General features: G+C 50.9%; 1 protein-coding gene across 1 annotated transcript; it reads left to right on the top strand.

Annotated features, from left to right (window-relative positions):
• Positions 1-13,215: 13,215 nt before the first annotated feature.
• Positions 13,216-47,269, top strand: Kcnk3 (potassium two pore domain channel subfamily K member 3). Its single transcript, XM_038320339.1, has 2 exons — positions 13,216-13,498; positions 45,927-47,269. Exons 1-2 carry the CDS (start codon positions 13,216-13,218, stop codon positions 46,871-46,873), a joined length of 1,230 nt encoding a protein of 409 aa, XP_038176267.1. The 3' UTR covers positions 46,874-47,269.
• The last annotated feature ends 24,047 nt before the right edge of the window (positions 47,270-71,316 follow it).

Here is a 71,316-nt window from a genome sequence, read left to right as displayed (position 1 = left end):
ACCCAACCAGAGCTAGACCCCTGTAAGAGTTCCACCTACCCCAGCCCCAGAACTGTGGAGGAACCCAGCGCCTGTCTCTTGCTCTCCACTGAGGCAAGACTCCCCCATAATGACCCTCCTCTTCACTGCCACCCAGAGTTGAGAATAACTGCAGCTGGCTGCAGCCTCCAACCAAAACATAATCAAGGGAAGGGAATGATTGGACTTGTCAGATGAAGGTGGGAGGAAGAACCGAAAACGTGCATCGAAAATCTGGTGCTTGATTGGGGTGACGCTGCTGGCAAGGCGAAGGAAGGTTTCAAAAGAAATAAGGCTTTGAGAATCTCTTGGAAGTCAGGAGGGAATAGGGAGAACGTTCCAGAAAGGCCAGGTGTTCTTCACCTCAAGAGGAGAGTGACTCTATTTCAAGATCTGGGTTCAGAACTCAAGCAAGACCCTGATCTTCACTCCAGGTGTACTCAGAGAGCAATTTCCAGAACTATCTGTCCATTTACTCACCAATACCTGTGGAGCACCCATTGTTCAGCAGGTGCAAAGGTCCCTGGCAGCTTGTCCCCGTCTTTCTGGAACCTGTGGTCTAGAAAGGAGAATAGCATCCAGAGCTGGGGATGAAGTGAACCTTTGTTGATACAGTGTGCCACCACGGGTGCGGGTGAGAGTGGACTTTTCTGCAGCAGAGAGTACTTTGGGGAAATAAACCATCAGAGTTCCCAGAGGGAACAAAATGGAAGTATAAGCTAACTACTCCATTTATAGATGAGGAACGTAAACTCTGGAAATAAACCCTGGCTCTTCAGCATCTCGTTTACTGTCCTTTCCACTGCTCCAGGTGTGTGTGTGTGTGTGTGTGTGTGTGTGTGTGTGTGTGTGTGTGTGCGCGCGCACGCATCTGAGACAAGTTCATTCACCTCTACATCCAACTGTAATCCAGGCTGGCTGTGATGTCGCATGAATTAAGATGTTTATAGAAATGAAAAAAAAAAAAGCTTGGGGGAAGAAGTTAATCTCTATGTGGGAATGAGGGGGTCCGGTTTCACGAGTTTAATGTCTTGATTTTTATTAATCCGTTTTCTGTTTTATTCAAAGAGGATTTGGTGTTCCTAGTTCCAGCTGGGAGCTTAAGAAACAGAGCAATGATTCTCGCCCTGCTGCCTACCCCTGCAGCTTTAGAGCCCAGCATTGCAGACCTGAGGACAGGGATGCCCGGAACCTGGCCTAGGCTCAGGCCAGTTCCATGCCTCAGTTTCCTGCTCTGTCTCCATTTCTGTCCAGAAGTGTCCCTTTCTGTCCTCCCTCCTGTTGGAAAGATAACTGGCCTGGCTCAAGAGGCAAATGGCTCAGACCCTGGTGGCAAGACAGGATCGATAAAGGGAACCATTAGAGGGGCCTGTCCTGGCAGCTGAGGGACAACCACAGCTTTCTATGGGGACCTTCAGGTGTGCAGAGGGTATTGTAGGGACTATGACAAGGAACTGCCATTCCATCTACTGTCTGAGTAAGTCATCTTTCTCCTGTGAAGAAGGAAGTCTGCACACTTCTGTCAGTCCCATGGGCAGATGGACAGACACCTTATTGTAGCCGTTTGTCTCCCCGAGTCGAGCAATTGGAGGTCAGCTGCCTTTCACAGCCCCGCTCCCTCAAACCTACAAACTCCTTTGTCCCCAGATACTAGGTGAGAACCCTCCCATGAAGATGTTGCACTTCACAGGGGCCCCAACCCATGGTAATCATGGTTCCAGAAACTGACTCCAACGAACAAGTATGTTCTGGCTTCTCCAGACTGCCAAAATCCATGCAGGTCTCTGCTCTAACTGGGCACTCTGACCGTCATGGGAGCTCCCTTTTCTCTGCTGTGCATGCTGGGGTCATGTTAACCTGGCCTCTCTAGGCCTCTGTTTCCTCGCCATTTGTTAGAGAAGACTTTGGGTCAGCTCAGGCTCCACCCCACACCTTCCCTTTACCACTCACAGATTCTAAACTTCTCAGCACTATGGGTCTCCTGCTCAGGCCTCCCACAATCCATCACTCCAGGACAGACCCAAGGAGCCCCTCTTGCAGACAGATCTCTTCAGCCTCAGGCTAGCTTTTGAGCTGGAGGGTTGGATTGGTCTTTCACAGCTCTTATCAAAGGAGGGAGCAGAGGCCTGAGTCAGTGGCTTCCTTGTCTCAGTCTCTGGGGAAGGATTCCCCTCTTGGACGCTGGGCAGAGGGAGGACTCAAACCACCATGCAGAACCAAGAACTCATACCCTTTAACCTCCTGCTGCCCAATTGGATCTTCTCTGGAGAATCAGGGCCGTGCACTTTGGACAGGTCTGTTGAGACTCGACTTATCATGCATTGATTAACAGACCAAGGGGTACAGGGCCTGATTTTAGGGGCAGAAAGGACCATCTAAGCCTTGGGGCTGAGGCTCCGCCCCTTCCCAAGGGTAGTGGCAGGCCATCATCAGACACCCATGGGCGTCTGGCAGCCGTTCTCCCACTTGTCCTTTCAGATCCAGCCAGTTACAGCTCATTCCTTTGGCTCACATTGTTCCTTAACGACATCACTTTTTCCATCTCCCTGATGGTGTTGTGCCCTTCTGCCTGAGCGCTGCCTCCCAGCTGACCTCCATCTCCCTGACACGCTGTGGTTTCCACGGCTCACTGGACCACACCATCTCTGGACAAGCAGAGATCTATGCAACTCATGGCCTGAGTCTTCCCCCACCCCCACTTTGTGCCTCCCTCCTCATGGTAGCCTTGGTCCAAATGGGTGAGATGGTCCCATCCCCTTCAGGTCACTGAGGGCCCTGGATGCACCAGTCTTCTCCAGGCACCAGCTCAAAGCCCCAACAATATCCTTTGGCTTCTGTACAGACACGGAGACCTTCTGAGTCCCTGCCTGGGCCGGGTGCCCGAGCACTGTGCCAGGATAGCTCTACCCCCCTTCCTCATCTCCACTTTCAATGGGTCTAGAGCTGTTCCCTGATAGTCTTCTCTCCAAGCTCCTCTGTGAGCCAGAGTCACCAGGCCTTGGACCTGCTTTCCACCTGAAGTGGAGCATCTGTCCATCAATGGCAAATCCAGATGCTGAGTCCCCGAACCTGCCCGGCGCCTTCCGTTCAGAGCTCCTCATTCATTCATGTGACAGCGTTTTTCTGAGCACTAGCTGTACGCCAGCCCAGCGTTAGCAGCGCCTTCTGTTCTGATTCCCCTGTTGTTGCCTGGCTCTGCCCTCAGTCATTTTCTAGTGAGGAAGAATGGCTGAGAAGGAAAAGCTAGAGGCAGCCAGATCAAGTATTGAACCCTGGTTCCCCATAAGAACTAAGAAGTTGCTCCTGGAGGACCTCTGCGTCTTCCTTTACAGAACAGCGGTGGTCCCAATTCTGTATGGTCAGGAGCACTAAGCAGATGCTCGTATGTACCTGGTATCGTGTGTTTCTGGTATGAAGACAAGAAAGAGACCCAGACATTTAGCAGAAAGGCAAAAAAATAGGAATGGCAGAGCAAATAGCCTTCAGGGAGACAGGGTAAGGTGAAGGGGACAGGGTGTGAGATCACTGGGGATTAGATAGAGCCGAGAAGGCCGTGCTGTCAATGTGTGACGCCCCTTTCTCTGTTCACCACCCTCCAGGTAGCAGTCAAGCTTTTCCTAGCTGCACTCGAGGTACCCCCGCCTCTCAGGCTGGCCTTCATGTCTGTCACCGTGGAAGCAGATGGGAACAAAGTGGGATCCTCTTCACAGCCGCTCTCTTGGAAGGTGGTGAGCAGCTGCTGAGGAGCAGCAAGTCCAAACCTGATTCAGCCTGACACCTTCTCCCTCATCTCCCTTCAGTCCCACCCAAGGGAACCAGCTCTCCTCAGGCCCGACCCCAGCCAAGGTTGCTTTTCCCCACTCTCCCCACTGGTAATACTCAAGGACCACTTGTGGCCTCACAAGGACGTTGGCTGCTGATAAGCTGATGAGTTCCTCTCAGAGGACAGACCAAGGCCCTTGTCTAATTGCATGGGCACCAGTCATCTGAGATCACCAAGGCCAGAAGAAACAGAAAGCCAGGTGGCCCCATGGTCTGTTCCTGCAAGGCCACCCTGCTCCCAATACCATAATTATGGCCATCAGGGAAGAGGAACTAACGCAGAAGAGCAGCCCCAGACCCCAGGGCTAAGGGCATCTTCTCAGCAGGCTTGCCACTGAGATTACTTGCCTCCTGCCCTCCTCCCCCCAGTTTCTGCTGGTCACCTCATCTGTTGAGTTTGGGTCACGCCAATAACTCGGTACCAGCCCAGAGTCCCAGAACTTCTGAGGCAGAAGGGACAGATGTTTCAAAAACTCCCTCCTCATCATCCTGATAATATCCAAATCCTCTCAAAGGGATTTTTTCCATAGAGAAAGGAAAGCGCTGGGTGAACCAGTGGAAAGATAGCCACTGGATGGCCAGCATCTCCCTTGCGTTCCCTCTTGCTTACCCTTCACTTCCAGAACCCTTCCCCATGGCTTCTTCACACTTAAACTTAATTCTACTTTCTTGATGAATCTGGGACCCAGGTGTCATCAAATTGTGGCTTTAAAAAAAAAAAAATCAAGGGTATTTTGGGGAAGACTCATTTCATAAAATTTCTAGATAAAAATATGAATACAAATAGAATATCTATATATTCTAAATATATAATATTCCATCTCTTCTTGAAAGCCTGGTCTGACAGGGCTGGATAAATGGCTCATCGGTTAAAAGTGTATGCTGCTATTGTAGAATACCCAGGTTTGGTTCCCAGCACCTACAGTGCAATCACAACCATTTAGATGTCAGTTCGGGAGGATCCAACACTTTCTTCTGTATCACGCACAAACACATGTATATATACATACATACATGCAGACAAAAGCTCACACACATAAGATAAAAGTAAATAAAATCTTAAAACATAGCCTAAATAACTGAATCCTGAATATGCATTCCCATGTTTGAATATTTTGAGAGAGAAAGAAATAGAGACAAAGAGAGAGAGAGCGAGAGAGCGAGAGAGTGTGTGTGTGTATATGTGTGTGTATGTGTGTGTATGTGTGTGTATGTGTGTGTATGTGTGTGTATGTGTGTGTATGTGTGTGTGTATGTGTGTGTATGTGTGTGTATGTGTGTGTGTATGTGTGTGTATGTGTGTATGTGTGTATGTGTGTGTGTATGTGTGTGTATATGTGTGTATGTGTGTGTATGTGTGTTTATGTGTGTGTATGTGTGTGTGTGTGTATGTGTGTTTATGTGTGTGTATGTGTGTGTATGTGTGTGTATGTGTGTTTATGTGTGTGTATGTGTGTGTATGTGTGTGTGTGTGCACCATGCTCATGTAGAGGCCAGAGCACATCTTTTATTGTCATTCATTTTCACAACACTGTCCATTTGTTTTATTGTTTTTGTTTTGAGACAGGGTCTCTCACTGGCTTGGACTTAGCCTCAGTAGGCTAAACTAGCTGGCCAGTGAGGCCCAAAGATCCATTTATCTCCACCTCCCCAGCCCTGGGATTACAAACGTGCACTATCCTGCCTGGTTTTTGTTAATATAGGTTGTGGGGCTAGAACTCAGGTCCTTGTGCCTGCAAAGCAAGAGCTTTATTGACTGAGCTGTCTCTCTAACTCCCCAAACAGGTTTCTTTCAAAAAGCTCTAATCTAGATGAGAATCTAACTGACTCGAGGTTCAGGCTTGGAATGGGCCCTCTCTAGTCTGATCCACTCATTTGACACATGCGGAACGTAAGGCACAAGTCTGAGATGTGCTTCTTTGGGTGAAGTTCCGCTCCTCTGTATCACAGCTCAGTCTCGGCTCAGGGCTTTGAGTTCCTCCCACCCCCACCACAGTGCTGTTTCCACAGTGCCTGGGCCTCAAGGTAACCTGAGACCACTTTGGGAGCATCCCTGGCCTCATAAGATCCTGCCAGGCCTGTTCCCAGGCTGCTTTGGTGTCCCTGCTCACACGTGTGTCTGGCTCACACGGCTGTCCCATTGGGCTGCTGCAAGGGGCTGATTAGGTGTAATTGCTTTGCTGGGAGCGAGCTATCTACTTAATAGAATCAGCTCCCAGTAATTAGCCTGCCATAGGCCCATTTCCTTTGCTGAAGCCCCAGGGCTACTGGGCATATTGCATGTTGGACCTCTGCAGGTGGCAGCATGTGGGGTGGATGTGGGTGGGCTTTGGGCTTGGTTTGGGGGTAGTCAAGAGAAAACATCACTGAGGAGATTCAGCAGGAAGAAGCCCAGAGCAACCCTTCTGAAGGCTGGGAACCAGAGAGTTACAGCATTCCAGGCTGGAGGGATAAAGTGCCTGGCGTAGAGAAACTGCTCCAGAAATGTTAGACTGAACCCACTTGAATCTAGTATAGCCCCTGAACCCAATACACTCATTTCTTATAGACATACTATGCACCAGCCATGATACTAGCTCCAAGAATGCTTCTAAAATGATCAATTAGACTATGCTTACATGCCCTCTTGACCACGAGGTCTTGACACAGGCATCGCCATGTCTGGTAGTCTGTGCCTTCCTGGGAGGCCTGGAGAACACTCCATCTTATGCTGTGTTGATTGTTGGTTGCTTCATTCCATGGATCACTGGTCCCTTCTTGACCCCACAGGACAAAGCTAATCCCTCCTAGGGTGACAGCTCACACGGCCCCTGTATCTTTCTCCAGGCTGAACATCCCAAGTCCTCTCCCTTGTGCCATGAACATCATTCTGGAAAGGCCTCTCATTAATCTGGTTGACAGGCCTGGAACCTGCTCTTGTTTGTCAATTCTTTGCTTCCGATGCAGTCTGGAGCTTGGCAGATAGGCCTGTACAGCTCTGGATCCTGTCTTGAGCCAGAACAACTGTGGTCTTGGACAGGCCCAGATTCCCCTCAACATGATACTTCTAACAAGGGCTATGATGGCACTTCATCTTCTTCCATTAAGGAGAAAGACATCCACAGCCTGCTTGTAGAAATGGAGTCACCACTTTTGCCTGTTCCCCTGCTATGACACATACACACACACACACACACACACACACACGAACGCCCTGCCTGCCCAGCACCACTCAATACACACTGGCTGATTAATCATTGCGAGTGCTATTATAATTATTGTGTTTGGTGCTGAGAACAGGCTGCCTCTGCTTCTCAGAAGCCATAAACCTGCAAAGAAGGATTTCAAGATTTGTGGGCTGTTGACGACATCTCCGGCCTTTCTTTTCTTCAGCGGCTGCGTGTTTGTCCGGAAAGATGGGCCATGGCCACTCTTGGATCTCTCCGGAAGACAATCTGGGGACTTGATTCTTGCAATGAAAAGGGTAAGTACAGGAACTTATCTTGTGGTTATAGATAGGGCAGCCAGGAAAGCTGGGCATGAGTCCCAGCTCTGGCCCTGTGTGCTTTAAGTTGTTCAGGGTATTCACGCCCCTTGTCGAGTCTCAGTTTCTACAGAGATACTAGAGATCTAAGCATTTCTCTGGCTTTGATTATGTAATTTAATTACAGAAAAGAGGATGGGTAAAGTGGAAAATGTAAAGGCTTAGAAGATAGAGGATGGGGAGGGGACCAGGACAGAGACTGAAACAGGAAGGCTCACAAGCTCCTGCACACACATGCACACATGCGTGCTCATGCTCACATATGGCAGGCTGGAGACAAGTCACTGTTTTTCTTGGGGTCTTACATGTTGTCGTCTGCCTGAGATCACAGTAATGGCTGAGTCCATCCTCTGTCCCTGCTTCAAGTGTGAGGATGCAGAAGATCTGAAGAAGAAAGGAAAAGAGAGAAAAGGAGGAGGCTATGGAGAAACTAGGGAGGCCTGGAAACGACATCGAAATCAGAAAGTGAGTAATACCAACGCTGGGGAGGAAGTGGGCAAGCTCCCACACTGCCAGGGAGAAGAAAAACCAAGATAGCCTGCTGAGGACGAGCAGCAGGATTTAGGAACACATGGGGGGGTGTGGATACACTGTGACCACTTCTGGGTATGGGTCCTAGCCACAGCTCCCAGCATGTCCTCGAGCACCCACAGATGAGAATGCTCACTGCAGGCAACAGACAGACAGAGAAAGGAGAGCTCTCTAGCGAGGGAAGGGGGGCAATCAGACATGGGACAGGAAGTTTAGGGTGAGAACCTAATATTTGTGCAAATGGCGGTCAGGAGCAAGCCTGAGCTCCCTGGTAGGGTTTCTGAGACCAGTTGGCCCTCGCTCTAATTAGGAGCTAGGATTTTCCACCCTTTGAGTCTGAGCCCTCATCATCCCAGATCGAGGTAGCCTTTTCCCCTAGGCCACACAACCCAGCTAGAGCAGGACTGAGAGAGCCAGGTGTTCAGCTTCCCAGCCCAGTTCCACCCCAACAGCCCACAGAGCTTGGCTTTGCTAACACTTGCCTTTTGTGTTTGACTTGGGCTTGAGATGTTAAACAAACAGTGGCTCTTGACAAATGCAAGCCGTTGCTGTGGGACCAGTTATGCTCTGGAAAGTCAAGTTAATCCCCCACTTCACTGCCTCTGGAGATACACCAAGAAACCCCTCAGTCACACCCACAACCCGCTGTCCAGGACTATGACTTTGGTGAGGCATCCTGTAGTAGCGATCCCTGGTTTTCTGCCTTTGTCCTGAACCCTGGCCCCCTTACTACTCAGGCCTTCCCTGGCTGATACTGAGATGGCTCTAGACCCCTTCCCCTGCCTCTGCTTGTTCCTATGAAACCCCAGGTCACACCAACCCACCCAGGTAATTGGAACCAGCAGGAAGTGTTCAATGAAAGTTTTCAAAGTACCTTCTCTGTCTTGACTGTTGTGCTAAAAAGCCAAAGCCCACTCCTAAAAGGAGCAGGGCAGGGAGGGGGGCCTTGTCCCTATCCTGTTCTAACTTAAAGTCTGCACTAGACAGATGAACTAGAACTTCCCTAAGGCTCTGTGCTAGCTCAGAACTGATGGGTCAGGCCTTGATCCAGGTTTGTCTGACTCCAGGTCAGCATCTCCACTGCTTAGCTCCCTGGTCCTACCTTGGTCTCCAATCTAACTGTCCATGCAGCAGGGATCAGAAGTAATGCAATGGAGCATCTCTGTACCTCCATCCCTCAGGTTCACATACTTGATTGTTGTAAAGTGAACATGAGCATCATTGGGTCACAGCTAATGATTTATTTCTCAGAAATAGAAACTGAGGCAGAAAGGCCACAAGGCTTCCCCCAATTCAGCCAGGAGCATTAGCATCACGACCCAAGCCTCATGCTGTGCAACATGCTCCTTAGCCCTTCAGACGCTTGACTCTGTCTTTGCCCTTCTCTTCCCTGGCAAGACTTGCTCCAGTTTGAGAAACATCTTGTCTGTAGGCATGGAAGCAGGATGCTGAGGTTTTTCTGTCCCAGACTCTACTGTCTGAGTCCCTTTATCACTCAATCTGCCTGCAAATCCAGCAGAGACAGGACTGTTCTGGGTCTTGGCTTGTGTCCCAAGGACCTATGGAAATGTGTAGTGTGTCTTTGATATACAAAGCATTATGGGAAGAATAGTATTGTAAAAGGTTCTCTACCCAGGAAAAGATATCAAGTCAATAGGGAAGTCACAAGTGCAAATATCTACTTGGCAAGAGGAATTGAAGTTCAGAAGTTCATAGAGTCACAAAGTACAGGACCCTTGTCAAAGTAGCTGGTTGTTCTTATGGGTGCGGAAATGGGGAGTATGTCATGGAGATAGTAGCCTTTGAGTTGGGTCTTAAAGCCTGAGCTGGATGACTTAAGAAGGTGGAAGAGGCAAGGAAATACCAGCATCCCAACTGATGGGAACCCTGGAGCCCTTGGAGTCTCATGAAACATGAAAGGACACAGACGTGTTCAGAGATTACGGACGGATGGAGTAGCATGTTCAGCTGGAAATGACTGTGTCTAATGTTTAGTACACAATAAAGCATGACAGGGAATGACAAAGTCCAAACAATTTACCCTAACCTTGTGGCTGTCTCTTTCCTCAAAAACTTGTCTTTAAAGAAGTGGCTATTCCCTTTTTGCCTAATTCTCAAGAGGGCCGAGTAAACAGATGCAATCAGGCCAGGAAGGTCATGGGATGTTATAAGTGAAAGGCATGTTGACGTTTTCTGGTCCAAACCCTCCACTTAGGGATATGAAACTTGAGGAGCAGGCAAGGGAGTGGCTGACCTCTCATGCTGCAGTAAACACAGACAGAGACAGGTTGACTTTGGGTGGACATGGACAGGTCCAAGGGTCCTGTACAGAAGGAACCAAGGAATGCTGTCAAGTCTTTGGTGCCGCCCAACCCAGTCACCAGGAAGAAGATGGATGAGGTCATCCCCGCTATCCCAGGGGCTAACCAAAAACCTTGACTGTTGCCAGCCTGCTCCTCCATCGCAACCCTCTCCCCACAAGGGACAGCTGTCCTCTGGAACTCAGGGCATGACATATAGGTGATCGGTCCCATTCATAATGGATGCTGCACAAGCTGCCATCCTACTCATGGCAGGATCTTCACTACTGTCCTCATTGTCAAACCTCCGTTTCCTAATCTGGAACACAAGAAGGCTGAGCGAGATAGTCTCTAAGAGTCCTTCGAGTTCTCAAGAGCCATGGTGAGAAGCTCCATCAAAATTAATAATAAGTGCTCTACCCCAAGACGGCTTTCCCCCTGTCCTGAAGCTTTCTCACTTAATAATATTGCCTTTCAGTTGTATACCAGTCTAAGGCTGGCAGTCAGAAGTGGGAAAACCCAGACAGCATTCCTTCCGAAGCCCAGCTCTAGGGAGTAGCTTCCACATTCAGACAGGCTGTGGCAGAACTGGTTTCTGGGGTGATTTTGACCGGAAACCAGCATATCAAGAGCACACTGAGCCGAATTTGTACCCCACCCATGGGAAGCTGGGAAGGGCATGACTTTTCTTCCTGCAGCCAAAGAATGCCAGGGACAGAAATACCCAACAGGCTGCGTCCAAGGCCAAGCGAAAACAATTTGTTTCTTCAAAGAGTTGAAGCCCTTCCTTCATGCGAGAGGGGACATGGGTGTTTTGAATTCCAGGTCCTCTCTGTCAGGCTGTGGTCCAGACACCCGAGTCTTAAGAGAGTAAAGGTCACCAAAGAGTTTCAAGTTCTTCCTCACACACATATGGTTTTCTTTGATTCCTTAAAGCTAACTGCTCACGAGACTCGTACATGATGATCAAACCCATTTTAGAGAAGGAAAAAGAAATGAGACTCAAGAACTTAAGGAGAAGAGTGTGAGCTTGGGAAACAAAGAGCTGGAAGTCTCTTCTCAGCTCAGTGACCTAGGTGATTGTATTGCCTTTAGCCTCGGTTTTCCCATCTATAAAATAGTCCTAATGTAAAAGCAGACCCACTTTTGAGGACCAAGGTAAAGGTTAAGAATGTGAGTGTGGCATACTCCGAAAGACACAAGGATGCATCCTTGTGGAATGAATGGGCTGTTAGCTCTTCTGAGGTGCTTTTGGATACAGAGTGGTGTCTGGCAGTGACATCCCAGCCCAGAACGTGGCAGATGGTGCCCTCCCTTGCTAGCTACCTCCCCAGCCACGGGGTTTGGGCCTCTTCCATGTCTCTCTATGTGGCCTATGCCAGGCTCCCGTGAAGGGCTGTTTGACCCTCCTTGGCACTGGGATTTTCATTCCAATCATTCTGCTCTCTCAGCCCATCCATGTCCGGAGCTGTTTGGAGCTGAGTAAGGCCCCAGGGATCATCTGCCATGACAACTCATAGAAGAGATAAGGACATGAGGCTCCAAGTGGGGCAGTAACACTTTGCTCAAGTTCCCACTGCTGGTTGGGTTCCCTCTTCATCTCCACAGAGCACCCCCCCCCCGCCATGTTGACAAATGAAGAAACAAAGGCAGAGGGACCCCTGTCCCAGTTTCTCTAGAACGTCAGTGAGTCATTAGGTCTGGACACCCACCCCCAGCCCTGATTTCAGCTAGATCCTCACCTGCTCTTCTGTGCTTTGAGGTGGTATCCTGTGTTTTCTATGCAGCCCAGCCCAAGTCCTGCTTGTCATGCTGGGGCAGGACAAGAGCCATAGATAATCAAGACGGGGCAGGTGGCCTCAGCCAGTCGCCAGTGCCTGGCGTTAGCCTGGGAAGGAACTCTGCGTTAAGAGAGAAGGCTTTCCCTTGAGTGTTGGCTCACATGTACCCTGGGCCACAGCAAATCTTGCCAGTTGAGATAAGCCAAGGGCTGGAACACAGGGAAGGAAGTGTGACCTGGGTGGGGAGAGGGGTTGACTGAGCCCCAGTCCTATCACCAGTGTGTCCTGTGTCACTTCATCTCCTATGCCTCAGTTTCCTCATCCATGTCCTAAGGAGTGGGCCAGTAGCAACCAAGGTCCCCTCCATTCTCAGCAACGTGACTGGGGCAAAGGGTAGAGGAAGGCGATTTCTCCATCTCTCTTCTCTCTCCTCTTTCTGCCCCTTTTCATGACATTTGTGTCTCCAGCTTTCCAAGTTCCCCTGCCTCAGTCTGCCCTTCTCTTTGCATCTTTCCTGTCAGATCCCCCTTTTTCCTGGGTCTGTGTGGACCACTGGTTTGTCTCCTCCATCACACACACACACACACACACACACACACACACACACCACATCCCTGCCCTCAGTCCTCTCCGTTCCCTGTAGTTATCTGTTTTCCTGCCTAGTTTTCTCTGGGGCTGTCTCTCTCTCTCTCTCTCTCTCTCTCTCTCTCTCTCTCTCTCTCTCTCTCTCCTCTCTCTCCTCTCTCTCTCTCTCTCTCTCTCTCTCTCTCTCTCTCTCTCTCTCTCTCTCTCTCTCTCTCTCTCTCTCTCTCTCTCTCTCCTCCCCTCCCTCCCTCTCCTATCTTGCTCCCCCCCCCCACTCCTCTCTCGCTCTCCCTCTCTCTCTCCCGCCTCTGTCCTGCCCGGGTTCTCCCGCTCGCTCCCCCTTCCCTCCCCGCCCTCGGCGCGGCTCCCCAGTCCTTATTTGGCTGGGCGGGAGGGCAGGCGGGAGGTGGCGGCCGGCGGCCGGGGGGCGGGCGCGGGGGCGGGCGGAGGAGGGCGGTGGGTGGTGCTGAAGGGACAGCTCCGCGGCGGCCGGCAGCGGCGGCGGCGGCCCCGGAGTGCGGAGCTGGTGCCCGGCGTGGAGATCCGCGAGCGCAGCCATGCCCCAGGCCGCCTCCGGGGCAGCAGCAGCGGCGGCGGCCGGGGCCGGGGCGCGGGCCGGAGACGCCGGGGGGCCGGCGACAACCCGGGAGGGACGATGAAGCGGCAGAATGTGCGCACGTTGGCGCTCATCGTGTGCACCTTCACCTACCTGCTGGTGGGCGCCGCGGTGTTCGACGCGCTGGAGTCGGAGCCGGAGATGATCGAGCGGCAGCGGCTGGAGCTGCGGCAGCTGGAGCTGCGGGCGCGCTACAACCTCAGCGAGGGCGGCTACGAGGAGCTGGAGCGCGTCGTGCTGCGCCTCAAGCCTCACAAGGCCGGCGTGCAGTGGCGCTTCGCCGGTTCCTTCTACTTCGCCATCACCGTCATCACCACCATCGGTAACTACACTCGCCGCCGCGCCGGAGGGGACGGGGGCGGGGACCTGAGAATGCTGGGGAGCCGCCCCAGGTTGGGGGGTCCCTGCGGAGCTGGGCGGGCCGCCGAACCCGCGCGCTCCCAGCGGCCGGGACTCAACCGGCGTGTCTGCTTTGCTGGGGGACCCCTGACTCCGACCTATCTCTAGCCCAGCTAGCCCTAACTTGGCCCTGCCGGGCTGTGCGAGGACCCCAGGGGACTCAAGTGTGTGAGAGGGACCGGAGCAGCCGGCCCAGGCTCGGGAGGAGGGGTGTGGCCGGGCTAGGCCCTGGGGCTGGGCACCTAGAGTGAACCCAGCGTGCCACTCCTCCGTGTCCCTGACGTTGGGTTTAGGCACCCGGGTGTCCACACCTGCTGGGCTGTGGGGAGGCACGTAGATGCCGGAACGCTGCACTCCGCGACACACGGGCCACTCTCTACCCGCGACTGAGTGCTGCTGGGGAGGGGGGTGGGGTGCCTGTGTCCGTGTGGGTGTGGGTGTGGGTGTGTGAGTGTGTGTCCACCTCCACGAGTTTGGGCCGCACCAGACAGGGCCTGTAATTCTCTGAGGGCAGCAGAACAGGGGCTGAAAGCCAGATTCGGTCCTGTTAGGTTTCTTCCCCGGTGTCCCAGAGAAACAGTCACCCCACAGGAATGGCTCCACTTCTTTTCCAAGGCCAGGACAGATCACGCTGTAGGAGGCTACCCGCACACCCAGATCCTCTGAGAACACGGCACACAGGTACACACACACAGAGAGAGAGAGAGAGAGAGAGAGAGAGAGAGAGAGAGAGAGAGAGAGAGAGAGAGAGAGAGAGAGAGAGAGAGAAATAGATGTCTGTCAGAAAAGGCATCTCCAGACAGGCCCTTCACCAAGCTGTTGAGGCATCAGTGTCCAGCCAGGATTACACACCTTAACCATCCCCAGGACCCTGGGATTGCAGTCCAGATCCATGGCTAACCCTCTCCATGACCGACCTTGGGCAAGTCCCCTCTCCTGCCTGAATCTTGGGCTCATGTCCCAACATGTAGAGGTTGGCCAAAATGATGTCAAGGGCTCTTCCCAGCCCCGACGTGCTTAGACTCGGAGATTGGGAACCCACCTTCCCCCAAAGCCACTGGGATGCCTCCAGGAGCTGGTTCCTCCATCTTCCCCACTCCTCCTCATCCTGACCCCCACCCCCTGCCTTGGCTGAACTCCCAGGGGCTCATTGCCATTTGGCAAAACCCATTAGAAGATGGCAGTGTTTTCCTGGGAGTCAACAGGACTGGAAGCAGGTTAAAGACAGAGCTGGACACTGTCTTACCCACTGCAGAATTCCATTCTGAGGCTCGGGCACTCTTCAACCGCAGAGAGAGGAGCACCCAGACACTACCCAAAGAGCAGGTTTGGTCTAGGGCCCCTTCCCTCCACATCCCGCGGCCACTGGCCCAGGATTTCACAGCAGGTTAGCTGTCTGCAAACCAGAGTGCGACCTGTGTATGCCTCTCTCTGCCTTCCCACACCAGTTCCCCAGTTAGTGCAACTTTCCTCCGAGTCCCGGGTTTCCTGCTTCAACTTAACCTCCCTGCTGACCTCCTTGCTTCCAGCCTCATACCCATAGCAAATGGCATCCCCCCCGACAATGCTTCCAGGGAAAAACAAACACAAAACTCCCAAAGCTCAGCTGTCCCAGCCTGCTTCAGCAAAGCCCACATGGCTACCCACTGCCCATGCTCCTTGCCCCACCTCCACCTCCATGCCTGACTTTATTTCTTAATTCTTATTTTGATGGCTTCTCTCTATGGCCTCCACATTAATCCTCAGAGGATACTTAATATGTTTCTAGCCAGTAACACCTTTTCTTCTGCATTCCCTTTGCTATCTAATCTAGCTCTCTAGGTCCAGTTCAATCCCTGCCCCTCCCCACATACCCTGGAAGCCTCACAGGGCCACTGCCCTTGAAGACTGAGGCAGGACTTACTGGTAAAATGACCTAGGTGACCCAGTATGGGCTCTTTTAAATGCTTATTTACATCCTAAGGGGTGTGTTTTGTTTTGCCTTTTTTCCCACCATGCTGCCTTGTTTATGTCCCTGTAGGCAAAGCACATCTCTCTGACTTTGAGGGCTAGCAAGGTGCCCAAGACTGGAGAATGCTATTGATGGGTTTAATGTGTACAGAAATGACAGGTGGTACCCTTCCCCTCCAACCGTGTTGTTGTTGTTTTCCAAATTGTCCAGGGTTCTTACTTAGAGAGATGCTCGAAACTGGGGCTAGCAGCCTAACACCCTTCTGCTGGTATTTATACAGTGCTGGTCAAGAAGAATGACACCATCAGACTGGCAATGCCTACTCCCTACACTACCCAACCATCCCTCGCTTGTTTTTGTCACCTCTCACTTTGGTTCCGCCACCTAGCTGGAAGATGTCCTTGGGATAGTGATGAGACGTCTGGAAGGGACTCTCTGTGAGAATGTTGTTAGTCTGATCCTGACCCATCTGCCTCCTTGGGAACATCCTGTGGCCAATCCCACTGGCTAAGACTGGATGAATGACAGAGCCAGCATCTATTGGCCACAATGGTGTTATCACTTGGTTGGATCTCAGCCCTCAAAACTCAGTGTGGAATTTTTAGCTCTGTTACTCCGAGCAGTCGGTACAGGTCAGGGAAGAGAAGGGATCTCCTGCCCAGAGCCACCAAGCTGATGGGCAGAGGACTGAGAAGAAGAAGCTGGCACTTCTGACTTCATACCCAGGGTTGTGTCCCTGCTGGCCTCTTGGCTGCTTCCTTTGCCGCCATATGCTATGAAGCCCAGGCCCAGCCTGGCAGAGCTACCAAGCGCCCAATGATGCCAACTTGGAGGATGCTTACGAGCAGCCCTGATTGGTTGAAGGTCAGCAGGGTCCGACTTAGTCATTCACCTGGTTAGTCACATTCTCCACTCCCACCCCCTCATGCCTGGCCTCGCAGCTAGGGAACCCTTCCTTCCCTGCTCCCCAAGTTCACCAGACACAAATGGAAACTCTTTCCTTGGGAAACCTCGCCCTCCCTAGCTGTTGAGTCATCAAACTCCTCCAGGCCCCAGCCCCCTCTATTCATAGCCTAAAGCTGTCAGAGGAGGAAGGGGCTGGGGATCAGCTGGCGCCATCACCTCCTCCTACAGAGAAGGCAGGGGGAAGAGACCAGGAATGACATAGAGGGGGTACAAAATCTGACTCCCAGGCCCTCTGGTGCGTCTTTACCTGTTATTACTTGTTTAGTTCTATTTGTTTGTTTGTTTTGCGATACTTGGGGGGGGGTGGAGCTAGGCAAGCGCTCTGCCACTGAACTCCATCCTGCTATCTTTATTGCCACAATAGCCACAATAGTAATGGCAGCCTCCCTTTATTATCTGTGCTCCAGCAGGCTCTATCCGGACACTTCATTTGTATTCGCTTGTTAAGTTCTGCCAGTCCTCCAAAGCTGACCTTATTACCCCCACTCTTCAGCTAAGCCACAAAGCCTTTAAGTCAGCCGCTTGCCCGTGGCCTCAAAGCTTGGGAGCTTAGCACCTGTACAGACTCAACAGACTCATGACTCTTGCTGGCCATTTCTTTCTCCATCTCAAACCCAGCCCAGACCCTTGGGTGACAAGGCACCAAGATATCCAAGCTGGTTCGTTCCTAGTCTGTGTCCCAGAAGAAAGAAGTCTCTTGTTGCCAGCCTGTCGTTCTCTCATTGCCTAATGACCCAACACACAGATCTATGCCTGGCACCTGGTTGTCCCCCAGGCCCTGTGGGGTTCACAGGTGCTGGTTCTCTCACAGCAGGCCTGGGAATTTTTCTGGCTCTAAGGCAACGAGAGACCAGGTGATAGATCTGTTGATGGAGCCCAGGCAGGAAGCCTGTGCTGTTGCTTTCTGGCTCTGAGCCCGACCTCCCGCTGAGCACAGTCTCCTGTGGCTAGCTATGCCTCATGGTGACCCTAGGACTGAATTCAAGCAGGTGGCCCCAAAGAGGGAAACTGTGCCTTTTATATCTTTCCCAGAAGTGATCTGCCACTTCCGAAATCACAGAGCCCTATAATAAAAGAATGAGAGGTGATATTAGGGAACATCCAACCACTCAGAGAGGTCAATAACTTGCCCTAGGTTACACAGCAAGTTGAGCACTTGATGGAACCCATGATCAGCCTGTTATCTTCACACCGCGCAGCTCTCAGCTTTACTCCCCATCCCTGGGTCTGCCTACAGACCAGCCCTTCCACCTTGACTCCGCAAGCCCTAACCTGGAAACCAGAGTTCCCGGCTTCATCTCACCCCACCTTCTCTCCCCTACCGTGACCTGCCCAAGCTATTAAATCTCTCAGATCTCATTTTGTCAGTTATAAAATGAGAATGAAATTATCAGCAGGAAATAATACTTTCATGCAAAGGACGCGCCTGGTAGAGTTGACGTTTAATGATATCTGTTATGTTTACTATCATTAATGTTACTGTTCATGGAGTATTCCTTCCCCCCGGGAGGAGCCCTCTCTCTCTCTCTGTCTTTCTCTTCAGGGTTACCATGGCAGAGCTACCTTCTTCGGAAATAGGGTCAGCGAGGTGAGGGGGATGAGAGGAGAATGGGAGGAAAGGTCCAAGAAGCTAGCACATCTGCAGTTCAAGGACTTTGCTACCTCTACTGAGCAGGCAGACCCTCAAAAAATTAGTGAGGAAGACTGAAGTCCCTGTGCTAGGAGAACTTGTTACGTATTGGAGCAAGAAAAAAATTAGAGTCCCATCGGCTTCGTTCTGGTCCTATATGACCTCAGCTTCCTCCTCTAAAAGTGGGTATATTTGGCCGGAGGTCCTCCTGCTTGCCCATCCCGTTCCCACGCATTCCGGTGGGGAGCTGGAGGTGTTGGAGGGAGTGGAGGCGAGGACAGGACAGAAATAGTAGACACACGACTGGCCACAGTGGGGACAGGACAAACACAATAAGTATTTCCAAAGGAAAACATAAACAAGCACAGATGAATGTAATGTGGATCACCACTATAAACAGCTTTCAGCTGGCAGCACACCCCATGGGCCTGCGAGTCGATTTTATAATAATTTTTTAAAAAAACGAAAATGATGTCCCTGTAGCCAGCCAGCAGCCAGGGGGAGAAAGCAAGCTCTAACAGAGGCCACGATCTTGCCAGTCTAGGCAAACCTCTACAGGGACCCAGGGTAGGCAACCCCTCTTCCACCCTGCATCCTGGCTGTGGGCTCAGGAAATTGACATGTGTCTGCAACAGGCCAGGCTCTGCCTGCTTGCTGTTCAGAACCAGTGTTCCCACACTGCCCGGCTCATAGAGATTTGGAAATTTGCCTAAGACACTACAGAAATAAATGTCAGCCCCAGGACTCACCCCCGCCTCCCCCACCTCCCAGGCCTGTGTGTGTATGGGCATCTTTTCTGAGAGCTGTTCTTCCCATGGAGTCCCTGTGATTTCTTCTATGTGAACCTGTGTATGATAGAGAATTGGTGCCAGGGTGGATGCAGGGCAGCGGGACTATTACACAGAGCAGTGTGCCCAGAGGATTAGCTCAAACCTCTCTTGTGTGGTGCCCACAGAATGCGAGAAGGGTCTTACTAAAGGCCATACAGTTAGCATCAGAGCTGGGCTTGGAGCCCTGTTTTCTGACCCCTCCGATAGCCTCTGGTCCTCAGAGAGCCACATGACAAATGCCTGTCGTGGCAGCACAGAGAGCAGTTGAGCACCCAGCTGCCGCCGCAGCCTCCCAGGCCACGCATGCTCTCTTGTTGTTCAGAAACTGCCTGTGCTTTGGACAGCTGCCAGGGGTCTCCTGGGACCAGCCCCTCACCTGGAACTGCCCAGGCCCTGGCAACTGCCACAAGCCGATTCTTCACTTTCTTGTTGGCTAGTGTGCCTTAGGCATGGCTGAGAGTAGGCAAGGCCTCCTTTTCTTGGGGCCTCTTTGTAGCAGAGCCAGGGCAAGGCTGGTCTTCTAGTCTCGGTCTTCACAAAGGGTTTGCTTGTTTGTTTGCTTGTTCCGAGACAAGGTCTCCTTATGTAGCTCTGGCCGTCCTAGAACTCACTGTGTAGACCAAGTTGCTGCTCTTGAACTCACAGATATTAAAGGTAGACACAACTATGCCTGGCACAAAAGGGGTTTCTTATCACTCCTGTACCCACTTCTGTTTCCTCCAGTGACATAGCAAAGTCCCTTTAAAAGGAATGGAAAGTAGGAACATGGCCTTGGTGCCCAAAACAAGAGACCTGTCTCTGTGTGTGAGTCTTTGTCTCTAAACCCCACCCCATACCACTGCCACCATCTCTCCTGCCCACAGGGGAGCACATGTCTCCCTAGGGAGTTAGTGATTGTCTGACTTCCCATCTTGAGTCAGGCTTCACATAGGGCTTCCCTAAGTCAGTGTTTCTCTGTGAAGGGCGGGCCCTGGGTGCCCTGATGGAAATGCAGATTCTGAATCAGTAGCTGTGTGAAACACAGCCTGAGAGTCTGCATTTATAACAAGCCCCAAGGGACGCGGATGCTAGAAAGCTATGAGCCACACTGCTTAGAATCCAATTAGTCGTAAGTCATACAAAGATTCCAAAAATATCCACAGACGTGGAATGACACCCTTCAGTCTCAAGGTTTTGAATACAACGCATTTCTGAGATCATGAAGAAGATTGTCAGTATCCCACATCAGGGTCAGAGCTCCTCCTTTCTGTGGCATTTCGTCTTGGAGCGAGAGGCATGAGAGGAAATGAGTCAAGTCAGAAGTGATTGCAACTGAAGGAGCTCATGGGCCCAAAGAGGAGGGTCTGCTTCAAGGGCAACCCCCACACCGGAGGAACAAGGGCCGCCCTATGCCTTCTTCTCCCAAGCCAAATGTGCACGCCAGCTGGCATTTTAATGAGGACAAAACTAGCCATGTAGCTCAGTAGTAGAGTCCTTGCCTTGCATGCGCAAGGCCCTGGGTTTGAGCTCTAGCACCAAAAAGCAAAGAAGACAACAAAGATTCTTTCCAAAGTGTTCTCTAGGAAAGGCAGCAGCAGAGGACAGCGGTCTTGAGCTGGAAGGTTGCACGCTTGCGCTCCTGCTATTGGCTGTGTGCGCACCTAGGGAAACAAAGACCTAAAGAATCCAAAACACCCAAGCAGTGGGCACTGTTGTTCTAAGAAAAGGAAACTTTTGAGCTGAAGAGCCCATAGAATGGGACCTGAAGGTTTGAATCCTTCATTGGGGCTCAAGGAGCTGGGCCACATGCCACTTGGGACCAACATGCAATAGCTGTATTGGGGGTGGGTAAATGGGGAGCATGGGGGTGGGGGACAGAGAAGTAATGAAGGGCCCACCCCTGGGGACAGTGGCAACTAGGAGTCTGCTGGCCCTTGGTTGCTGCACTTTTCCTACCTATCCTACACACCATACACATACACACACACACACACACACACACACACACACACAAATTGTAAGAAGCTGGTTCCTTTTTCCTAGCCCCTGACTGTCTCGGTCTGTGTCAGGGCTGGTAGCGCAAATGATGGCAGAGATTGTGTGGCTGACTGACTTAAACAACACTCAGTTATTTCTCTTGGTGCTGGTGTCTGAGAGATCCTAAATCAAGGTGCCACAGACAAGGTGGATGTCTGGTAGGGAATGATCTGCTTCCTGCTTGCTGGTTTTTAGTTGGATCCTCCCCTACCACCACCACCCCTCTCACTGCCTGTCCAGTCCAGGGACTGAATGTAGGGAGGACCTCACACACACAAGGCAAGTGTTCTATTGGGGTGCTACATCCCTGGCTCCATTCTTGCTTTTGAAACAGGGTACCAAATTACCCAGGATAGCCTTGAATTTGCTCTGCAGCCCAGAGAGACCTCAGGCCTAGAAGCCTTCTTCTTCAGAGTAACTGGGGCCACAGGTCTGGCTCCACCTTCTCCACCACAGAAAGAGGGAGACAGGCCTGTCTCTTTTCATCCCACCGAGAAGGACTCCATCCTCATTACCCAATGCCCCTCCTCCGAACATGAACACATTGGGGATATGGTTTGAACATGTGGATTTGGGAGTCTGTACCACTGCCCAGTGTCCCCAAGAGCAGAACAGCACCATCTCTCGCTAGAAGCCTTAACTGGGGAATCATTTCCTCAATCAAGAAGGAGCTGTGCTTCCCATCCATAGGCTAGGTCCAGACAGGAAAAGCCTGGAGAAGTCTTGTTCTGAACCCCCCACACACAAGACACTCAGCCTGTTGTACCAATATGGTATGCAGGTGGTAGCTGCAGTTTTTTTAACTCCTGAGCCAAGCAGGCCCTCTGTGTTTGCAAACTTAAAGGGACATGGATAACCAGGGGGATCAGTTAGAGGGGAAAGCACTGTGTCACAGGAGGGCGCTTCTGTTGCTGTGACACACACCATGACCAAAGCAGCTTGATAAAGGATTTGCTTGACTTACAGGTTATAGTCTATCTCTGGTGAAAGCCCAAGGCAGGAACGCAAGGCAGGAACCTGGAGGCAGGAACTAGAGCAGAGACCGTGGAGGAAGGCTGCTTCCTGGCTTGCACCTCCCGGTTTGCTCAGTTTACTTTCTTCTATACCACAGGGCCACCTGCCTAGGAGTGGCACCACCACACTCTGTACTGGGCCTGCCCACATCAGTCATTAATCAAAAAAATGCCCCACAGACATAATTATGGGCAATCTGATGGAGGCATTTCTCAGCTAAGGTTCCTCTTCCAACATAACTCTATCTTGTGTCAAGTTGGCCAAAAAACCAAACAAAACAAAAACTCTCTAGGACAGAGGTCATTGAGAAAAGAAATCCCCCTTTAGGTCCCTGCCAGGCTATGGTGAGGGGAAGGGAGCAGATCCACAGGGCTGAACCCACACCAACAGAAAGAGGCCATAGGGAGACCATTTTGTCCAGCGTAAGATGGGTCTTGTTAAAGTTGAAGCTGGCAAAAGACAGCTTGTGCTGCCTCAAAAGTGGTGAGCTCCCATCCAGGGAGTAGATAAGCCAACACTGTGTCAGACCCAGGCGGTCTATCTGGGAGAACAGCTAATCCTACGTCATAACCTAGGGATAACCTGTGCTCCTTTACCCAGTGTCAACTGGCTATGAACTGTAGTGCCTCTGATGAAATGCCACCCTAGCAATTCCTCCGTTGGCATTTGAAGAACCAGCATGTTTGGCCATAGGACCATCACATTGCACATGTATTAGACTTGTGGATGCAGTGACCAGCTTTGAAGCTTCATCCCTACCCAGAAATGTGTTGAGCCCTTCCTTGGTCTTCTTGGGGAAAGCTGGGGAGTTTGGGTACCCAGAGTTAGAGAACCCTTCCAAATAGGACTGGCTTTATCTTTCCCTTCTTGGCTTATCAAAAGTCATTGAAACCTCCTGAGGTTGTCTGTACGTACGCCAGGCTACATGTGAGGGGCCACAAGATCAAACAGCTAAAACACGGATCCTTCCATAAGGACCTGGGGTCTAGTGGAGTCCTGGGCGGTCCAAGTTGACTGGTGTACATGCTGACTCCACATGAAATCTCTCAGATAAGCCTGAGGTTTTTCTAGAGTGGCAGGACATTAAATGTTGGGTCAAGCAGTTTGCAGCTTGTAGGCTGTGACCCCATTGGGGGCACCAACAACCCTTTCACAGGGGTTGCCTAAGAACACTGGAAAACACGGATCTTTACATCATGATACATAACATTAGAACAATTAAAGTTATGATTTACATCATGATTCATAACATTATAAAAGTTAGAGTTCTGAAGTAGCAATGAAAATAATTTTATAGTTGGGGTCACCACAACATGAGGAACTGTACTATAGGGTTGCAGCTTAGGAAGGTTGAGGTGTCCTGTTTCTGGCCCCTCCACCTTGCTCTCTGAAGACCACTGTCAGTCTTCGTCCCCAAAGCTCCCCAGCATAGGCGAGGGATGACTAGCCTGTGTCTCTTGCCTGGTTCTGGACCAGTGGGTGCCCATTGACCCCAGATAAGCCTGCAAGTGAGAGTTCACACCCTCCAGCCTGGTTACCCAGAAGCCCTCAGCCCATCTCTGGAAAGCATTTGTGCCCCTTCCTCCTGCGCATTCCCATTTTTCAACCAAGCTCTGGAGGTGAGGTCACTGAGGCATGTGGGAGCCTGTGGAAGTACACTGAGTCACAAGACTGATGTCATCCGACAGGGTCCCAGGTGCCTGCTATGGCATCCCCCTTCCTCGCCTACATGCCCTTCCCTCATCCACATTTCCGGACCCCAAGCATTGCATGCTTGGCTTCAGCTGTGGGTTCTGAAGCTTGACTTGATATCAGCAACCCTTGTCACAAGCAGGCAGGGCCTCTCCTGGCAAGGACTCCAGATCTGAAATGTCCATCTCAGACACACCTACAAAGTCACATTCCAGCCTGCAGGTCACAGGATCACCTCGGGTGCTTTCTTCGGGGCTCTGAACTGTTGGAGAAGCCTGCAGAGAGAGAGACATCGGGCTCACAGATGAGGACAGCCTCCTCTGCAGGACAAAGCCCCTTCGGAGCGGCTCTCTGGGGTGGGAGTGGCGACAACGTACAGAGCTGCAGGCAGCAACCAGTCCCCTATCAGTGCAGCAAACAATTCTGTTCTGGGATATTCCACAGAGATCTAAGGACTGACAAGCATCAACCTCTCTCCCAGAGCCTGCCTCAGTTTCCACAGCTATATGCAAGGCTGTTCCTATGGCTGTTATCCTGAATTGGGTTCTTTGTATATGCTACCTTATCCGGACCTCACGGATACCCCAGGAGGAGGCACTATCTAAACTTTATTTTACAACCAAGGTCTGGGATGGAAGGGGTGCTGGGCATGTGCCCGAAGTCTCCTTGACTGGCAAGGGGCAGAAAAGGCTGTCTTCTACATGAACAGGACTGCACAGTTTTTCTCCCAAGTATCGCACCAACCCAAGGTGTGGGCATCGTTACTCCTATTTCACCAGGAGAGAGGCTGTGCTTGACATGAGAAAGGACTTCCTGTGCTCCACAGGGAGAGGTGGTGGGGCCAGCACCAAGACCAGACCCTCCAACCTTATTCTCACCCCTTCCCCAAGAATACAAGTGCCCCCTGCCCAAGCCACAGCTGGAGGGGGTGTCATTCTCACAGTACAGATGTCTGGACCTCACCGAGACACATGTTGGTCTCTGAAGGACAAAGGGACAGTGTTGTGGGGAGCTGTCTCAGACACACTGAACAGGGGACCCCTAAGTGACAGTTCTTAAAAAGAATCACTGAAGCAGAGGGCCTTGTTGAGGATGATTTGGGCAACCTGCCTGCTCCTCTGTGAGAAGACAGGTACAATGGCTCTGTTGTGCTGGGTAGGAAGGCTACCCAGTTCCTGGAGCCAGAGCTGTGGTGTTAACGCCTGTGCCGGGAGTTCATTCACATTTGTTCATGTGGCTTTGTTATGATTTCTGCCATATTGTGGGTTGAATCTCTAGTAGCTAGGTATGGACTAGGCCAGTAGTCGACCGCAGAACTCTATCCTCAGCCCTGTTTTTGCTTCACCTTAAACCTGGGTTCTGCTTTTGATTTTTAGACAGGCTCTCAATAGCCCAGCATAGCCTTGAACTCACTCTGTAACCCCAGTCAGGCTTTGAATTCAAGATCCATCTGACTCACCCTCCCCTCAAGTACCTAGGAAAATCAGGTCTGCGTGACCCAACTAGGTGAGGTGTTTTAAGACTCCCAGGTAATGGAAGGCTGCAGCTGCGAAGAACAGAGAGCTTGTTAGGCCCAGTGCTCTACCCCTGGGTGACTAGGCACCCCCTCGAGCCACAACAGCTAGTTAGCTTTCTTTATTTCCTCAGCATCTCAGAAACACCGAAGAGTAGCTGAGGAGGAACTCTTAGCTCAGTGAACTCTAAGGCAATGTTTCTGGGGTGAGCTGGGTGCCGGAGAGGGAGGAGCTGGTGAATGCAGATGGTCATGTTCATCCTCCCCAGAGAAGGGGACTAAGTGGGTCTCAAAGGACCCCTAAGGACAGCCTGTGTCTACCCCTTCATGGTTATTACTCTTAGCCTGGTCTAAAACAAGCCCAGGGAAGGGGTCCAACACAGAATAGGCCTCATCAACAGAGAACAAATGGTTGACCCTCTGAGTCCTGGCTTTTCCACCTTCCCACTGCAAGGGTCAGAGGAAACCCAGGGCTCTGGAACAGGAGCCCCTCTTCTGGGCCTTCTTCAGGCCAGCCCAGGCCAGAAAGAATGTGTCTAAAACTTAGGGGCAGGCCTCCTTCCCTCAATGCCCTCTGAATCCCAAGTGCTTGTCTTCCTGCTGTCTTCTCCTTGTCCCTACAGGGTTACTCAGCGGGCACACAGGCAGGCGAATCTTCTGTGAACTGTGAGGAAGAATTTAGCTTAGGGCAGCGGAACTGAGGCATGTAGGAACCCAAGGGAAGATAAGGTCATCTCAAATGACAGAGGGGAACCTTGAGAATGAGAGTGGTCCCCTCCCCCGTATCTCTACTCCTTGCTGGATCTAATACTTGGAGCAAGTCCCACATGACCCCAGCTTTGCCTGTGAAGTAGGAAGACTTCAAGAGTCTTAAGAGTTCATTCTCACTGGAACGTACCTGACCTCCCTTCCCAGCATCCTCCAGGATTAAGCCCTTGTCCCCACTTCACCTCATGGTGTCCAGGCCCTGGAAGGACTTCCTCTGTAGTCTGTCCCAAGAATAGAGTTCTACACAGGACCTCCAAATCACCCTTTTCTGGAGAGAGTGATTCTGGCTGTGGACAAGGTCCAGCTTATCAACAGAGGGAGGCCACAGCTCCAGCCCTTGGGACTGCTGGAATGCAGGCCCCTCCCACCGGAAAGGGAAGGGGAGGATCTCTAGGCTGTCAGCTCCTAGAGTAGCTCTGGACACGGGACTCAGGAGACAGTGTGGTGCCAGGAATCGGCCAACCCTAGTCAACGCCTTCTGACCAGGCGGCCAGGAGGAACGCTGCAGAGAGCATCTCCTCAGTCACAGCCAACCCAGGGTGTGAACAAATGACCAGCCCTGCCATCCAGACCCTGGAATGGCTCCGTGGATCCCAAGGCCCTGGCAACTGACATTTTGCTGACAGGCCATTCTTCACAAGTCTCTTGAGCCCTCCTGGTAGTTATGAAGTCAGAAGGCTTGGGAAGCATTGTAAGGACCCATGGATCCCACCCTAACACCTCACTCCATCTCGTGCTAAGACGGGGTAGGGGTGGCTCACTGTGGCTTTATTGAAGAATAAAGGCTGAAATGAGCATTAGACATAGCAAATTCATGAAAGCTCTGGGTTCCTCCAGATTCCTTGAGAACTGGTATTGCCACCCAAACTTTCTCTATTCCAGACAAGATAAGGTAGAGCCAGAGAACAAGAGGAGATGGGGCGTGCAAAGCCAGGCCCCCGACTCCCTCACTTCCTCCCTCACCTCACACCCCACGTGGTCATTTCTCCATCCACCTGGTTGCTACAAACATCTTCGATGCATCAGGAACTGTCTTGGACACCAGAAACTCAGCCCAGGAAAAGGGGGGCCCTGTAATCCAGGTATGTACTTGTCAGGGGAGGCAGAGCCTGGAAACTACATCATGCAAATACAGAAATACTAAATCATCTTTGGCTGGCTCAGCAGGGAAGGGTGATTGCCACAAAACCTGATAACTACCTACTTGACAGAAGGAGAGAATCAACTCCCACAAGTTGCCCTTTGACCTTCATCCACCAACCATGGCATACACATCTGTGTATGTGCGGTTGCATGCACACACATGCACGCATGCATTCACATGCAAATGCGAGTGCATGCACACGCATGCACACACCCCTATATGTGTGTGTGGAAAAAAATTAAATTTAAAGCAAAACTGTTCAAAGTCACTCCGTATAAGACGGGAGGTAAGTTGCAGGGCTATAGTCCATAACTTGCAAGGAAGAACTGTGATTGAGCCAGGTGACATCAAGCAAGGGGTGGTCATGGGCAAATTGAGGCAGTTTGGACAGCAGAGTGGATGGGACTTGCTGATGGGAAGGATAACCGTGTTGGGGAAAGGGAGCAGTCTGTGGGAGTCAGAAGGAAATAGAACAAGCAGGCCTGGCCCTGGGTCTTTGATGTGAGCAACGGGTGGAGGCTGATCACTTATCAGATGCAAAATGAAGCTGGAGCGTAACAGGTTTTGTAAAAGAGATTCAAGGCTGCTGCTGGAGACGTCCTGATTAATCTTGAGACAAGCCGGGGAAGGCAAGGCTGCCACTAAAAGGAGAAATCAAAGCTAAGACAGAAACCCATGAGATAGGAATAATACTGAAAGTCAGGTGCTGCTTGAGACCAGCTGGGGACGGCAGAGTGTCCCAGCCTTCCTGTGACAGACAGTGGAGGATCAGCGAGAATGGCCAGAGGGCAGAGGGCGTGCTGGTGCACACGCCCAGAATCTTCCAGGCAGGAGAGGCGGAGGCAGAAGGACTGGGAGCTGCAGTCCAGCCTGGACTACCCAGAGAACTGCAGGCTGGGAGTGTGGTTCAGTGACAAAGGGCTTGCCCAGGGTGGACAAGGCCCTGGCTGTGAGATGGGGAAGGGAAGGAGGATGAACTTCAGTACAGTGTTTCCCCAAAGGCCAGGAGGAGCATTCCACTAGAGAGAGCGGTCAGTCTTGCCCACAGCTTCTGGGAGGTCAAATCAGGAGACTATAAAGGCAGACTCGGTGGGTTTGCCACCATCATGGTCAAAGAGACATTGGCCATGGAGTGTCATGCTCTACAGTTCCTCCCAGGCCCAAAGGAAAGAAAGGAGGCTTGGGGGTGGGTGATCTGTACTTGTAGATCCTGGATTGGAACAGAGGCCATATTGAAGAGAGGCAGGGGTGGGACAGGGACACACAGCATGGCAGCCCCTCCTTTTCAAGCCTCCTACAGAGGCCCAGGGGTAGTGATCCTTAGGTCTATTATGGTCTATTATGAAAATAATGCCAAGGTCCAACAAGTATATGGGCTGGGACACCCAGCCAGGGCTGGCAACTCAGCTTTTCCAATATAGCTCCCTCCCTTACAATCCTGCCAGCTCCATAACCTCCCACCTCCCCATCATTCCTGCCCTTTGACCCTTCCTGTCAGCTCCCGGCAGTCTTGGCCTCTGGCTCCCTCTTCTGAGAAAGCTGGGTTTTGTTTTGTTGGGTTGTGTTGTGTTTCCTCTTTGATCCTTGCATGCCTGTCATCTTTGGTCAGCAGCATCTTCAGCTGGGTCCCATGTCTTTTCCTCAGACATTGTCGGATGCTCTTGTATCCTATGCCAGGTTGTCAGGGGCCAGGGGAGGGCTGAAAGAATATCCCAGAGCTTTAGGGCGATATCAGCCTGCAGGACAGGGCTGTGACACTGCCTGGCTGGGGCTTAGTTCAGCCTCAGCACATCGCTGGGGACCCAAGGATGTCTCTGGGTGTGAGCAGTAAGAGACAGTCAGAAGGACGCTTTATTCTTCTCTGAGTGGAAAGGTAAAATAGTTGAGAAGTGGGTGTCAGAAGTCCTGAAGAGGGAGTCCCTGTAAAGCTAGCTGCCTGGCTAGCACTGCCACGCCCACCACAGAGAAGGGAGGAGCTCAGGACACCAGAGTTCTTTTCAGTGGAAAGTCCTGGGTGCTGCCCAAAGACAATGTGGGATCAAGGGAGAAATCCTGGCCACAGCTAGTGCGTGCTGTGTGCCCTCCATCACCCTAACCCAAAGCTCTAGGTTTTGGCACATTCCTACTGCTGATCTCTGAGACAAGGGACGTCATCCACGATATCCCGAGGGACCCATGATGGACCCTTTCATGACCCTTCAGGATTCTGTGCTCTGTCGGCCCCAGCCTGCTTTAGCAAGGCCTGGCCTGGTTCACAAACCAGAAGATGTGAGCAGAGGGGACCCAGCACCCAGACACCATGGAGGCCCAGCTCACTCCCGGCATTCCTGACAGGGGGCTGCAGTAGTAATTAACTGCTCACACATCCCCAGGGTTATTTTAAGTCTCCTTCTTCCCGGGTTTATTTTTAAAGTAACATTGGCACGTGGCTGGCCGGCTGCCCTTCCCAGGTGCCTGTGCCAATTTGGGCCAAGAATGGAGCTGGGCAAGATGAGACCCTTCCCCTAGGGTCTCCCACTGAAAGCCAGGGTTTCCTGAGCCCCTTACTGAATAGTTTTCGTTATACTAAAACCTAAACTCCAACCTAGAGCAGCAGCCGGCAGGCAGGCAGGCACCAGACCCTGGGAAGTTTCCATACCAGGCATAGCGTGACCTTGACCAAGCTGCATCACCGTCAGAGCACAGCCTCCTCGGTTCTCAGAGGGCTGAGCGATAGTGACACATGTCTTACTTGCTGTCAAAACACTCGAGAGTGAGCCATAAACAAAGAGGGGACGCGGTGATCAACTCCCATGTGAGCAGGCTGCCCACCACCCTCCCTCTGAGAGCCCTCTCAGTATCTACCCCCCACCGGCCTGGGAGGAGTGAGTTCTAGGTCTCCCCTCATCCACCTGCTCTGAGACCTCCCTTCTCATTTCCCACTCTCAGATGCTTGGAGACAGTATAAAGAGATGGTCCCGCTCCACTGTGCACTTGCTGTGTGACCTTGAGCGAGCACTTGACCTCTCTGTGGCTTAGTCGCCCCATCTTTAAATGGGGATAATAATAGTCCCCACTGAATAGGATTGCTCGAAGATTAAATGAGTACATATATCAGCTTTCTCAGAGCAGTGTCTGGCACGTAGTAAGCGCTGTATAAATGTTAGCTAGTATTGTTTTGAACTGGGGAGGAGGAATGATGACAGAAGCATTTAATCATTTGAATAAAGTCAAGTGCGGAGAAAGTCAGCCTGCCTGTATTCCACGCTGGGACTCGGGAGAAAGAAGCAAGGAGCCAGGGCGGCTTTAAGGAGCAGCTGGAGAGGGCCCGGTCCTGGGGAGGCTGCCTGGGTTGGAGTTCTTGGCACCATAAAAAGCAAGCTTGGGACACATGGGTGTAACTAGGATGCGTGACTAGACCGTGGAAGCCAGGAAGTTGCTCCTGCTAGATTCTGGCTAGGCCCCTGTCGTCTGTTCTGGGCTGTGAACAGGATGTAGATGGATGGTCAGGAAGACAGGTGGCTGGTGGAGGTCATTGGGAAGGCCAGGAAAGCAGGGAGTCAGAGAGAGTGGTAAGCCTGGGTGAGACAGGCTGTGGGGGATGAATGTGTAGCCTCTGGGCTCTTGGTGAAAGGCGATGTCTCCAAGCAGCAACAGCAGAGGAAAAGCCCTGTGGTCTCATTCTTCATAGGAGCATTTCCAACGGGGCGTAGGGATGACTGAAGTGTGTGTCCGTACAGGCTGGAACCTCTAAGTAGAGTCCTGTCTTGAAGAGGGAGAGAGGACTTACAGGAGGAAGAAGCCCCAAGCCCTCATCCCTTCATGGCCTTCAAGTAGAGGTAACGAGGGGGGCAGCAACTGCCGTGGTTCTAAAAACCACTCCCTTATTGCTGCACAGCGTCTCCGAGAGTGGTCACCCTGTAGTTCATCTGATTCTTACACTTGGCGCTTGATGGTGGACAGAGTCATGCTACGAGGTCATGTGAAGGTGGCAAATGTGTGGCAGTGTGTATGTGCATGTGCTCGTGTGTGCACACGGGGGTGTGTGTGTGTGTGTGTGTGTGTGTGTGTATGCACGCACTGCGTGCATGAGTGAACGTTGAGGGCGAGGCCCCCACATCTGCAGACTAGCTCAGGGGAAAGAAGGTTCCAGCAGCTGCTGCAGGCCGAAGTCCCTGTTGCCTAGAGTCCCTCTTCTCCCAGGCGCAATGCCAGCCTCCACCATCTGAGCTCCTGAGCCCTGGGGAGGGTGCTGAGCCTAAGAAAAGCCTCCCTTCACAGCTCCTGGCATCTGCTCCAACATTCCCTGCCAGCCCAGTGCTGTCTGGGCCACTAGCCATGACCAGGAAGGAAAGCGGGGAGCAGGTGATAGAGAAAGGATGCCCCAAGGCCTCTCCCCATCCCCAGGCCGTCCATCAAGACTGGCCTCCACGCATCTGCTGGGCTTCTGCCATAGACACTGGGTGCAGTGGGCCAGCAAGAGAAGGACCTGCTTCTACCCACATTGCAATGCCTGGCAGAGAATGGGGAAGACAGAAGGTGCCCTTCTATCAGCTAAGGGACAGGAAAAGGTGTGCCAGGAGAAGCAGCCCCATATCTAATCTGAGAGGACAGAGGCGATCCAGGAGGAAACTCCGGCCTGTAGCCACACCGCGAGCAAGTGCTCAGGGGAAGAGAATGCTCAGAGGTGAAGCTGGCAGGGAACCCTTGGTACAGAATAGCCTGGAGGTTTATAAGATTTGGGAAGTAGCCAGTCCAGATAGGGGTGTGTTGGAGTCTAGATTTACACCCTGTGCTCTGGATCTGGACCCTTTCTTGTGTAAATTCAGGGGATAAGGAAGATTTCAGAGGATGGAGTGGCAACTCGGAGCTGTGCTGGAAAAAAGTACAGACACACTAATAACATCTCCTGTGTCTGAAGATTCTCCAGCACACACATGCCAGGCCTTGAACTGGATACTTTCCATTTAGCCTTTCCAACCCCAAGGTCACTCAGTTGCCTCATCAGATTGGACCAAAGATATCATAGGTGTGGCAGGAGAAGCAGCTGTCCCCCCATGAAAGAGGCTGAACTTTCCAAGACCCCTGTCCCTAGCTGTAGAACTGACACTGTCCCAGCCCAGGGGTTTTGCAGGGCTACAGTGCAGAGTGGGACTAGAATGTCCTGTCCCCATTGTACTGTACTACATACACCCGATATGGGGCTCCAGAAATCTGGCTAGGCCCTTCTGTTGCGTTCACCATGCAGGGCACCCTGGATGTCGTGTGTAGGGCTGGGCATCCCATATGCAGGGCCTGGGACTTAGCCAGTGCCTCTTTGGAGCAGGGCAAGTAACGGGACTTCGGCAAAGAAGCAATAACTTTAAGCCAGGGTCAAAGGGCATCAATCAGAGCCAGGCCGCTCCCTCCAGTCTCCAGGCTGAGCTACCCCTGTCTCTAATTTGTTCAGCCAGGCCCTAGCTTCTTCCTCCTCCACTCTGACTTGCTTATGCTTTGGCCTCACCATGGTCTCAGGAAGGACTCAAATTGTCACTACCCTGCAGCTCAGCTCCGCAGAGCTTACCCAGCCCCTCAGTCCAGTTCTTGGGTGAGCCTAAGCCCTGGCAATAGTGCATATAGGTTGTGTATGTCCTCTTCGCTTTGGCGTTCCACCCTGCTTCCATTTACTGTGGCCTGGGCCAGGGCGACGATAAAAAGAGAAACTGCTTTAAACTGGAGCTGCTGTGGGAAGCAGCACCCTAAAGCCATAGGAGAGAGAAGAAGCCCCATCGAGTCTGCCACGGATGGCCAGGAGCTTCTAGCCCTGGCACTTACCCTCCACCTCCCCGCCCTGGCCTCCAGTGCTGTCTGCCTCGGGGCCATACTGAAACCTCTCAGGATGGCCATAGAGAATTTCCAGGAGCTGCTCTCAGGAAGGAAAGGCCTAGTGGCCTCCAAGTTGTGAGATTTCCCAGAGACAGAGAGCAGGGACCAGGTTCAGGAGAGAAAGACCTTAGACAGGACAGTTTCTTCCAGAATGATATAATTTGAGTACCTACTGCACATACAGGTGCTACGACTCTCAGATCAAGGATGTCAACTATTGGGCTCTGTGTGAGGGGCTTACAGTCAAAGATCTGCTGGACAAGATATCCACATTCTGTTGACAAGATAGGGTACCTTAGGTAGTCAGACACCTAAAAGTGCCTGAACTTTGAAGACCCCAAGGATTAGGTTGAATCCTGATCGTGGTCACTTTTACATGATGACCTTGGGCCAGTAATATTTCACCTCTCTGAGTCTTCTGCAGTTTCCTCATCAGAACAGAGCTGGTACTGGCCAGTCAGAGAGTTGTGGTGAGGAGCAGAGGTGTTGACCAAAGGTGCCTGCTTTCCTGGTGCTGTGGCCATCGCGCTCAAAGGCACCAGGAACAGAAGAGCCTGGACTTGTAGTTTCATTTCTGTTGCGTTTATTTTGGCTCAGTTTCAGGTAACAGTCCGTTATTGCAGGGTCCTGGCCACACCACACCCTCAGTCCAGAGCAGAGAGAAACGAGAGCATTGTATACCTGCTTGTCTCAGCCCATTCTCTGTATTTATACAGTCTAGGATCCAAGCCCAGGGAATGGTGCCACCCACGATGGGTGAGTCTTCCTACCTCAACCGGAGGAATCAAGGCAGTCCCTCAAAGACACACCCGAAAGCCAACTTGATCTAGATGGTCCCTCAGGTAGACTCTTCCCAGGTGATTCTAGACTGTGTCATGTTGACAATTAAAATGAACCATTGCTCCTAGGCTGTGTTCTGGCCAGAGGGCTCCCTCCTTCCTCCCTCCTTCCTTCCCTTCCTTCCTACACTCTACCCTCCATATCCCCAGATATCTGCGGCCCCAGACTCACATGGAGAGGAAGGGGAAGAAGCAGAATTCAGGTCATGCCTAGGCCCTAACCACCTCTCCAAACCCTTAAGTGTTCAGCATCACAATATGTAGTGGCCCATTTGCCTCCTACAAGACAGAGAAGTAAAAGCAGCTTTAATCATGGTGGCATGACTTGCGGTGAGGAATGACCATGCTAGCCACTGTCACCAAGAAAGGCTAAGTGCATGGGGAGTGGGGCAGGGCAGGTTCTCAGGGACTGAGAGCAGGAGGACGGCCTCTTAGAAGAAAGCAATGTGGGAAGGTGGGACTCACAGAACCAAGCCCACATCAACGCAGGAGGGCTACTGAGTGAGGCCAGAGCAGAAGAGTGGTCTTCACGGACATTTCATTCACCCCAAAATGTTCTACAAACAAATTTATTGCTTTTTAAAAATGGTAAATAGCAGGATAAGCCAATTAAAATAACAAAAAAGGAAGCAAGAACAGAGAATGGCCTCCGACATTGACCTTGAACCAATATATAATGACAACCAAGACCAAGAGGCTATGCACATGAGCCAGATTTCACTCTGATCTGGGTACTGTTTACAGTGTCTAGAGCCACCTCCAGAGGCCACAGAAGAGAAGATACAACATTCTCAAATACTAGAGCTTGGCAAAGATTCTGTGCCTTCCGACTCCCTGTCCTGGCTTCCTGGTCCTACCTTCAGGGGATGGATCCCCATCTCTGGCACAGACTTGGAACTTCTGAGGGCAGTTCTCTGCTTTTTGGTCTCCTCCCACCTGCACGCTGGCTAGTCTGTTCTCAAAAAGCACGACTTGGCTGTCCCATTTCTGCATCCTTCCTCAGCACTTAGCCGGGTGCCTGGTACAAAGTCAGAGGTGCTAAGGGAATGTTGGCTCAGCTAATCAATTACAGCAAGCGAAGAGGATGAAGCCATGCCTGTCATACTCATTTTCCACCTGATGTTCTTGAGATTGGCAAAGTGTCACAACCTTAGGGGGTGCCAGCTTCCTGCCCATCTCCCCAAGTGCCCAGATTTCCTCTGCCAGAGGTCAGTGTCTTTTCTGGGACTGATCCTGAGCTCCTCAACAATATTCACCTTCTGCTCTCTGACTCAGTATGCTGGTGGGGTCCTTGTTGGAGACCCAGTGCAGACTTGGGCTCAGTACAGATGGGAAAGGCAGAGAGGGAAAAAGACCTGTTGTTGGAGATGATGCCTGCTGTTTGTCCATCCCTTGATGCTTCTTCACCAGAAACCCTAAGAGGAGAGTTCATGAAGGTCCCATTGAGATGTCCCATGGACCCTGATCCTTGATCCCGGAAGCCCAGGAGGGCATTAATATGAAAAACAAAAGTGTAGTGTGAGGCCTGGGAAGAACTGGCTCTGTCACTGACCTGGACGGCCTTGACAAATTATCCAACCCTTCAGCTTAGACTCCTTCCCTAGAGATCCTGGTCAACTGCCTTCCTTAATTCACCATCTATGATGCTAGCATCAGCTACTGGCCATGGTGCCAGGCCTGAATGCATCCCTTGACTGCCATTCCCTAGCTGTGTGTGTAGGGGGGTGTAGGTAGGTGCTATGAAAATCTTCTCTGCCTCGCTGTTCTCATATACATAGCGAAGATCATCCATAGCTGGTAAAATTTCTGAGAAGATGAAGTAAAAAGTGTGTGTGTGTGTGTGTGTGTGTGTGTGTGTGTGTGTGTGCGTGTGTGTTGTGTAAAGCTCTGGAACCCAGATGTTCAGTAAATGTGGGCTGAGTCCAGTGCTATTAGTAGGGCTGCATTACTGAGAAGCACAGGTTACCACCACCACCACCATCACCAACACCATCCTGAGCCTCAGAAGTCAAGAGAGGCCAAAATGAGACATATCTAGGTAGTATCTGGAGGTGAAGAAGCAAAAGGATGGGAGACTCGGGGTTCTGAAGACAAGTCTGTAAGACTAAAAGGAGTAGGGATGGAGATTTGGGTGCCTTGGGGTTCGGCAAGAAGTAGGAGGCGATGAGATTTCCCCTTGGTCGCTACTACCTCCTGACTCTGAGGAGAGGCTGTCTAGGGAAGCTAGGATTTGAACCTTTGACTGCCCACCCACCTGCTTCAACCGTGGCACTGTTACTTCTCAGAGCGAGCCAGTCAGGCTCCTCCATACTCTCTTCCTCTCCCATGAATTTGAACAGTATGGACCAAGACTGTGATCTGATTGTGCAACCAGAGACCCAGTCATTGCTTTGGGTACCTAAGAATCTTTTTGGCCCTTAGCTACCTGCCACTAAGACTGTTGCTCTCTCTTTGGTTTGGGACTAGAAGTTGTGGCTCCTCTGAGTCTGTAGAGCCCTAGGTGCTGAGGGGCCTAAAACATCTGCCCTGGCCTCTTTATATCATACAAAAAGCCTCAGCGCCCAGAGAGGACCAGGTACACAATACAGCTGTCCATTTGGCCATAAAGACACAGGCCATAGGCCTATATCTTGACACCTGGTACAGTGAGTGGCCTGGAGTCAGTTAGCCTTCCCAGAATCCCCAGGGTGTCTGTTCTTCCATATAGCAGTATCTCCCAGAGCCTCATACTAGATTTAGCCTCCCCATCTTCAACCTGTTCCAACCTCAGAGATTTATGCAGAGGCAGCTCTGTCCCAAACTACTTCCCAGGTATGAGGAGGGCATAAGGCACACAAGATACAAAGACCCTGCCCTGGGGTAGTTTACAGTTTAGCCCTGAGCACAAAACCATCACACACACTGTACCTTTCTGTCTCCTCCCTCCTGGCTTCCTCCTTCCCCTTCCCATACCCCTTCCTGAGACCCCCTCCCTCCACCCACCAAGTTCTCTCTTCCCCTCTAGCTCAGGCCTGAGCACTTCTCAACCAAGCTATGCTAAAGACCCCCAGTGAAGCTCCCTGCTCCCAATCTCCCACAGCCACGCCCACTCCGTTTCTACCCAGGGATGTGAGGAAATTCACATTTGTTTTTCTTGTCCCTTTCCTACCCTGGAGCTGCCAAGGGCTCCACATTGTCTCCCAGGTAAGAGTCTTTCTCTTGAGCTCTGCAAATATGAAGCCTTGCCCACCAAGACAACTCTCACTTGTCAATCAAACTCCCTACAGCAAGAGCACCAGGAAGATGCTGTTGTTGCTGTTGTTGTTGTTGTTGTTGCTGCTGCTATTGTTGTTGTTGGATGCTATTATTTTCATCATTCTGATCCGGCCCACACAGTGGTGCATGCTGGTAGTCTCAGCACTCAGGAGGCTGAGGCAGAAGGATCACTTGAGCCTAGATGTCTCAAGCCATCAATGTGGTAAGACTCTGCCTAATAATATAAATTGCTATTGTTACTATTATTAATGTGTTTCTACCTATAAAAGCACTAGAGGGTTGGATATATACCTCAGTGGTAGAGCACTTGCTTAGTATGTGCAAGACCCTTGGAACAACCCTCAGTACTATAAACAAAAAAAAAATAATGCATTGTTTTGTAGAACATGTAAAACAGTGTGAAAGGAAAATTAAAATCAATAATAAGCTCATTATTCATGGATATACTCTGCGAGCTCTCTGTTGCATCTCTAGCTCTTTCCCTGTGTGTATGCATATGCACGTTTTGTCTTTACAGATTTAGGATAGGATCCCACCGTACAGAAAGCATCGTGCCTACTGTTTTTGACATAATACAGTGGTTTTCTGTGTAATTAAGAGACTCCTCAGGAATAGCACTTTAATGGCTGTGCAATATTCCACCCCATAAATATACCTTAATATGTTTAACTAAACCCTATTGGTGAACATTTGGAGTGTTTACAATTTTTCACAATGAAAATGCTGCTATAAACATCCGTGTTCATAAATCTTTGCTCCAATCTCTGGTTATTTTCCCAGCAGAGATTCCTAGAAGTGGTACCTCAGGGTCCGGGTAGATGCATTTCTAAGGATCTTGCTGTGTATATGAAACTGCTTTTCTGAGAGAATCTGCTGGTCCCTACACATTGGTGACAGTGCCATAGGGCCATTTTCTCTGTCCCTTATGTTTCTTCCTGTACATCTTAGCTTAAACAGCTCCCCCTGTGGGAACTCTGTATCTTCCTTCTACCCTTAAGAGATGAGAACAAATGCCACCTCCTTGTAGTCCTCTCTGACACCCCAGCTAGGGTTCTTTACTTCCGTCCCTCATTCTGCCGCTACCTATCACCCCCGAACCAGTCAACTCTGTCATGTACCTCAGTAACGAGTGAAGTAATTATCTTTGCTTTGGGAAAAAACAGTGAACCTTTCAAGTGCTCCCTCAAAGAGTTTCATCTAATTTACTTGTACGTGGAAAATGTCTTGAGATCGAGGACCTCGATTTGATCATCAGCTCTACTCTCCTGGCCATTTTCCCCAACCTGAGTGTAGCCCAGTTGGAGGCTAGTCTTGAGCTGAAGGGCACTTTTAACCTTGCCTTTACTGTTCCTTGGTCTTGTGGAATGGACAAGGCCACAACCCTCGGCAGCATTGGGGAAGGCAGAGAGGGTAAGCCAGGATACTCTAGTCCTCACTCTGCCTGTGACTTGTTGTAGTGTGGATCTGGTCCTCTATGTCCCTCTAGGCCTTAGTTTACTCCTCTGTAATGGGTAAGTTGAATCACCCAAAACCCAACACTGCAGCATGAATCCCTCCTGAGGACCCTGTTTGAAATCTCTGCTCTAGACCTATGAGGCCCCTGGACAAAGCCAGCCTCGGGGGTGGAGGGGTGGCCCAAAAGGAGCTGGGCCCTGAGGCAGGCCTGGCTACAGGCCAGACTGTGTCTGCAAACACTGACCTTGGCTGCTGCAGGGATTTTCCATGACACCAGCACCCTCCTTCTCGACTCTCCCATTCCACATGGGCCTGGGAGGTTGGGGGCGGGGCACTGGAGTTCTGCCTAAGAGGTCCCCGGTCAGTAATAGGGAGAGACACCTGTGGGTGGGAGACAGCTCAAGAGCCAGGGGAACATCAGGAAGTCAGAAACGGGCAGCAAGAGAGCCACCGCTGTAGAGTGAGGGGCAAGAGCTGAAAACGGAGAGGCTGAGATAAAACCAAGAGGCCCCGGGAAGGGGCAGGGCAAAGAGACAGGCGCCTTGCTGCAGAACTGTCCTTGCAGGAGTTCTGGCCTGCAGGGTGACAAACCCCAGACCCAGTTCTGTATGATCATCCCCCACCCCCACTCACCTCCTTGGGGCTCTGGTGGCTCCTCAGACCTAGCTGTTGGCTGAGCCAGGCTTACAGTAGTGCCACTCCTTTGGGGCCTAGAGTGGCTTCATTTTGAGGGGAAGGGGTTGTAGCAAGGGCCAGGGTTGTGAGTCAACAAAAGATCCTAAGAGAACTGACCTTCCTTGCAATTAGGACTTTGGGGAGGGGTATTTGGGAGTCACCATCACAGACTGCACAGACTTCAAAGCCTTTATCTTCTAGAACTTTGGTCTTCTGGGTAGAACAGCGATTGCTGATCAGCTGCCCCCACCAGGCCCGGTGCACAACTCCAAAGGGACTTGCCACTCCGTGGAAAGAGTGCACCAAAAAGGAGAGCATGAGCAAGGCAGAGGGAGGGCCTTCCTGGTGCTTTGAGAAAGTCCTAGAAGATTTATACAAGATGGTGTCTGACCTCTCAGAGTCCCAGAGGAGAGCACCTGCACACTCTATGATGTCCACTAGGCCAGTCACCCCTCCCGCTACCCTCAGCGCAGGGCCTGCGTACCATCTGCCTTCCATTTCATCTCCTTTAATGCGCCCACTCTGTTCTGTGTCTCTCCTCCCTACTGCTGTTGTCCCCAGACCTCCAGCCCTTTAGGAGGCACAGTCCCTCAAAGTCACCTTTTCCAGGTGCCCATGACGCAAACCTGACTGCTTCTTACCATCCCCGGGCAAGCAGGCCTTCTGCTATCCCTTCTCCAACCTTCTGGAGCAGGCCTTGCCCTGAGCCCCACAGTGCCCTCTTCCTTTTGCTCAACAAACCCAAGCAGCACCCCCTGTTGGGCCATCCCTTCCCCCCATTTCCTCAACTCAGTATGCAAAGCCTTTGGGTGTCTCAGACCCCCCAGGTCACCTCATTCATCTTCCTCCTCCCCCCTCCCACAGACATTAGCCCTGGCCAGGGCCGTATTTACTCTAGATAAGAGAGTCTGCTGAGAGACAGGGTACAGCAAGGAACTGCCAAGGTTCTAATCCACCCAGAGATGAAGATCAGAGAGTCAGAGAACAGCCTGGAAGAAGGACCCCAGAAGTTCTTGATGTGTTCGAGGAGCTCTTTCCAAACTAATCTCAGAAGAACCCTTGTTTAGCGATAAGCCCTGTGAGAAAAATGTTCCACGGCCAAATCCATGAGAAACACATACCGCATTCTCCGGCTCGGCATAGGAACACAGACAAGTATGTCCTGTGTCTGTTAAGACACGTGATAAAAAAAAATCCTGCTTTGTCCCTGTTTTCCCAAACTACCCTTTTCTTATCCGGCCTCTAATATACCATGATGCTAATATTTGAGGAAATTAACCTCTAAGAAATACAGAACGCACCACGCTGGTGCTGAGGGGAAACTTTAATGATCGTGTGACCCTGGAGACCCAAATACATCCACATTCGCATCTCACATCTACCAGATCACCAAATCTCCCCAACAACTCTACGAGGGCGATACCTCACTGTACCCATTTCATAGACGAGAAAGTTGAGGTTCAGTGGGTGACGGAGCCTGGTTCCGCTGCAGGGTCTGTGTTCTTTGTGTCTCACTGAACTGCAGACTTCCTACCTGTCTGCAGCTTTCCCAGCAAACAAGGGTAACTTCATTCGGCCTCACAGAATCAATTATCCCATGCTAATCTGAAGTTCTGATTGACAGGTGTGCTCTTAATTGATTTTGATGGGGGAAATAAACTAATTAGAGTCTTAACAATCATCTACTTGGCGCCTGTTCTGTGTAGTAAAACACCACATTTGATCAACACTTCACTTACCGAGTCTTTGATCCTATGAGTGGGTGGGTGAACAGAGAAAACACTAAAAGACATTCAGTACAGTTTTGGGGGGGAGGTTTTTTGTTTTGTTTTAAAGGTGGGGTAGAAAGCAGAGATGGGAAGGGACAGCTCAGCACATAGAGCTAGTCACAGCCAAGCTCAGATAAGACCCATACACTTTACTCCACTGAGGCTATGGCTAGGGGCCCGCTTAGGGGCCAGCTAGGCCAAGGGTAGGAGGCAGGCAGCAGCTCACACACTCCCGAGGCTGTGGGGAGCAGGTGGCCAAGACCAGACTATTACCCAGCACTTGGAGTTCTGCTTTGAGTAGAGGGAGCCAGGCCACTGGGAGAAGAGACCAGTAAGGGGGGCAGGGACAGAAACAACCCCACCAGGCCCCACAGGCCTCTGAAAGCCAGAGCTACAACCAGCATCTGAGTCCCTGACACCAGGAACTAAAAAGAACAGACATGTGAGGTTTTCAATGCCATCTTTTACTTTCTTGGTGCCCTAAAATATTTATGCTAATAATTAACAATTATGTCCAGCCATGGCTTCCTCAGTCAAATTCTTTTTTAAAAGAGATTTTTTAAAATTACACGTGTGTGTGTGTGTGTGTGTGTGTGTGTGTGTGTGTGTGTGTGTGTGTAGAACTCAGAGGAACTCGTGGGAGTTGGTTCTCTCCTTCTACCATGTGGGTCCTAGGAATCAAACTCAGGTCGTCAGGGTTGGCAGCAAATGCCTTTACCCACTGAGCCATCTTGCCTGTCCTGGTGACTTCTGTGCCCCTAGTCCATCCCAGACCCACCTCTTAGTGAAGCTGCTTCCCGTGATGAGCTGCCAATCCCGGCTGAGTGCACGGGTAGAGCACATTCAGCAGCAGCCAGAACGCGGTTTTAGAATCAGGTATCCTGGGCGGCAGCCTGGGCATGTCACCACCTGTAGGCTGGAAGCATGTGGCTTTCCTTTTCTGCTCCTCTGTGGCTTTAACCAGACAACCCAAGGACCAGGCCACATGAATACTAAGAACCTTTATTTACATCTGTGGTGGATTCAGGACTGGAGACAGGGAGAGGAGGAGACAGGGATAGCCCTAGTGAGTGCCCAGAGAGGCGGCCACTAGAGCGTGTACACTCAGGGTATGAGTGCTGACTGTTTGAACCAACAGGTACTGGGAGAGGGTACCCAAAGACTCAGCCCCAGAGAGTAGCCCCTGTGTGTGTTGGTACCCAGAGGGACTGGCAGAGCCCCTCCCAACCAGAGACTCCCACCAGAGGGAGCAATGGGCAATTCTTTTCACCTCCTTTACAAAGCCAAACTAGGCACGATGCTGCCCTGCTGCCGGGGGACAGGGTTGGCCAAACTCCCGGTGACTTCCCAGAAGTCCAGGGTCCCCTGGGACTGGCTCCACCCTAGCTGGCAGTCCTCCAAGCTAGGCACCCACGTCAGCAGGTCTTCGGGGCTCCTTTGCCCTTTCACCCAATGACAATAAGACAAAGGGATGGTTCACCCTCGGCCCCAAGATGAAGAGCATCTGTCCCCAGGGCATCTCCTGGGCAACACCCACCCATTCCCACTTGTGCCTCATCTAGTTTGAGACAGTACCTCAGGCTGAGGCTTCACAGGGAATGTGCTTCCCTCTGGGCCTCAGTTTCCCTTCCTGACATGGCAGTGGCACAAATACAGAGTCAGAAATGCCCAGTGGCCACAGCCTCCTCAAAAGGCTCTTTGGAACTTCTCAAGCCCAGTTGTCAAACAGAAGTCAGTCACAGGAGTGCCCTTGAGGGACGTTTTTGAAGGCAAAGTTAAGTTTTTATCCTAAGGATAAGAGTTTTTGATTAGTGACCCTGGCTCTTGGTAGGGAGTGGGGGCCAACCTGGCCATCTGCCCCAAGGGTCAGGCACTCGCTCTGCCCCTGGTAGGAACCTCTGGTCAGGCCTGAATGAGTCACTCGAGATGGGGGTGTACTTATGGCTAAAGCTACGTTCTGAGCTCTGCTCCCCTTGGGAATAGGGAGCTGGGCAGGAGCAGAAGAATGAAGGGGGAAGCACTGTGGGGGAGCTAGATGCACCTCTGAGTGCCAGGTGAGGATCCAGGGCAGCACCTGGGGGCCATGGCTAGCAGGGGGGAGCAGGGTGGCTGTTTTGTAGGCAGAGGATACCAGGCAGGTGGGCACTGGGTTTTCCTGAAAAGCTGTCATCTTGAATGGAATCCAAGGCAAGTTGCTAAGGGGTGGGGTGATGGGGTAGAAGAGTTCCTTCTTCCGGTGGTGGCTATGAATGCCCCCCCCCACAGGACCCTGCTTCTTAGCCTGCGTTCTCAGGTGCTTTCCCAAGGGCCCCTCTCAATTGCGCACTCCAAAAATTCCAGAATACTCTTCCAAGCATTTGTCTCCTTTACTCCCTGAGGCAGATCTGATAGATGCTCAGGACACGGAATGGCAGGACACGGAATGGCAGGGGAGGCAAATGAGTCCAGAGACAGAAAGAAAGTCACCCAGGGTCACACAGCCAGGGCAATATCCTTGTTCTGCTCTGCCTTTGGAGCTTTGCCCCCAGTGTCATGCCTGGAGCGGGGTGGGGGTCCGTACAGTGTGGGATGCTGCTCTGGGGGACAGGGCAGGACGGGACAAGAAGCCACTCTGGCTGGTGGTTGTCTCGCTGCCTGGCTGTCGAGGTGAGTTGTGGTCTGGCTGTGGGGCCAGGCTGGCGGGCACAATTTGTTCTCACACTGCTGGGGTGCAGACGAGCCAGGCACCATGGCTCAACAGCTCAACTGCGCAGCCCCTGGCAGAAGAAGAGACACAGCCGCTGGCTAGATGCCGTGCCGAGCGCAGGGGAGCCACTCTCAGGACAGACCTGAAGCCTTCACACCCCAAACATCTGTTCCCAAACTTCTCTGGGCTTTAGGATAATGATGCCCATGGTTGGCAGAGGTGGCTCTCCTGGAACGCAGCTGCTCCCGAGCCTGGAGATCTCTTGGAAACGTGAGAGTCCTCTGCCATCTCCTTCATTATTAATCAGTGAGCTATTGTTGGGCATTTGAGATGTACCAGGCTCCAGGCTAAGTGCCTCAATGCATTATCTCACCTATTTCCCCAAAGCCCTTGCTGTGAGTGACATACTAGCCCCATTTTGCAGATATGAAAACTTGAAAAGCTTATAATATCCCTGCCTGAAATACAGTCACAAAGTGTATTTGGGACTCCCTTGGAAGGTGGAAGTTAGAGGGGCCCATTATAGGTTCACCAGGGCTTCTCCCTGCCAAGTTGATGTTTAGTTCTATATAGTGGGGGCCCTACAGGTCATAGATGAGCCTTCTCAGAACCACCCACATAAGCCACTGATCACCTTCAGCTAGGAGGAATCCAGGAAAACTGCCTGGAAGAAGCAGTGTTTGGTCGACATTTCCTAAGACTCAGAAAAGGAGAAAACTTGGAAACTCAATCCACATTCTTTCATTCTCATAATTATCTTAATAAAAGCTGAAGTGTTTATGCTCTCTGGCCTGGTAGGAGAAGCGAGTGGCCAGAACAAGATTTCCTTTTCAAATAAAGAGACATGATCAAAGAGAGAAAGTCATTTGTTCAAGGTCACAAAGCCACGACTAATAAGGCCAGAACTTGTGCCCAGCGTTTCTGGTTCCCATCCAAGGTCCTCCTCCTCCCCTTCCCCCTCCCCTCTCCCCCAGGTGGCCAGGAAGATTTTGCTGCCTCTCAAACTCTCACTCTCCTGCCTCAGCCTCACATACGCTGAGGTTACAGGCAGGCGACATTACACACAGCTCAGGGCAGAATTTTTTGTTTGTTTGTTTGTTTGTTTTTCGAGACAGGGTTTCTCTGCAGCTTTAGCGCCTGTCCTGGAGCTAGCTCTTGTAGACCAGGCTGGTCTCGAACTCACAGAGATCTGCCTGCCTCTGCCTCCCGAGTGCTGGGATTGAAGGCGTGCGCCACCACCGCCTGGTTCAGGGCAGAATTTTTGGTAGTCGTTTGATGATCAGCTGGGAGCGGGGGCGCAGATTAGACTCTGCCTGGCTTGCAGTTGGGGAGGACAGACACACAAGAGGAGAGGGCCACTCCTGAAGAACACTCAGGATTCCTGCCTTGCCAAGGGTGATGTACCACCCTCAGGTGGACAGAGACTACTTTTGGACCAAATCCCTTGGGAAGACCCCAGTCTCAGGCAGGGTCTGATTAATTCAACTGTGGCAAGGGAGGGCCCTGCTAGGCCAGCTGCCCAGGGAAATTGCAAGTTCCCAGTGGCCTTCACCCCGCCCCACCCTACCCCGCCCCACCCTACCCCAATAAGTTTTGACTGCAGCAGGGAAACAGTCAAGAAGCAAGAAGCCATTCATGCCTCGGTTTCCCTTCCCCCACAATGAATCAACATGTCAGAAGCCATTCCATCCAACCACCTCCCCTCAGAGCCATGGGCACTGAGGCCCCAGAGGGCAGGGAGCATGGCAAAGCCCAAAGGTATCAGAAAGAAGCCAGTTCTCAACGGCCTGGCTTCCGTTCCCATATATCAGCTGCCTGTGGACAAACTTCCCAGCAAGCACCAGCAGAAATTTTCAAGAAAGCAGATTCAAGTTCAAACTTGGATTGCAAAACTTCCCAACAGTGTGGCCTGGAAAGTCACTGAGTTCTCTTGGCTGTCTGGGATTATCATCTGGGCACTTCCAGTGATACAATGAATTTGTTGCCCAAAGCAACAAGACATGAATGTGCCCATGTGTTGAAAGGCAGACTCAGTAGCTAGCTGTGGTGGCAGATATGGAGGTGCATGCCTGTAATGCAAGCACTTGGAAAGCAGAGACAGGTAGACCAATATGAGTTCAAAGCCAGCCAGGTCTACATATTCAGAGAGCCAGGCTAGCCATGGAACCCTATCTAGCAAAAAATAAAGTGAGGTGGGGAGGTAGATCAGGAATCTGCAAGGCGAGGAGTGGCGGGGGCAGGCAGAGAAGGAAGGACCCCGGCCAGGTCAGCCCCACAGTATGTGCTTTCTCTCCTCTCTCACAGGCTATGGCCACGCAGCACCCAGCACAGATGGTGGCAAGGTGTTCTGCATGTTCTACGCGCTGCTGGGAATCCCGCTCACACTCGTCATGTTCCAGAGCCTAGGTGAGCGCATCAATACCTTGGTGAGGTACCTGCTGCATCGTGCCAAGAGGGGGCTGGGCATGCGGCACGCCGAGGTGTCCATGGCCAACATGGTGCTCATCGGCTTCGTGTCGTGCATCAGCACGCTGTGCATTGGCGCCGCTGCCTTCTCCTACTACGAGCGCTGGACCTTCTTCCAGGCCTATTACTACTGCTTCATCACGCTCACCACCATCGGCTTCGGCGACTACGTGGCGCTGCAGAAGGACCAAGCGCTGCAGACGCAGCCACAGTATGTGGCCTTCAGCTTCGTGTACATCCTCACGGGCCTCACGGTCATCGGCGCCTTCCTCAACCTTGTGGTGCTGCGATTCATGACCATGAACGCCGAGGACGAGAAGCGTGACGCGGAGCACCGCGCCCTGCTCACGCACAACGGCCAGGCGGGTGGCCTGGGTGGCCTGAGCTGCCTGAGCGGTAGCCTGAGCGACAGCGTGCGTCCCCGCGACCCAGTTATGTGCCCTGCGGCCGCGGGCGGCATGGGTGTGGGCGTGGGTGGCAGCGGCTTCCGCAATGTCTACGCTGAGGTGCTGCACTTCCAGTCCATGTGCTCATGTCTGTGGTACAAGAGCCGGGAGAAGCTGCAGTACTCCATCCCTATGATCATCCCGCGGGACCTCTCCACGTCTGACACATGCGTGGAGCACAGCCACTCGTCGCCTGGAGGCGGTGGCCGCTACAGCGACACGCCCTCGCACCCTTGCCTGTGCAGCGGGACGCAGCGTTCGGCCATCAGCTCGGTGTCCACGGGCCTGCACAGCCTGGCTACCTTCCGTGGCCTCATGAAGCGCAGAAGCTCGGTGTGAACCACAGCCAGGCCTGGAGCACCTGTGAGCCAGCGGGGTGGAGGTCCTGCCTGTAGAAGCCGCAGGAGTTGACTGGGAGGCCTCCCCCAAAAGACGCCTTTGGGCCCCGTGGGAAGTCCCCAGTCCACCACTACCACCTCTATTCTTCCCCAGCCCCTAATTTCCAACTGTGCGGGCTTGTACCAGCCAACAGGAGGTCGGGCTCTGAGGACCCCTGGAGCCCCTTTCCGAGCCCAACGAATTCCGAGAAATGTGAAACTTGGGAGGTGGGGAAGGCAGCCACTGGGAATCTTTCAGAAATCTGAGAAGCTCCCCAGTCCTCAGAGGCCCTGCTGGAACCCAGAACCCTTACCTCCCAAGGGGACTTCTGTTCTCGGTTTTTTGTTTTTTGTTTTCTGGTTTTGTCTTCTTCTTCTTCTTCTTCTTCTTCTTCTTCTTCTTCTTCTTCTTCCTTTTCTTCTTTTTTTCAATATCTACTTATACCTCCCCTGGGCTCTCCAAAGCCCCCAGTGTCTTTGTCCAGGTCACCCCCACTCAGTCCCACCTTGCTCTCTCATCCCCAGCCATGTCTCCCAGCCTTTCACTACCTTATGTGTCTCTCTCTCTCTCTCTTTTTTTTGCATGGCTATGCAGTTATGGAAGAAAAAAAAAAGGAAATCCCAGCAGTCTCTAAAGCTAGTCCCCAGAGAGCAGGACAGGAAAAAGAAAAATGGCAGGCCACAGGAGTTAGAGCAGAGTAAGTGCAGAAACTGTGGCTTCCAGTTCTACAAGGTGGCCACATCCACAGGTGAGCTAGCTATCTGGAGTCTGATGCTGTGCTCGGGGCTCCTGGGAGACTCCAGCCTTCAGGACTGCCCTTGGAATGGGAAACACAGACTCCCGCTTGCTGTCTGTCCCTGGCTGCTGTTGCTGCTGCTCACCCCCTCTTCCATTTATAGTGATTTTTAGCACCGGAAACCTGTCCTACCTACTCATTCACGTGAGTGTACTAACACTCCGGTTAGGTCACCTGGGCAATTCTTATGGCCATTTTTTCAGAAGAGGAAAACAGGTAAAAATTACTTGCCCGGGGTGATGCAAGTCTTGAAGGGGAACGAGAACCTGCAGACTTGTTCCCAGCCCAAGTGCTCTTCTTTCTGGCCCAGCCTGCTCTCAGAAGCAAAGCCCCTGCAGGCAACACCCTGGCCTTGTGTAGGCAGCTGGGGCTTAAACTAGAAATCTAAAACCCTAGTCAGAGCCCCCCTGCCATGGCTCTGCCTCTGCTACTCTTAGCCCAGAGACTGTGGCTCTAAATGGACCCTTGTCTCTGTTCGTTAGCAGGGAAGTCCTTGGGACCCAGGTAAGCAGGACTGAGACTCATGGACTAAAAGCCAGGAGTTGACACTCTGAGAGTTCAGGGATTGGGCAGAGCAGCCCAGACAGCTGGCAGGTATAACCTGGGACATTATCCCTGGACCAGAAGCCAGGGTGGGTACCTGCATCCTAAGTTGCTAGAGTAAGGCTTCCACTATAAGCAGGAACACCCCTCTGGGGGAGAGAAGGTTAGGACCTGGTATACCCTCTACCTCCTCCATCTGCAGCCCAGGTGGAGGGTGGCAGACTGTTGGCTTGTTACTGGGGACAAGCTGGAAGAGGGATAGTGCCCAGGACAACAGAAGGGTATGTGTGGGGCTGTGGGTATAGCTCAGAGGTAAAGCACTTTCTCAGTGTGCTTGAGGCCCTAAGCCTGATCCCCTGCACCAGGAAAAGGGGGACCCCTCTCAGCAGCCTTCGCTCACTGTTCCCAGGCCCGGCACCTTACTGCTGAGTAAGGCCAGCCTGACCACTTGGGAAGCTAGAGAGAGAGAGCCCCACCATGTCCTCCAGGCCCTGGAGACCCCTAGGTGGAAGGACTGTGACTTGTGTGTATCCCGTGTCCATGTGGAAGAGCTGGCCCGTGTGCCAAGACGGGTGGGATCCAGGAGCTGGAGAGGTGCTGTCTGTGTTTATGTTGGGCCAGAGGCGGCACTTGCTGCCTCTGTCCTGTGTGTGACCCTGCCCTCGAGGGGTCAAGTCCCGTCAGATCCGAGGGAGCCACAACCAAAGTTACAGAGAGGGTGGGGAAGGCAGCGAGTGGCCCTAGGGGTCTGAGCATGGGGGACTGCTTGTCTCCTGTAGGGTCTTGCCTAGGGAACTAGAAGGCCACTGTCACTTCCTGTCTCACCCCCTCCCACTGCAGGCAGCCTTTCTGCTTCCCCAATGCCTTATGCCTGGGCACACTGCCACAGAATATGCAATATGTGTGGGTGACATGTCCCACACCCACCTGGGCAGCCCCTGAGTCCCCAGGCTGTGGCTGCCCTGGCCCCCCTCAGCAGCTCCTGCCCATCTGTCTTCACACTGAGATTGGCGCCTAATAAATGCTGTCCATGGAGACCAGGTTCTGGTTCCCGCTCCTCTGTCATTGGTCACCGTAACTGATGCCCTCACTCTGCCCCACCAGTGCCTACAAACACGGCTAGCGGATTTCCCTTAGGCTGATCAGACTGCTTGGGGAGCCTTGTGTAGAAACCTGGGAGTCGAGCCTGGCTTCCCTTGGTAAATAATTTCTCAGAAGATCTGGATCTTTTCGATTTCATCCTGGAATAGACCGTGAGAACAGGACCTTAGAAATGACTGGGTCCTGTCCTGCCGCTGTGCATAAGTAAACTGAGACCAATGAGGGCAAAGCACGCACCCTGGGTCACACAGCTGCGAATGACAACCTAGGATAAGAAGCAAAGCTGGGAACTTCCCCACTTTCCTGCCTCACCTGGCCTGAAAAGTCGAACAGGACGAAACCCAGCTTCTCTTTTAGCTGAGTCTCCTACCCCCAGTGACCTAACAGACACACACATACAGATTATCTCTTTCAAGAGGGGCATATCACAAGTCATTGTCTTTAGGATATGCTTTTTTTCAGCATCTAGAGGAACACCTCAGGCTTGGGAACGGACCTTAGAGCCCGAGACAGATGTGTAGAAAGCAGATTGACCCTGCCCGTTTGTGCCAGCACCTGAACCACTAGCCAATGGCTTCCAGGCTTCCCTGAGCATGAGCCATAGTGATACGTTCGGCACCACGATCTCTCGGCACAGCATGACTCATAACCACCACCCCCCCACATTCAATATGTGCATAGCCATTCCTTGTATAAATGCCAGCCGTGATCCACTCCGTTGAATCGCTTTACCCACCCATAGCTTGCTGTCTTCAGATTGACGCGCACTAGAGCACAAGGGCCTGGGGCTGGGCAATGCTTCCCTATCTTCCCTTCTACCTACTTAGACCTACTGAAGAGACACGGGGACATATTTGTTGGGAGGTTCTGGGTTCAAAGAAAAAAGGAGGAAAACCTGTGACCTCGCCAGGATAAGTCAGCCTCCCTATGATGCACCCCTGGCCATCCCACGGTTTTAGGACGGGCTCATCGGTAATCGGCTGCTCTCAGGGTGGGCACAGCAGATCCCTGGCTCACCCACTCCTAAAACCTGCTTCATTACAATCAGGGCTCAAAGGCCTCCAGCTCCTGCCTCTCTTGGCTCTATGAAATACAGCGTCAGCAGAGGTGGGTCCATCTGGAGGTCAGCGGTGGCCGGCACAAGGTCACTTGTACTTTCTTACACAGTGCTTTCAGGACACAAACATGACGGCTCTTGCCCTGCTTTCAACATCGTCTGGGCAAAGCTACCACAAACAGATGTGGCAGGGATTCCCAGAGGGGACCTGCACCCCAGCCCCACCCACGGCTCCCCCAAGCTCAGCACTACCACAGGATCTCCATGCTTAGACACTGCCAGGTCCTCCTTACCTGTGAGGCTAGCTTAACTGGAAAAAAAAAAAAAAAAAAAAAAAAAAACAAGGAAACAGAAGTTGCAAACCTGCCCTGGAGAGAGAGTGGAACAAATGTCCTAAGCTCCAGCATGGTGATTTGGGTGAGCATCAGTGGGAATAAGCTTCCTGGGAGCCAAGAGAAAAAGAGGGGTGCAATGACAGTTCCTCTCTAAGCATGCAGCAGGTGACTCATAGCAAAGATGCTTAGCGAGGTGACTCACACCTGTAATCTCCACTGCAGGAAGCTAAAGCAGGGAGACTGACGTGAGTTTGGGGTCAGTGTGCCTGTAGCCTGTCTCAGAACACCAAAGGGAAGATAAGGGCAGGCCTTGGTCAAATGAATTTTGCAGAAGGCTGCACACGGCACCCTCTGTTGGAACTCCACAAAATTCTTAATGCAGTAAAGTTTCTGAGAAGTTCTGCAGCAAAAACACGGCTTATTTTTAGGTAAGCCACTGCCACACACTCATTCCACACCAGATCCTGTTTGCCTGGCACTTCTTTACATCCCAGGTTCCCAGGGCACTTTGGAACCTGCTCATCTGTCACATTATCACTGACAGAGAAGTAGGTCTCATCCTTTCCTCTTGTCTCCCACTCTATTCTAAAGGACATTCTGGGGCTGTGAATGTCTCTCGGTTGGTAGCATGCTTGCCTGGCATGCACAAAGCCCTGTGTTTGCTCCCCCTGCACAGCACAAAGGTGGCAGCACGTGCCTATAATCCCAGCACTTGAGAGGTGAAGGCAGGACGATCAGGAGTGCAAAGTCATCCTTGGCTATGTAGTGAGTTTAAGTCCAACCTGGGATACAAAAGATCCTCAATGAATGAAGGAATAAACAAAAAAAGTAAATTTAAGGTTAAATAATTTATAACTGACAGCTGTAACAATATGAAATATACAAGTTTATCATGTATTAAGTCAAAAAAGGCTCAGAGCATCACACTGGTCCAAAACCAGGCAGTGAATTGGTAGCACCACTGAGCCTGGGACCCAGGCTAAATGACTGCATGGATGAAGCATGTGTCCTCACTCCTCCTATTGGACACTGCCTGGCAGTGGTCACTGTCTTCAGAAAAGGTTTGGCTATTGAGGAGTATGAGACCACGGCTCCCTCTCTGCCCTGCCTCACAAAGCCCAGTCTCAGGTGGACTCAGTGGCCTCCTGTGATGATGCCCCTTCCCTCCTTGCCAACAGATATGGAGAAATGTACTTGTGTGTGTGTGTGTGTGTGTGTGTGTGTGTGTGTGTGCCTGTGTATGCGTGGGCCCCAAGATCAGAGGGCCAGCTCTTAACTTTCAGAGGAAAGGAACTGGGTTCACGGTAAGGAAACGATAGGTTCAAGGTCATGAAGCAAGACAATGGTACAGCCAGGGTTAGTAGTCATAGATCCTGACTTGTGTTCACATACACACACATACTCGCATCCATGTATACACACACACTCACGTGCACTCACATGCACACACATATTCACATACACTCACAAGTACACACATAAACACTCACACATATAAACGTACACTCACACCCATACATACACTCAAATGCCCACACATATGTACACACACACACACACACATATTCACATGCACTCACAAGTACACACATAAACACTCACACATATAAACGTACACTCACACCCATACATACACTCAAATGCCCACACATATGTACACACACACACACACACACACACACACACACACACACAGAGGACCCTGGTTCCTCTGCTTCTGACTGGAGGAGAGTACTGATCCTGGAGCTGAGTCACTTGGATGCTGGAAATTTACATTGCATCTGGACAAACTAGGAGACTCACATCCCCTTGCTTCCCAGCTGCATCGAGGACTCATAGGGGGGCAATTGTGATGACACTGGTCTCTTTGATTCCCTCTAGCCAGTGACACACACACCGGGAGAGGCCGCATTGACAGCATTTGATCACAACAAATTAACACTCTTATCAGGAAGACTATGGTCTTGCCATGTGACCAAGGTCACAGAACTTGGTGTCAGAGCACTGAACAGAGCCTTAAGTATCCCCTCAGTGACAGCTGGGCTGGGCCAGGACAGCAGTCAGGTCCTGAGAGGTCTGAGACAGCCAGGACCCTATTGCTTACAGCTTCTCAGAGGACTGGACAGGTCCCAGGCTTAGGGAGGATCCAAGTGGACACAGTTCCAAAGTCATTGGTAAACTGGGACAGAGAGTAAGGGATTCTTCACCCACTTTGCCCTGTGCCCTGGACTTTGGACCAAGGTCAGTGGAATGTCCAGTCAACAACCCCTGCCCTCAGCAAGAGGGGACAAAGACTCTGCCTTTGACCCAGGTCACCTCTATGCATCTTCGTCTGCCATAGTTCTTGTTCCCAGGAAAAGGGTACCTGTGACCCGGTCATCCGCAGCCATGGAATGTTGTGGTCTCACTACAGGATCAGACAGGAGTCCTAAGAGGCCTGAGATCTTGAACTCTCCAGCATCAGGCTGGAAAGACACCGTGAAGGTTAAACCCTGAAGAGCAAGCAGGACTGCCCCCCCGGGGGGGGGGGGATGGGGTCTGCCAGGCCCTGCAACCTTCTGGCCTCGCTCTGGATCTCACCCCTTCTTTAAGTGAAGAATAATCTTCAGCCTTAAGATGGGGAACAATGAAGCTCTAGACATTTGCCTACTGGGGGCCCTGTAAAGATGTCCTTCTGGTCCTTCCCAAAAGAGGTCCCAGAGGTTGGAGGATGTGCCCTCTACAGCCTGGGACTGAGCTCAGCCCTCCCACTGCACCACAGCCAGCTTTGCCACTCAACCCCTCCCCAGGCAAGAATCTAGCAAACTTTGGTTCAGCCCACAGGACCCCATGCTTTGGATGTTCACCCCCTCCCCACTACGTGGCAGCTCTAAGGACCAACATGCTTTCCTTCCACTGAGAAAAGAACTGCTTTGAGACTGTCACTAGAGGTCAGATGGTGCCATCCAAATAAGTCAAGAGGGCCCTCCAGGCCTTCTCAGGTCAAATACCCAGGTGTTCTGCTCCCTTTCCTGTAATGTACATCCGGATACCCCACGTTCTCAAGGACAGCTTCACTGTTTCTCTGGCCCAGGGACTTGATTGCTATGTAGACATGCCACGTAGACCCAGCCACACAGAGGTAGTACTCATTCCCTCCTCCACTCTGCATGCCATTCCCCTAGGAACACAAGCCAAGCATTCACTGACTTTCAGACAGCTGCCTCCTCAAGTTCACAATCCACCAAGACCTCACTGGAGTTTGTCATGAGAGCCATTGAGTCAGCAATGGCTACCAAAAGCAAGAGCCATTCCTGCCACCTTCTGCCTGATGACAGAGTGCTGACATTTCTCAGAGGCTCATCCTTCCCCAAACCCAAGCCCTGGGACTTAGCTGACCCTAGTGATCTCAACATCAGGTTGTGTCTCAGTTTGGGGCTCTTCGGGGATGGCTTCAGAGGGACTACTGGGAAGGCTTTCTTCCCATAAAGGCATCAGAGGAGAGGGAATGTCCCCATGCTTTTACTAGATAAGCCTATGTAACCGTCAGAATCATTTTCTGACACTGTAGACCCAATGAAGAAGGTAAACAGAGAAAGGCAAAGAGCTTTGCTGGGCTACTGAGGAAACCCATGAGCCTATAACTGGAGGAGCTCTTGTCATGGAAATGGAAGGGGATGGACCCAGATGGAGTTTCTGCTACTGTTACTCAGACTCCTAAAAGGGGATATACAGTCTAAACCCGGAGGGCCATAAGGAAGGAGAAACAGGTTGGCTGGATGGTTTGTTCACCTTCCCTTTAGAGGCTAGCCCTAGGCTAGGTTGTACCTCTTATTCCTGACTCTTAAAAGACATTGAGGGACAGTCACAAAGATTTGTGGCCACCCTCGGGGGGAAAGAGACCCCCCAGTCCAATCTAGTCCAATTGGAAACTTCCATCAGATCCACTGAACACTGGTATTTTCCCTGCTCCTGGGACAGAACAAACCTCGGGCTCGGGCAAGGAACTTAGGCATGGAAGAGATGCGCTCCCTCCACTCCCTCCATCTATTTCTGGCTGTTCCACAGCCAGCTGGGAAGAATGACAAAAGAGACAGTGGAACCCTCTCTGAGGCCAGGACGCAGGTGCCAGCACTCACTGGGGTCCAGAGCCCTATCAGGAGCCTCTCCTAGCCCTTTCCATGGGGAGGCAAACTCATTTTCCCAAAGTGCTTCCCCTGAAGAGCCCCCATTGCCTCCTCTGGCCCCCAAAGGGGGAGGGCCCCTAAGCCAGCCCTCTGCCATCTTTCATTTTGCGTTCAAAACACAGGATGATCATGCATGCTGACCATGGCAGATAGCGCCAATGAGACACTGCTACTCCTGCTTGTCCCCCTTCTACCCTCTCCATCACAGCAATAGAGTAGGAGGGGCAGGCTATTGTCAAAGATAGCCCCCAGAGAAGAGATGCTCTCTCCTTGCAGGGTCTTTGAATGAGTCCTACTGCCCCTTATGACTGAGTTACATCCTCAGGTTTTCAACCCACAACCCCAGTCATCCTTTCTTCCATCTTCCTCCTTCCTGCTAGTTGTCTGGACCAGAGAGACTAGAGAGCACCTCTTTGACCTCGGGAGTGTGTTCTGTTGGCAGATTCTTGGGTGAGGGAAAATGTTGGTGTGTGTTACCCACATTTGGGGCCAGTTTCTCCTGAGCTGGGACTGACTTATGACTCCATAATACATCAATACGAGACTGTACACTTAGACCATACTGGCATCCCAGGCTTTCCATGATGTTCCAGGGTCAATACCCTGTCCCACATCACATTGAATCCTCCCCTCCCCCAGCCCCACATCTCCCCCTGGTTTGATAATGCAGCCTTCGGGGCCATTATTCAAGCCTTTGATGAAAATATCAAAGAGGACAGGACAAGATAGCAGGTCCTTAATGCCAGATGACATTTATTCCAGCATGTTCTTTGTGAACTGTTGCTGGCCCAGCTCCTCACCTCTTCCCTTTTTGTATACTCTAAAACAGTCTGCTTAATCAAAGCTGGCAGGTGGCTGGGCTCCAGTCACGTTCGCCACTCGCTGGTCCCTGGGATGTCACAACCTGGCTTGGGGACTTGAACTTTCTGAAAACAGCAGATTGTGGAGGCAGCTCAGTTAGTAGAGTGTTTGCCTCCGATGCACAAAACCCTGAGTTTGATCCCCAACACCGCAAAACAGGCACAATGGGTGTATGCCTGTAATCCTGGCACTCAGAGCCTCACAAGGCCATCAAGAGTTCAAAGTCATAAAGTCATCCTCAGCTGCCTAGCAATTTGAGGTCAGCCTAAGCAACATAAGACCCTGTCTCAAAACAGAAGAGATCCAAAGAAAGTAAAGGAAGGAAAGAAAAAGGAACTATCTCCCTCGTCCTGCTCAGCATCCCCCAGTCTCTGTGCAACCACCATCTTACCCAGACTGCCTCATGTCAATCAGCTGGACCAAGCCCCCACCCCATCCCAGCTCTCGAGCTATGTGTAGCCTTTCCCAGCTCAGACTCAGCTCCTTGCAGAAGCAACTTATCTGTCCTTGAGTGGAGGCCACAGAGGGCCCTTCTTGAAGCTTGGGGTTGGAACTGCCCCAGGAAACTTGATGTCAGGGGGTCTAGGATATGTGGGAAGCTGTATTCAGGACATGAATGGGGGTCGCTGAGCTGGGCTAGGAGCAGGGTGGAAATCCCCCATCTCTTCTGCAGGAGGGGGTGTGATTAACTCCATCCAAGGGGCACAATGGAACTCAGCAAGGTCACCTCACTTGCCCAAGGTCGCCCAGTTGTTAAGGATCAGAACCAGGTCTCCAACCCATTATTGTTATTAGCTCTGAGGCATAATAGAAAGAGATGAAAGCCAAGGGGATTTGGGAAGGGAAAGGAGCCCTTCACTTCTGAGTTTGGTTGACGCCTCTCTCCAGTAGAGTCAAGAGTTCCAGCGCAGGGCTGGGAAGGCTCAGTAGGTAAAGGCCCCTGCACACAGCCCTAGCCTGAATTTGATTCTGGCATCCCACAAGGTGACAGAAGAGAAGGACTCCCATGACCTCTGCATGTGTGCTCATGCCCTGCACTTACACACACGTACAAAATAAATGAATCAACATTTTAAAAATGATTTCATCACAATGAACATTTCCTGTGAAGGCTGCCTACACCGAAACAATTTCCTCTGTACAGGGAACTGTTGCAAATGAGACTGTTTTAAACCAAAACAATGAGCCCCCCTTAAGACCTAAGTATATAGAACCTCTTTGAGGATGGCCTGTCTCCTTTCCCAGGAGCAAACCTGCAATTTCCTGGAACTCTCACAAGGACTCGCTGTGCAAACCTTGTGACCCATGCCTTTACTTTGTCAGACTGCAGCCCTAGCCTAGGCACCTAAGGAACTCCGCATGATCTCATTCACCAGAAAGGAGAGGTCACTTGAGAGCTACCAAAGTCGTATGCATGGCTACTGTTGAGACCTTTAGGCGCAACTCTATTGAGAAACCCACGCTTGGGCATGTCAATCCTCCCGAGTGGCTCTTTCAGTAACCTCCATTCCTAAATCCCTGTTTGAAGTAATTTCCCAATAAACTCTAACTCTGTTGCACACTGGCTCACCTGAAATTCTTTTCTGAGGCAGAGTCAAGAATCCTGGTTTAAGGGGGCACACCTTTAATCACAGTACTCAGGAAGCAGAGGCAGGTGAATCTCCATGAGTTCATGCCCAACTTGGTCTATAGAGTGAGTTCTAGGGCATCCAGGGCTACACAGAGAAACCCTGTCCTTAAGAAAAGAAAAGAAAAGAAAAGAAAAGAAAAGAAAAGAAAAGAAAAGAAAAGAAAAGAGAAGAAAAGAAAAGAAGAGTTCTTCACCCAAGTGGAGGTCTGAAAAGAACTTGGCAGAGCCCAGGAGAGGAGGCTGGCTCATCAGGTCAGAGTTTCTACAACCAAATCTGGCGACCGGAGTTCCATCTCCATGACCCACATGAAAGAGGGAGAGAACCAAATATACAGATTTTCCTCTGCCCTCTCCACACAGGCTGTGAAACACAAATGCGCACACACAGTAATTAGTACAGTGTGATTTAAGAACCCCTTGGGCTGCTGAGGGCTGCAGTGTATCTCTGGCGCTGCCCCAATGGCACTTGCATACCTACCACATGAGCCGCTCCCTGGCTCTCTTGCCTTCTCGGATTTGTCCCACCCACACCCCAGACACTAGTGACCCTAGGCAGGGCAGCAGCCTTGGAAAGAGGTGAGCCTGACCCAGGACGGAGTGGCCGGTTGACAGGGTGACATCAGGCCATGGAAAAAACACACCTGTGTGACTTGGGACTGATCTCAGATCAGGCAGCAGAGACAGAGTGGGAACCTGCTGTCATCTGTCCCCAGGTCCTGTCATAGTGAACAGATGGGCAGCCCCTCTCTGGGGTATAACTAGGGCATGCTGAGGTTGCTGAGAGGAAAGAGGGAGGCGAGACAGCTGTGGAGTGGGGGCTCATGGGAGAGAGCAGGGATGGGCAGACCCAACTCCGCAAACACTACTATCAACAGGACAAGTCTGCTGCATGAGACAGCTCTGTCTGTTCTTAGGAGCATGCAAGCACAGGCTAGACAAGCTTGGCTTGTCACACAGATGGCACCTATATCCCTTTCTAATTCCAAACTAGAGCTAGAGCCCCTAACCCCCCGGAACACCTAAGTTTCAGAGATGCACCATTTGGGTTTCAATGGGTGGGCCTGAAGAGTCTCTAGAGTCCTGATCTGGTGCACTGGGTTGGGAATGAGGGTGCATAGGGTACGGTCATAAGAGAGCATTACAACAGTAGCCAGAACGACCCTTAGGAATAAGATGGGGGTCCAAGGCTTTGTGTTTTAGAAGGGAAGGAAGGCTCAGAAAATGGAGAGGTAGGCATGTAACCAGGGTGACTGGCAAAATCAAGGGTCACAGAGTCAGGGCCCTAGGGCTTCCTGGCCACTGCTACGGAGCCTCATCTGAAACAACTCCCCTTTCACCAACAAGTAAAGGCCAAGGAGACAAGAGTGTCAAGGAATGCCTCTCAGCCATGCACAGGATGGCGCTACGAGACATCTGAGAAAATGCACTGATGTCAAAGCTGTCACCCTGAGTAAAAGACATCAGACAAAACACAGTACAGGGTCTGGGGATGCGGCTCAGTGGTGAATCACACGAACCCTGCATTCAGTCGTCAGCACCAAATGACAACTACAGAAGCTTTAAGAAGCCGTCCGCTGGGGCCAGAGGGCTGACTTGTCAGGTCAGCCTGATGCCGAGCTGATGCCCTGAGTTTACGTCCCAGGACACATATGGTAGAAGATCTCTGTAGACAGCCATGGCACATGCACCACCAACACACATACACACATACAGAATAAACTTTTTCTAAAGAGCTTATGCTATATGATTCCATTCACATCATGCTTTAGAAAACAAACAAACAGAACATAAAGGGACAGGAAGCAGATCAGTGGCTGTAAGTAGCCTCCAGGGGGAAAGAGTAGACTCCTGCAGATGTGTGCTGAGGCTGGGGAGCAGCGGGTATTAGCTATCTTCTGGGCTCCTCCCACCACCACCCTAGAGCTCAGAAGACCCAAGTCTCTCTCCACAGGATGCCATCTCCTTTGGAGTGAGGCCCTGGTTGGAGTGGTAGCAGACACGTGAAGATGCTCCCGAGATACTGGGACCAGATCTATGCCTGGACTACCCTGCTGCCAGGCTGTTTGCGTCTCATACATCAAAAATTAGCAGCATCTGGGGGCTGGAGTGTAGCTTAATGCTTGCCTGGCAAGTGTAAGGTCCTGGATTTGGTCTCCAGCACTAGACAGATGATAGACAGACAGACAGACAGACAGACAGACAGACAGACAGACATGTAGATAATGGATGAACGGATGGATGGATACATAGATTCATAGATGATGATGATGATAGATAGATAGATGGATGGATGGATAGATAGATAGATAGATAGATAGATAGATAGATAGATGATAGATAGATAGATGGGTAGATGGGTAGATGGGTAGATAGATGATAGATAGATGATAGAGATAGATAGATAGATAGATAGATAGATAGATAGATAGATAGATAGATAGATAGATAGATGCTGACCAGGAAGCCAAGCTCTTTCATTGTCAGATAGATAGATGAGTAGATAAATGATGGACACACAGACAGGCAGCAGGCAGGCAGACTTTATATAAAAATAAAATGTTAACAGAGGGGCTAGGGCAATAGTTCAGTTAGTAAAGTGCTTATCATGCAAGCATAGGTTGCATCCCCAGAACCCACATTTAAAAAGCCAAGCATGTGACACAAGCTTGTAACCACAACACTGTGGAGGCAGAGACAGGAGCAGCATAGTCTACTCAGCAAGACTGAGGCCAGTGAAAGATCCCGTCTCAAAGTGGACAGCTTCTAAGGAATGGCACCTAAGGTCGACCCCTACCTTACACACACACACACACACACACACACACATACACACCCTCCATTCCCCCAATCCATCCTGATCTGAGGAAAGGCAGGCCTTGTAATTTACCATACCTGATACCTGGCTCAGCACTCCGCAGCTGATCCCTTCATTCCTCCCTAAACCCATAAAGTCCGCAGGGAAGTAAACGTGCCCATTGGAGAGAAGATCCACATGGGTCAGACACATAGATGGGTGTGGCTGCCCAAAGCTCCACAGCTGACACACACTGACGATGAAAGAGCTTGGCTTCCTGGTCAGCATCAAAGGGGTCCAAGGAGCATGAGAAAATTTCAGAGGAATTTACAGAGGGCAGGACGAAGGACCACTTTTCAATGCCTCCCTGGGTCTGCCATTACTGAGAGGCAGGACAGTGACCATCTTGTCCCAACCTTGTATTGGAAATGAGGGTCCATCTTCAATGTCTTCAGTACAGAAAGCCAAAGTAATGTGTGTCTCAAAGCCTTATGAGAGAGAGAGAGAGAGAGAGAGAGAGAGAGAGAGAGAGGGAGGGAGGGAGGGAGGGAGAGAGAGGGGAGGGAGAGAGAGAGAGGGAGAGAGAGAGAGAGGAAAGAGAGAGAGAAAGAGAGAGCGCCAGGCTGGAGCCAGAAAACCAGACTTATTTCAATTATGGAGAGAACTTCTCCCCTTCTTGCTTGTCAATCTCTGGTCAGAATCTGAGCAGTACCTCCACATGAAGGTGGGGATGCCCAAAGCTGTCTGTATGGAAGCCAGGCGAGCCCCCAGGGAACTTCACAGCTGAGCGTGAAGGCCGGGTAACTCTCGCTGTTCCTGCCTTGACAGCAGCCACGAAACTTCATGAGGTTTGACCAGAGTTAGGAGGCCTCTCCACCCACCTGGCTCATCCCTCCGTCAGGAAGCAGAGCCTAAAGAGGGTCAATAATGAGGTCACAAGTCCATATTCTATGCTCTGAACATCAGGAGAGAGAGCTGGTCAGGCTGGCCCTGGGAATCCTATGAGTACTGTTAGAGGGGTTCTGGCTTGGTGTCCCATTTTCCTGTTTTCATGGCACTGGAGACTTCCTGAAGCCTGTGCCCCAGGGACGTACAGAGCTCAGGTGCAAGGGACATAGCACAGACAGGTTATGCTTTGACTGTTGCCATTGCAGGCCATACATCTTTCCAGCAAGAACCACTGTGCCCATCTTACAGGTGAGAGAGCTCAGAGCAGCTGAGTGACTCCCTAGGTCACCCAGGTGATACAGAGAAGAGCCTGGAATGCAGTGTCCTCTTGCTATTCCTGCCACCCGCTAGCCCAGGCTATCTACCGCTACTGACTTCAGGATGTCTGTCCAGCCTCTCCCTCACCAACATAGCCAACACCCTCATGGGTCCTCAGCCAGAAGTCCTTCAGCCACTGCCTTGCTCCCCTCACACAAGGCTGATCCTCACCTGATGGTGTTATGCCTGCTAAAACTGTCCCCTCCACCTTGGTTAGCCAAGGGGAGCTAACCAAGCGCGTCCCGGGAGAAATCCTGGGTGATGGGCGCTGAGATGCTCCAGATTAACAAAAGCACCGATTTGGGGAAAGAAATACTTCAGGTCTATTTTCAAAAAAGGAAAACTAATTTCCACTCTTCACTACCACAACCAAAGCAAGCTGACATCCTCGGGGTGGGAGGATCCCTTCTGGGAGGTACTACTTCCATAGGGAACAAACGGCCTCTTTGTGTAGAAAAAGAGGCACTCTTTCCTCAAGGCACACAACCCAGAAGAAATCTGTGCTCAGCTGAGAGGAGGGGAGGTACTGAGCAGAGGCCCCGCCCACACGGTCAGTAGCACCTCAAGCAGGCAAGAGCGTCCTCTGTGGCATCTTGCCCACTTGTCATCTTCCCTCCAACGTCTGCTGCAGAGGTCACTTTGCCCCGCGTCATTAAGCATCAAACGTTACCAGCCCTAGTGATTTCCGCTGATATTTAAAGGAGGATTTGACCGGAGACTCCTTTAAAAGGCCATCTTTTTTCTTTGGGCCACAGTGTTTACATTCGATGGCCCTTAAACAGAACTGCTTTTAAGCAAAGACATTCACTACTTTCCTCACATGTCCCCATAAAAAGAAAAAATCTGGAGAACGTCTGTATCTGCCAGCTAGAAACTTGCTTGAGAACCCAGCAACCAGACTAGAGTGTGGGAAGTCACTACCCAGCCAGGCTCCTTCCTCTGGGAGATCTGTGGACATCGACCCCTCTGAAGAGGGTCTACCTTTGATTTATAGTGGATAGCTATAAATGCATTATACTAATGCATTAATGGGTCCAGGACACAAGCTGTCCGAAGAACTGCATACAGCCTTCTATTTGACAGTAACCCCCATAAAGCAGCTATGCCTATCACACCCATTTCACAGATGGGAATCTAAGTCTCCGGAAGGCAAACTGATTGACTCAGCTCTGATTACACATCAGAGGTGCTTCAGGGCTTTGCCTCAGTCACAAAAGGCATAGAAAAAAGCCTTCTGTCAAACTCCAGGTCTCTCAACCCCTTTGACTATGCCATCCTGGTTGAGGAGGATTGGCTGTGTTCTCTCCTCCCTAAACCTTGGCGAAACTGAACCCTCAGAACTGCTTGTTCTTCGGAACCTCTCTGAACTACCTAATCACCTCCATAATGTCCAAGATATCACCTCTCCTAGGGCTTTGCTTCTGGTGCCAAAATTGCCTCAGGTGACCCACAACCATCTTTAAAGGCTGGCCGGCCCCAGCAGCATCCACCCGCCACCAGTGAGGTCAGCACGCCATCTAGTGGCCCCTAGCAAACCTTGTCATGGCCAGGCTGAACAGCTTGTGATCTGGGAAAAGCCCTTCCAGATCTGAGGACCCAGCAGAACACGCCATCTAGTGGCTCCTAGCAAACCTTGTCATGGTCAGCCTGAACAGCTTGTGATCTCTGGGAACCCAGCGGAAAGGTTCAGAGAGAGGAAGCGACCAGCCTTAAGTGGCACAGCAAATTGGAATCTAGTCTCCAGGGTCATCACCCAGTTCTTGAGCAGCGAGCCATGCTTCCCTAATTTGCTGCAAGCTGTGTGTCTGGGAGCAGGGAGCAGGGAGCAGCCTTCAATCTTAGTAGACGTGAATTAAAGGAAGTGGCCCAGCTGCAGAATGGCCTCACTTCCTGTTCTTTTTTTTTTTTTTTTAAATTCTGGTATCTTCCTGAATAGGTAAGTTTGCACGTGGTATAAAATACAAAGGGCACAAAAATGCATTTCGTGGACCCCAGGACAGCACCCAACTATCAGTTTTCACATACTCATCCAGAATTCCCATATAGTTACGGGTATATACTGGTTCTTGCATTTCTGCATGCGGCACAGAACATACATAGTGCTCTCAACATCGACAACACCACTGTGCACTAGCCCACAAGGGACAGCTTGACTCTTACAAAGTGACACCCGTCTCACGTGGCGGTATGTGGAGCTGACATCATTTATTTAACCCTTTCCTATCAGACATTAGTGTCTACATAGTGATTCCCAGTGCATTTGTGGAGATCATGTGGCTCTCAGTATCCATCCCAAGAACAAGCATTTTGGGGAAAAATGTTAGAATAAATTCTTGAACAATAGATCTATTGAGGTTGCCCATTAGGATTAATTTTTGTCTCATCAGCCAGAAAACTCAAGTATCATAAAAGTGTAAAGATATTCTTCATTATCTCCTGCAATAACAACAAGATGTCTAGCAGCATACGGCACATGGCAGCGTCATGCTAGGGCACAGGGTGAACACATGTGATTCCCATAGACATACCAAATTGGCCTCTTCGGAGGTTACACACTGGCTTGATTTCAATGTGTTGCTCCGCAGCATCTTCTTGCCACATTTTATTTAAAATTGCCCCATTCAGGCCTGTGAAATGCCTCACTGGGTAAGGTGACTGCTGTCCAACCTGCTGACCTGAGTTCGATCCTCAGGGCCCAATAGTGGAAGGAGAGAATCAATGCCTGAAAGTTGTCCTCTGACCTCCACAAGGTAGTGCACACACATTTGCACACACACGATAAATAAATATAAACAAAGAGATATTGAAATCAACAAAATTGCTCGGTTACAAAGGTGAAATTGGTGCTCCTTACGCTTTTAGCATTCCTCTTAAGACACGCTTCTCACGGTCCAGAGAGAAACTTCCTTTTGCCCTGATAGTATGATTGCCCACAAGCTACTTTACTTTTAGTTTTGGTCTTGTTTGGACTGGATTTTTGTTAACTTTATTAAGACACGAGATGCCCCTGACCCACACACATACAGTAAATAACGCATTTCAGAAAGAGAAAAGGGAGCTGTGGTGTGGAAATACCGACTTCCGAGCACAGTATAGCCCCTGCACTCTTGAGCTCACAGCAACCGTGGTTACCTGAACAAGATTGGGCATCCTGTCGTGGAGGGGGAAGGGACTCACAAGGCTGCACCCTGTCTGAGATCTTATCTACAGTTAGTAGTGACCGGTGGATGGAAAGGCATTTTCTTCAGTAGTGTAACCTCTGGTAAGGTGTCCATGTGCCTGTAGACAGCCCTAATGAAACTCACTGGCTCCCGCCCCCTCTCTCTCTCTCTCTCTCTCTTTCTTCTCTCTCTCTCTCTCTCTCTCTCTCTCTCTCTCTCTCTCTCACACACACACACACACACACATACACACACACACACACACACACACACGGAGAGGGGAGATGAAAGTAGAAGACAGACTGTCTGAGAAGAGAAAAGGAATCAGTGGGGAAGGCAGGGGATAACAGACATTATGTACATATGAAAATGTCATAATAAACCCCATTTGTGTATGGTTTCCATACAAGCACAAAAGACGAAAACTTGGCATCTGAGCCTCCGCTTTGCACCTGTCTCCTTCGCTCCAGAAGCAGCAGGCCTGCTACACAAACGGCTTGTGAATCAGCCTAGCCCACCCCCGCTCCAGCAGCTGCAACTCTGTCTGACCATCCTGACATAATGATCAACCAGACCACAGTTTAACAGAGACTCATTAACTAGGTATGTTCCTTGCCCACCCCGCCCCCGCTCAGCTTCTTCACTACACAACCCGGGAGCCTGTGTCATTTACCCAAAAGGCAGAGCTCCAGGCACTGGTTTCCTCGTCTTCCTGCTATAGCTATGTAGATCAAAGTCCCTCCGGCTCACCACTGTGGGGCTCAGGCTGTGACCTAAGTGACTGCATATTGTCCAGAACAGGGGCTTTCCAGCTATGCCGTGCCCTGAACACTCCCTTTTACAAAGCCCCAGTTTCCTCCACCGTGGAACGCAAACACAAAGCAGAATGACCCCGCGTCTTGTTTGCGCACGTGAACAACCACGGTCCCTCCAGCACAGACCACGAGACACAGACCAATAAATGACTTATTTATGCAAATAAAATACTTACTCAAAACCATATCACACACACACACACAAAAAAAAAAAAAAACAAAAAACAAAAAACAAAAACCCAAGCTAGTAAATTCATCAAACTCACCGAGCCAAGGAATAAAGCAACACACTCTTTCCTGACCATTTAAAAGGAGCTATAGGGGTGCCCACCAGCCTATCGTCAGACCATTCAATGCGCCCACCAGCCTATCGTCAGACCATCCAATGCGCCCACCAGCCTATCGTCAGACCATCCAATGCACCCACCAGCCTATCGTCAGACCATCCAATGCACCCACCAGCCTATCGTCAGACCATCCAATGCACCCACCAGCCTATCGTCAGACCATCTAGTGCGCCCACCGGCTGTCATCAAACCATCCAGTTCACCTAGCAGCCCATCATCATAGCCTCTCAACTCTGTCTTGGGGATTTTGTTCAGCCCATTTGAATCGCCATCCTTACACACCAGCTCCAACCTCTCCCACCTAGCCACTTGCAGCAGTTCTTGGAGCACTATGTCAGCTTTACGCCATCGCCTTCGGGCGGGCCTCATTGACCCCTCTGTCCTGTCCTGTTTAGTCCTCTCATAACTATTCTGTCATATAGTATAAATGCATTCTATGACAATATATATATTCACTTGTATTCGTGTATAAAATGTAAAATGAGATCAAAAATTAATATTAGTAATTAAGATTGGACTAAAAAATAAAAAAAAAAACCTATGGCTGCCAATGGCCACGCCTGTCTAGTAAAATTAGTAGTACTTGGGTATTAAAATCAATGAAATTGGGGCTGGAAAGATGGCTCAGTAGTTAAGAGCCCATGCTGCTCTTCCAGAGAACCCAACTTTGGGTTCCAGCGCCCACATTAGATGACTCACAACTGCCTGTAACTCCAGCTCCAGGGGACTCTGCCCTCTTCTGGACTCTGTGGGCATTGTACTCATGTGTCTATACCCACACAGAGACACAACACACATAACTAAAAATAAAACAAATCTTAAAATATAAAGTCAAGAAAAATTGACATAGCTTCTACATTTATTGTGACCCAAAGAATCCAGATGGCCAGGTGTGGTAACACATGCCTTTATCCAGCATTTGGTAGAGAGACACATGCAGATCTCTGTGAGTTCAAGCCCAGCCTGGTCTACCTGGTGAGTTCCAGGATAGCCAAGGCTGTGTAGAGAGACCCTGTCTCAAAATTAATTAATTAATCAATCAATTGTGATGTACAAATGTGTCCCTCTATGTTTCTGACTCAACTCTCTAGTGACCACCATTACTTCCTCTGTTAGGATTTTTTTGGAGGTAAGTCACGTGACCTGATATACTAGGGCCCCATATCTGAGTGTCTCACCCAGAATTCTGATAACAGGGAGCCGACACAGCACCGAGAATAACTGCAAGTGTCTAGATAAGATGTTAGTGTCACAGCCCAGGGACAGAGCCAGTTCTAGGCGTGGAAAGGGTAGAGCTGGTGTGGAAGAATTGATTCAAATGGGCTGAGCAAAAGTCCCAGGACAGAGAGCACAGGGTAGTTTGATACTGGGCTGGTGGATGCCTCTGTAACTCAGCATTGGATGCTGGGCTGGTGGACGCCTCTATAACTCAGCATTGGATGCTTTTTTACTTCACATGGCTAGGAAAGAGGGTGACTGTGTTCCTCGGCTTGGCGAGTTTGGGTTCCTGGGGTACAAGTGTGTGCCACCATGAATGGATTTTTTTTAATCTTATTCTTCTGCTGGGCCTTGGGAGAGGCTTCTGAACTCTAATGTATATGTATACTGACAATTGTCAGCTCTTTAGTTAATAATGCTTATGAGTGGGTGTGGTCCATCGAGTAAGGCCTTTAGTCTTGTGAAACTCGGGTTCAGGAAAGCTTTAAAGCAGGGCCCTGAAGGGAGTAAAGGATAGCTCCAGGTGGAGAAGATGTGTCACTACTAGCAGGAAGCCACTTGGATATCCTGGAGTGGCTGGGCAGCCCTCTCAATCACTCTAGGGAGTGACTTACAGAGAGATTCCAGGTATCTGCCGCCAGCTGGACTGGACCTGGGAGACGAACCCTGGGGTTGGTATGCCTGCCCACACTGGGCAAGGAGATGAGTTAAGGCATTAGGACCTCAAGAGGCAAATTCCAAGCGGGCTGGTATGCTTCCACATCAGCTTTGCAAAACCTACATTACTTTCCTTTCTGTAAAAAAGGGAAACCATATTCACAGCTTGTATAGCAAGGAAGACTGATGTGGAGGTGAACCCAAAGCAGCCAGAGTTAGTTTGTAAGACCTGGACCAGCTACAGAGCAGCACGGAAGTTCAGGCTGAGGTTTTCAAAGGGCAACTCCTCCTCTTGCTCTACACAAACTCGATCGGTAAACCAGGAGCATTGTCAACAAGTTTGCATGTTACCCTCAAAGAACCTCTAACTTCCAGTGCCAAATACACGCTCGCCGCAGACCCTGTTTGTATTCAAAGCCGACTGCCAGTCTGCTTGCGGCTTGTCTGAAAGTCTATTTTCCCGACCAGTTGAATCACATTCCAGATTAGAACAGAATTATTTTATCTTGGGAAGGACAGAGAGAGATAGGTGTACAGATAGGCCAAGGCAGATTTGAATTTTAAAAACAGTTGTCCCCCTCCGCCCCCCCCCCCCACACACACACCCTTGGGTCATTTCCCCTCCTACGTCCTGTTCTCCGGCTGGAATGTGATCTCCCTTTGGTCAGGCTGGGTGTTCTGCTGCCCTCTCCCTTCAGGGTGGGGGTGGTATTGAAAGGCAGCCATTTGAGGTTGTGGTTGGACAGGAAAGCAAGAGATTTGAGAGAAAGAAGGCTGGGTTGTATATCTCGGGAGAGAAATTGAGGCAAGGAAACCAGGTCAGACCTGACAGGAGAGTGTGTGACTGTCTGCACCATGGGGAAGATGGGTATGGACAGTCTACACCAGCAGAGACGTGTGGCCGTCGGTTCACTAGCTCCTCTCAGCTGACTTTACAACTGGTTTCTATGGTGACCAAAGATGATTCAAAACAAGTCACTGCTCCTTCCAGCTTCAGGCTCACATACAGCTATTCTCTTTCTCATTCTTATCTTTATTCCTCTATCACCCCCCTCTCTTTTTAGGCAGAGCTGATCACTCATTTGGGGGTAAATCATTGGATTCTAGAAGTTTGATGTTTGACTCTTTTCTTGGAGCAGAACTGAGGCCGATTCTGCTAAAATGCAGTCTTCGTTAAATTTGATTTCAGAGGAGGGGTGACTCATTTTCTATTGCAGTCTTTGTCACTAACAGACAGGTACACACTCTGAGATGCGTGTCGCACGTTCTGAGATACTTGTCATTAAGTGTAAAAGAGTGAACGTCACAGACTGCTATCAAATACTAACATGGCCACAGTGTCACCAGGCAATAGGATCTGGGGTTCATCGATGACCAAGTTACTGTTGGCAACTAACTGCACTAAGTGTGTCTCTAGTATTACCCGGGACATACATAAACTATACACGGTGAATTATAACTGTTCATTTTGTGTCTGTGCTTGTGTGTGTCCACATGGAGACCGAAGGACAGCTTTGAGTATTCCTCAGGCTCTTCTTGCCTTTTCTTGTCATTTTCTCCTTTGCTTTCCTTTTCTCTCTCTCTTTCTTTTGACTGAGTCTGGCCTGGAGCTCTCTCTACAGACCAGGTTGGCCTTGAACTCCCGGAGATCCACTGCCTCTGCCTCTGACTACTGGGATTAAAACATGCATGACGACACCAAGATTCATTTTCCGCTTTACTTTTCTTCTTTCTTTTTCTTTCTTTTCTGGTACTAGGAACAGAACCCAGGGGACCCTGCATGCTAAGTCCAGGTCAGGGGTATAAGGTCATTGTCAGCTCTGTAGCAAATTCAAGGCCAGCCTGGGTTACGTGAGAACCTGTCTTAAGGAAAAGGAGGAAGAGGAGGAAGTCATTTCTCACATTCACATTCGGCTTCTCTGCCAATAAGCGTTCTCTACTACAGAACTCATCGTGTTCAGTATTTCAGGTGAAATGAGCTAGTTCAGTTACGGACTGCTGTGAAAAGAGAGGGGTCAACTGTAGGGCCCGGGTCTGCCCTTGTTCCTGGGGCTCACCTTGAGGACAGTTTCTGGTCAGATGACTAAGCATCCTGTTTGTTCCTGTGCTCCCTCTGCCCCGCCTGGTGATTTGTTGTAGGGCATTGTTGACTCTATTGTTGGTATGGTAATTTCCCACCTGCCTAGGTGGGAGTCCTTGTGCAGCAGTTAGATATGGTAATTTCCCACTTGCCTGGGTGGAATTCCTTGGGCAGGAGTGGGGTATATAAGATTTTCCCCAAGGCTAAATAAACGGCATTCGGCTGATCTCCTTTCGAATGACCCAGGTCTCTTGTGTGTTCTTTCAATCTCCAGGCCCTTGTCCGACTCGCGTAAGGTACAGTGGCGCGCGAACTGTACTGAGGGGGTAACACAGAATCGGGTGTTACAGTCAACCTCCGAACACAGGCCTGAGGCAGATGGAACACTAGATCTCACATAGTTCCGACTGTCACTGTCACCCCTGGGCTCCTGTCACCTTGAGGAATCCTTTGCCTTTTACAGGTTTTCACAGGGAGTATGGTCAATGCTCCTGCCTTTCCTCCGCTGTATTCTGAACCCCTTGAAGGCAGTGACCTCATCTGGCTGCTCTGGGAGCCCGTACTTGACTCTGGGCTTCACACTTGGTGGGCTCTACTGCCTTTGCCCATAAATCCTCGTATGCACCAGACTCCAGAGACTGCTGTTTGATGAATGCTTGCAACATGATATAATAAATTAAAATTCATTTTATAATGCGGCTCTAGAGACAGAGACTGCACTGCAAGTGACATCATGTCGGGCTAGTGACACCAATGTCATTAGTAAGTTTACTTTCAGGACAGTATCCTTGGCTTGAACTTATGGGAAAATAGTCTAGAATCCCACTGACTGTGACCTATAAAAATGGCCTCCCATTGGGAAGAGGCTGGCAGATGGTGTCCCCTTAGGACACAGTTGTGTCTCCTTGATGTCACCAATGTCTCAGTAAGCAGCTTTGGATAAATTATGACTTCCTTTGAAATCACACAAGACTAAAGATGCTGTGGTGGACACAAAACTCAGAAGTCCCCTCTTGGACCTCTTATCCCCCACTTAACTAAAAAAAAGCAAGCTCTAGTGAAGGGAAGTTCTGGAGAATGCTCTGGAGGTCCCAGACGTGTCCTACAATCTCTCCTGCCTCTGGGCCGTCAGACCCACGCATCTTCTTGCCCTCACTCTGGTAACCTTCCTCTGTTTTGTTCAAGACCCTATTTATAATACATTCTCCATCTGATCTTATCAAAAAATTGCTACAGTCCCTTGAGGATTTTTCCGAGTCTATACTATCCATGTTCACAAGTTCAAAAAAGAGGTCAAGAGACCTTATGTCTGTGCCTCCAGAAATGGAGACTATGTATACCAGGTCAAAGCGGCCATCAGGGTATTTTGGGTTTTCTCTGTTGGGGTTTTTTGCTTTTAACTTACAGTAGGGCATAGACTGCAGATTAGATCCCAAGAAACAGGAGCTGAGAACCCACTCCCCTAAATTCTCCTCTAAGCCCCACATGCAATATGTGCCCTCTGATATACACACAATAAATAAATGTAATTTAAAAAAAATTTTTGAGAAGGGAGGTGGTGGCACACGCCTTTAATC

This window comes from Arvicola amphibius, chromosome 2 (assembly GCF_903992535.2).
Source record: "Arvicola amphibius chromosome 2, mArvAmp1.2, whole genome shotgun sequence".
NCBI classification, from domain to species: Eukaryota; Metazoa; Chordata; class Mammalia; order Rodentia; family Cricetidae; genus Arvicola; species Arvicola amphibius.
This window is presented reverse-complemented; position numbering and strand designations above follow the sequence as displayed.

Coding starts and splice junctions, on each gene's coding strand:
- Kcnk3 (XM_038320339.1), top strand. CDS start 13,216: ATGAAGCGGCAGAATGTGCGCACGTTGGCGCTCATCGTGTGCACCTTC. Junction 13,499..45,926: donor CACCGTCATCACCACCATCG/GTAACTACACTC, acceptor CCTCTCTCACAG/GCTATGGCCACGCAGCACCC.